This window comes from Nycticebus coucang, chromosome 10, assembly GCF_027406575.1.
Source record: "Nycticebus coucang isolate mNycCou1 chromosome 10, mNycCou1.pri, whole genome shotgun sequence".
Classification (NCBI taxonomy): Eukaryota; Metazoa; Chordata; class Mammalia; order Primates; family Lorisidae; genus Nycticebus; species Nycticebus coucang.
The window spans coordinates 15,779,619-15,851,707 of record NC_069789.1 but is presented as its reverse complement, the minus strand read 5'-3'; the positions used below and the strand labels follow the sequence as shown (position 1 = coordinate 15,851,707).

Sequence of the window (72,089 nt, the reverse complement as noted above, 5' to 3'; positions counted from 1 at the left end):
TTCAGGGAGTAATGGCCATTCCTTCTTGGAGAGAACCAATTCACAGCTTTTTTGGTATACCTTCCCTAGACAGACACAGATTCAGTCAGTACTCATTGTACATTTCAAGGAGAAAGGAATTAAAGTTAAAGTAATAAATCAATACATATACGACATACGTTAGTTTGACTCAAAAAGGTGGGACACCTCAAAGCAGATGCCCACGGGTTATATGCCAGTTTAAATATTCTTTAGGTGACAATTGGCTAAAAGATTTAGGCTCTGTCTTATATACCAGTGTTACCAGACAAAGAGGGTCTGGCTGCCTGTCACTCTCAGGCACTATACAAAATCCAGGTCTCACAGGCACTATACAAAATCCAGGTATGAAGAATAAAATGAATATATACACACACTCATTTTTCTTTTTTAATTTAGAGGAGATAAGGTCTTGCTATGTTGCCCAGGATTGCCTGGGTGCAAACAATCCTCCATCTGCCAAAGTGCTGGGTGTTACCTATGTGAGCCACTGCTAAAGGCAAGAAATCTACACTCATTTAAAGATCCTATACTCAAAACTATCAAACTCATTGTTTCAAAAAAATACCATGACAATTTGCTTTACCATTCAAATAAAAATAATTATATTTATCTAATGATTAGATTAGCACCCTCTACTCACTGTCAAGACATACAATATAAAGTCGTGGCAAATTGAAACTATTATGTGTAAAGTGGTTAAACAATAGTTGTGACAGTTTAATTATTATTGCTCTCAAAATAGTTCTCTGAAAAAATTATATCATCTCCAATGTTGAGTTCCTTTATAAATTATTAAATGTACTTAGTATGGATGGCTAGTGAAGTAATATATATTCTCAACATTTTTTTTTTTTTTTTATTGTTGGGGATTCATTGAGGGTACAATAAGCCAGGTTACACTGATTGCAATTGTTCGGTAAAGTCCCTCTTGCAATCATGTCTTGCCCCCATAAAGTGTGACACACACCAAGGCCCCACCCACCTCCCTCCTTCCCTCTTTCTGTTTCCCTCCCCATAACCATAATTGTCATTAATTGTCCCCATATCAAAACTGAGTATATAGGATTCATGCTTCTCCATTCTTGTGATGCTTTACTAAGAATAATGTCTTCCACGTCCATCCAGGTTAATACGAAGGATGTAAAGTCTTCATTTTTTGTAATGGCTGAATAGTATTCCATGGTATACATATACCACAGCTTGTTAATCCATTCCTGGGTTGGTGGGCATATAGGCTGTTTCCACATTTTGGCGATTGTAAATTGAGCTGCAATAAACAGTCTAGAACAAGTGTCCTTATGATAAAAGGATTTCTTTCCTTCTGGGTAGATGCCCAGTAATGGGATTGCAGGATCAAATGGGAGGTCTAGCTTGAGTGCTTTGAGGTTTCTCCATACTTCCTTCCAGAAAGGTTGTACTAGTTTGCAGTCCCACCAGCAGTGTAAAAGTGTTCCCTTCTCTCCACACCCACGCCAGCATCTGCAGTTTTGAGATTTTGTGATGTGGGCCATTCTCACTGGGGTTAGATGATATCTCAGGGTTGTTTTGATTTGCATTTCTCTAATATATAGAGATGATGAACATTTTTTCATGTGTTTGTTAGCCATTCGTCTGTCGTCTTTAGAGAAAGTTCTATTCATGTCTCTTACCCATTGACATAAGGGATTGTTGGCTTTTTTCATGTGGATTAATTTGAGTTCTCTATAGATCCTAGTTATCAAGCTTTTGTCTGATTGAAAATATGCAAATATCCTTTCCCATTGTGTAGGTTGTCTCTTTGCTTTGGTTATTGTCTCCTTAGCTGTACAGAAGCTTTTCAGTTTAATGAAGTCCCATTTGTTTATTTTTGTTGTTGTTGCAATTGCCATGGCAGTCTTCTTCATGAAGTCTTTCCCCAGGCCAATATCTTCCAGTGTTTTTCCTATGCTTTCTTGGAGGATTTTTATTGTTTCATGCCTTAAGTTTAAGTCCTTTATCCATCTTGAATCAATTTTTGTGAGTGGGGAAAGGTGTGGGTCCAGTTTCAGTCTTTTACCTGTAGACATCCAGTTCTCCCAACACCATTTATTGAATAGGGACTCTTTCCCCCAAGGTATGTTCTTGTTTGGTTTATCAAAGATTAGGTGGTTGTAAAATGTTAGTTTCATTTCTTGGTTTTCAATTCGATTCCAAGTGTCTATGTCTCTGTTTTTGTGCCAGTACCATGCTGTCTTGAGCACTATGGCTTTGTAGTACAGACTAAAATCTGGTATGCTGATGCCCCCAGCTTTATTTTTGTTACAGAGAACTGCCTTAGCTATACGGGTTTTTTTCTGGTTCCAGACAAAATGCAGAATCATTTTTTCCAAATCTTGAAAGTACGATGTTGGTATTTTGATAGGAATGGCATTGAATAGGTAGATTGCTTTGGGAAGTATAGACATTTTAACAATATTGATTCTTCCCATCCATGAGCATGGTATGTTCTTCCATTTGTTAATATCCTCTGTTATTTCTTTTCTGAGGATTTCATAGTTTTCTTTATAGAGGTCCTTCACCTCCTTTGTTAGGTATATTCCTAGGTATTTCATTTTCTTTGAGACTATGGTGAAGGGAGTTGTGTCCTTAATTAGCTTCTCATCTTGACTGTTATTGGTGTACACAAAGGCTACTGACTTGTGGACATTGATTTTATATCCTGAAACATTACTATATTTTTTGATGACTTCTAGGAGTCTTGTGGTTGAGTCTTTGGGGTTCTCTAAGTATAAGATCATGTCGTCAGCAAAGAGGGAGAGTTGGACCTCCTCTGCTCCCATTTGGATTCCCTTTATTTCCTTGTCTTGCCTAATTGTATTGGCTAGAACTTCCAGCACTACGTTGAATAGTAAAGGTGACAGAGGACAACCTGGTCTGGTTCCAGTTCTAAGAGGAAAAGCTTTCAGTTTTACTCCATTCAGTAAAATATTGGCTGTGGGTTTGTCATAGATAGCTTCAATCAGTTTTAGAAATGTGCCACCTATGCCTGTACTCTTCAGTGTTCTAATTAGAAAAGGATGCTGGATTTTATCAAATGCTTTTTCTGCATCTATTGAGAGGATCATGTGATCTTTATTTTTGCCTCTGTTAATATGGTGGATAACGTTTATAGACTTGCGTATGTTAAACCAGCCTTGCATCCCTGGGATGAAGCCTACTTGATCATGATGAATGACTTTTTTGATGATAATCTATTGGCTAGGATTTTGTTGAGAATTTTTGTGTCTATGTTCATGAGTGAGATTGGTCTGAAATTCTCCTTTTTGTTTGGGTCTTTTCCTGGTTTTGGTATCAGGGTGATGTTTGCTTCATAGAATGTGTTGGGGAAGATTCCTTCTTCCTCAATTTTTTGGAATAATTTCTGCAGTACAGGAATAAGCTCTTCCTTGAAGGTTTGATAGAATTCTGGAGTGAAGCCATCTGGACCAGGGCATTTTTTGGTTGGAAGATTTTTATTGTTTCTTTGATCTGGGTGCTTGAAATTGGTCTGTTCAGGTGCTCTATTTCTTCCTGGCTGAGTCCAGGGAGAGGGTATGATTCCAAATATTGATCCATTTCTTTCACATTGTCAAATTTCTGGGCATAGAGTTTCTGGTAGTATTCAGAGATGATCTCTTGTATCTCTGTGGGATCAGTTGTTATTTCCCCTTTATCATTTCTGATTGAGGTTACTAGAGATTTTACTTTTCTATTCCTCGTTAGTCTGCCCAATGGTTTATCTATTTTATTTATTTTTTCAAATAACCAAGTCCTTGTTTCATTAATTTTCTGAATGATTCTTTTGTTTTCAATTTCATTGATCTCTGATTTGATTTTGGCTTAGATTGTTCTTTTCTTCTACTGAGTTTAGGCTTAGATTGTTCTTCTTTTTCCAATTCCATAAGATCTCTTGTGAGATTGTTGATGTGCTCTCTTTCTGTTTTTTGAATGTAGGCATCTAAAGCGATGAATTTTCCTCTCAAAACTGCTTTTGCAGTATCCCACAGGTTTTGGTAGCTTGTGTCTTCATTGTTGTTATGCTCAAGGAAGTTAATGATTTCCTGTTTTATTTCTTCCTTCACCCATCTGTTAATCAACAGGAGATTGTTTAGTTTCCATGCCTTTGGGTGGGGTCGAGCATTTTTGTTAGAGTTGAGTTCCCCCTTTAGTGCCTTATGGTCTGAGAAGATACAAGGTAAAATTTCATTTCTTTTGATTCTGTTGATATATGTTTTGTGTCCCAGGATATGATCAATTTTGGAGAATGTTCCATGGGGTGATGAGAAGAATGTATATTCTTTATCTTTGGGATGGAGTGTTCTATATGCGTCCATCAAGCACAGTTCTTCTAGGGTCTCATTTAAGTCTCTTATATCCTTGTTTAATTTCTGTTTAGAGGATCTGTCCAGCTCTGTAAGAGGAGTGTTAAGGTCCCCTGTGATTATGGTATTATCAGGTATCATATTGCTCAGACTGAGTAAGGTCTGTTTCAAGAATCTGGGAGCATTTAAATTGGGTGCATAGATATTTAGAATTGAAATGTCTTCTTGTTGTATTTTTCCCTTGACCAATATAAAGTGACCATCTTTGTCTTTTTTGACTTTAGTTGCTTTAAAGCCACATGTATCTGAAAATAAGATTGCAACTCCTCTTTTCTTCTGAATTCCATTTGCCTGAAAAATTGTCTTCCAACCCTTGACTTGGAGCTTTAATTTGTCTTTTGAAGCCAGGTGTGTTTCTTGCAGACAGCAAATGGATGGCTTGTGTTTTTGAATCCAGTCAACCAATCTATGTCTCTTCAGTGGGGAATTCAAGCCATTAACATTTATTGAGATAATTGATAAGTGTGGTAGTACTCTATTCGTCTTATTTTGTGAGAGTCCATTGCTTAGTTTTATCTTTTGCATCAGTGTGGAGGTTTGGTTCTGTCCTTTAATTTCTGAGTTCTTACTTTGCTGCTGATCCATTGTGGTGGTCAGTGTGCAGAACAGGTTGAAGTATTCCCTGTAGAGCTGGTCTTGTTGTGGCGAATTTCCTCAATGTTTGTATATCCGTAAATGATTTGATTTCTCCATCGATTTTGAAGCTTAGCTTAGCAGGGTACAGAATTCTGGGCTGGAAATTGTTCTGTTTAAATAGATTAAAGGTAGATGACCATTGTCTTCTTGCCTGGAAAGTTTCATTAGAGAAGTCTGCAGTCAATCTAATGGATTTGCCCCTGTAGGTCAACTGGCGCTTACTCCTGGCAGCTTGCAGAATCTTTTCTTTTTTCTTGACTTTGGACAGGTTCATCACAATGTGTCTTGGAGAAGCTCGGTTAGAGTTGAGGTGACCTGGGGTCTGATAGCCCTCTGAAAGCAGTGTGTCAGAATCTTTGGTGATATTTGGGAAATTTTCTTTTATAATATTCTCTAGTATGCCTTCCACTCCTCTGGGGCATTCTTCTTCCCCTTCTGGAATTCCTATAACTCGTATGTTGCAACGCTTCAGAAAGTCCCATAATTCTGACAGTGAACGTTCTGCTTTCTCTCTCTTCTTTTCTGCCTCTTTTACTATCTGAGTTATCTCAAAAACTTTGTCTTCTACCTCTGAAATTCTTTCTTCAGCATGGTCTAACCTGTTGCTGATACTTTCCATTGCATCTTTAAGTTCCCTGATTGATTGTTTCATTTCCTTCAGCTCTGCTATATCCTTTTTATATTCTTCATATCATTCATCTCTTATTTGATTCTGTTTTTGAATTTCCTTTTGGTTATTTTCCACTTTATTAGCAGTTTCCTTCATTGTTTCCATCATTTCTTTCATTGTTTGCAACATGTATATTCTAAATTCCCTTTCTGTCATTCCTAACTTTTCTGTATAGGTGGAATCCTCTGCAGTAGCTACCTCATGGTTCCTTGGTGGGGTTGTTCTGGACTGGTTCTTCATGTTGCCTGGAGTTTTCTGCTGATTCTTCCTCATGGGTGATTTCTTTTATCTGTTTCCTTGCCCTAATTTTCCTTTCACTTCCTCTTGCTCTTTAAGTTCTCGTGCCTGTGGACTAAGGGTTACAGGACCAGAAGGGTGAGAAGGTTTAAGAGCAAAAAAGATGAAAGAAAGGAGGACCGAGTGATAAGGAAAAAAAAAAAAAGAAGAATAGAGAAAGGAGAGGGGGCGGGTAAAGGGAATGTTGACAAAAAGAAGAGAGGCACAGAAAGAGGGAGACAGAGCAATATAGGCGTACAGTAGGGTACTTTGATACAACCTTAAAAAAAAAAAACACCTTCTGGGGGTGCCCAGTTGGGTGGTTCTCTTGAGCTCAGCAGCTCTTTGGTAACCTGATCAGACACAGTACCCCACCTCCACCAAGTAGACAGGAAAGACAAAAATGCTATAAATCAAACCAAAACAAGCAAACAGAAAACTTTACGAGATAAAATTGGCTGGAAAAACCAAATAATAGCGGTAGAAACACTAACAAAAATGAAGTTCTAATTATTGAAATAGGCAGCAATGGGAAATTATAATTAAACTAGAAAAATTGAGAAAGAAAAAGGATCTGTATGGAAAAGGTTGAACTTAAAAAACAAAACAACAATCCACAACATCAAAATAAACAAAAAAAACAACCAAACCCAAAAAAAAAGAAACACAACCAAAAACAAAGCAGTATGTATATGTTATTGAATATTGTCTGGGCAACACATGGTCTTCTGTGGTATGAGATGTTAATCACAGTTCTGGTACGACTGGAGGCTGCTAGTTTCTCAAACCCCAGCAGGTAGACACCCTAAATCTCTCTTCAGCCCACTTAAAAGGCACTTTGAACTTGTTCACTTACTGAGCAGAAGCTTTCTCAGGGAAGTGCTTGTCGCTGGAATCACTGCTGAAGTGGCTATCCACTTACCCTGTGTGTCAAAACTGGTCTCCCTCTGCTCCCGAGGGTTAGGGCTGCAAGGCGGCTCAGACCCTGCCCTTAGGCTACTTGGTCGCTGCGTTTCCAGCTCCCACCCAATTCCAGCTCTGTGACCCTGAGGGTGGAGCTTGCCGGGGCAGATCGCTCACAATGTCTGCCTGTGAGCCAGAGCCAAACACCATTAGCTCCGTCTGGCTCAGCGGCTCAGACTGGGGCCCTAGACAAAGGCCAAAGTTCTCTGCACTCCCGCTCAGGCTCTCCCCAAGGCAGTTCAGCTGAGTACCAAGTCCAAAGACACCAGAACAGTTCACAGGTAAGGCCTTTCTGGTTTGCAGTCTCGCTGCTACTGAACTTACAGTTGCAGGCGGGTTTAGAAGGATTGAACACACGCGACCACTTGCCGGTTTTCCACTGTTTTAGTCCTCCTCTTGGGGTCCAGAAGTCTCTCGCTGACTCCCTGTATCCTCTCAGGGGTGATGATAGGCAGATCCCACCAGCCAGAGACGCCTGGAGTCCTATATCCCCAGACTCACGGTGCCCAGATGCAAGGAAGCTGCTACTCGGCTGCCATCTTGCTCCACCCGAGTTCAACTTTTATTCCATGATGGTCTGAGAAGATGCAAGGAATAATTTCTATTTTTTTAAATTTGCTGAGGTTAGATTTGTGGCCTAGGATGTGGTTGATTTTGGAGTATGTTCCTTTCGCTGATGAGAAGAATGTGTTTTCAGTTTTGTTGGGATGGAATGTTCTGTAGATGTCTGTTAAGTCCAGATGTTGAATGCTTGAGTTTAAATCTAAGATTTCTTTGCTTAGCTTCTTTTTGGAGGATCTATCCAGGACTGCTAAAGGGGTGTTAAAATCTCCAACTACTATGGAAGTGGAGGAAATCGAGTTGCTCATGTCTGTTAGAGTTTCTCTTATAAATTGATGTGCATGTGGTTGGGTGCATAAATATTAATAATTGAGATCTCATCATATTGAGTATCACCTTTAACAAATATGAAGTGTCCATCCTTAGCCTTAATTATTTTGGTTGGTTTAAAGCCTATTGTGTCTGCGAACATGATTGAAACACCCGCTTTTTCTCCTTTCCATTTGCCTGGAATATAGATCACCATCCCTTCACCTTGAGTCTATATTTGTCTTTTAATGTAAAATGCGATTCTTGCATGCAGCAAATATCTGGCTTGAGTTTTTGTATCCAGTCAGCCAACCTGTGCCTCTTTAGAGGACAATTTAAACCCTTCACATGAATTGAGAGTATTGATAAGCCTTTTGAGAGTCTGGTGGGCATTTCTAATCCTTTTCCAACTGTGGAAGTTGGAATTTGATCAAAAATTTTTTCGGTGGGTTTACTTTTGTGGTGGAGAATTACGCTGGTCTTTATGGAGGATAGGTGTAAGAATGTCCTGGAGAGTTGGTTTAGTTGTGGCAAATTTCTTCCACATGTGAATGTTATTGAAGTATTTAATTTCTCTGTTATAAATGAAGGTCAGTTTAGCTGGGTACAGGATACTGGGTTGAAAGTTATTGTGTTTTAGGAGATTAAAAGTCGATGACCATCCTCTTCTAGCTTGAAAGGTTTCAGCAGACAGATCTGCAGTTATTCTGGTATTCTTCCCCTTGTAGGTAATGGTTTTCTTTCGTCTGGCAGCTTTCAGAATTTTCTCCTTCATATTAACTTTAATGAAATTGATTATGAAGTGTCTGGGGGATGTCTTATTTAGGTTGAGTCATGCTGGAGTTCTGAAACTGTCTGCTATCTGAATTTCGGAATCTCTTGGCATGTCTGGAACATTCTCCTTCATAATCTCATGGAGAAGAGACTCTGTGCCTTGTGAAGCCACTTGGTCACTTTCGGGGATCCCTATAAGAGGAATATTGGTTTTCTTCAAATTATCCCAGAGCTCTCTGAGAGAGTGGTCTGTTGTTGCTGTCCATTTCTCTTCTTCTTTGAGGGTTTGGGAGCGTTAAATATTTGTCTTTAATGTCAGAAATCCTTTCTTCTGCTTGCTCCATTCTGTTACTGAGGGATTCTAATGTGTTTCTCAGATCTTTGAGGGATGCAACTTCTTGTCTCAATGTGTCAAAATCTTTGGTCATTTGGTCTTTGAATCCGTTGAATTCTTGAGATAACTTTTGGAATTCTAATTTGATCTTATTTGCTATCCAGATCCTGAATTCAATTTCTGACATCTCAGCTGTTTGTGCATGGGGTCTTGTGCTGTTGCTGCCCCATTGATCCTTTACTCTGATTATTCATATCACCAGAATTTTTCTGTTGATTTCGCCTCATGATTGTTTTTCACCATTGCCTCTGGCCGTCCTCAGAGTTTGGGAGGTGTCTCTCCAAGATTTGACCCCAGCGGGATCACTCTATTGTTGTTGGATCTTTGTAGGGAGTGAACATGTTTAGAACCTCTGTGGCTGCTCTAGCTAGGGAGTTTTGGTTGTGGAAGCAGCTCCAGTGTGTGACACACCTGGATCCAGCAACAGGGCTGGGGGATGGTTCTGGGAGTGCAGGGAGCCCAGTTTACTTTGGCATAGAGAGCCCAAGGCTCCAGCAGTCTCTGGCCAGGAGAAGGGCTCTGCGAAGGGGCAGGGAGGGCTCCAAAGGGAACTCAGATACCAGAGTCCCTGTCCAGATGAACGGGCTAGTGTGGAAGCTGGAGGAGACAGAAGGGAGGACGCAGGGTTGCGTGGCTCCTGCAGTTCCTGGTCAGGGAATGCAGAGGCCCGGTAGGTGTAGGTCACGGGTCAGGGGTCGCTGCACAGCTCTTATGGAGGTCTGGGCAGCTCCAAGCCCAGGAGTTTGAGGTTGCTATGAGCTGTGATGTCACAGCACTCTACACAGGGCAACAGCCCAAGGCTCTAGTGTGCCAAAACCGTCTCACTCTGCCCCTAAGGATTAAGGCTGTTAGGGAGCTCAGTCCCCACCTTTAGGCTGCTCAGTCACTAGGTTACTTTGTCCCACTCGAACCTTGCTGTGAGACCCTGAGGGCAGAGCTTGCCGGGGCAGTTCTTTCACAATGGCTTCCTGTGCCCAGCTCAGTGGCTCAGTCTGGGCTCCCAGACAATGCCCAAAGTTCTCCACACTCCTGCTCAAGCTCTCCCCAAGGCAGTTCAACTGAGTGCCAAGCCAAGAACACCAAAACATTTCACAGGTAAGGTCTTTCTGGTTTGCAGTGTCACTGCTGCTTGTACTTACGGTTGCCGGCGTGATTAGGTCAATCAAACACACTCAACCACTTGCCAGTCTTCCACTGTTTTTGTCCTCTTGGGGTCCAGAAGTCCCTTGCTGGCTCCCTGTATCCTCACAGGGATGATTATAGGCAGATCCCACCGGCCAGAGATGCCGGGAGTCTTGTCTCCCGAGACTCGCTGTACACAGTTGCAGGGAAGCTGTTACTCGGCTGCCATCTTTAATCTCTCCCCTTCCCTTCCTTTTTATTGACTTACCATGCATTCCTTTACATTTCATTTTGCTTTTCATTCCTTTGCTGTTATTTTTCCTTTCTCTTCCTTCCCAAAATCCATCCATTTATCATTCTTTCTTTCCTTCCTACCTTCCTTCCTCATTTCCTTCTTTCTTTTCTTTCTTTTTCTCTTTTCTTTCTTTCTTCTTTCTTTTTCTTTCTTTCTTTCTTTCTTTCTTTCTTTCTTTCTTTCTTTCTTTCTTTCTTTCTTTCTTTCTTTCTTTCTTTCTTTCTTTCTTTCTTTCTTTCTTTCTTTCTCTCTCTCTCTCTCTTTCTTTCTTTCTTTCTTTCTTTCTTTCTTTCTTTCTTTCTTTCTTTCTTTCTTTCTTTCTTTCTTTCTTTCTCTCTCTCTCTCTCTCTCTCTCTCTCTTTCTTCCTTCCTTTCCTCCTTCCTTCCTTCCTTCCATCCATCCTTCCTTTCTCTCTTTCTCTCTCACTCTTTCTTTTTCTTTCTGCATCTTTCCTTCTGTCTTTTTTCTTGTTTTCCCTTCCCTTCCTGTCCCTTCCCTTTGCTTCCCTTCTCTTCCCTTCCCTTTCAATGACTTACCATGCCTTACCTTACCTTTCTTTTCTTTTCATTCCTTTGCTTTTTTTGCCATTCTTTTCATCCTTTCCCTTCCTTCCAACCTCCATCCTTCCTTCTTTCTTCCTTTTTTTCTTTTGTCTTTTTCTTTATTTTCCTTCTTTTCCCGTCCCTCCCTTTGCTTCCCTTTTTTTCACTGACTTACCTTGCCTTACCTTTTAATTTTTCTTGTCATTCCTTTGCTTTCTTTTTTCCTTTTCCTTCTTTCCAACCTTCCGTCCTTTCTTCTTTTTTCTTCCTTTCTCTTCACTTCTGTGTTTCTTCTTCCTTTTCCTTCCCTTCTTGTCTCTTCCCATTGTTTCCCTTGTCTCCCTTTGCTTTCAATGACTTACCTTGTCTTAACTTACCTTTCATTTTTCTTTTCAGTCCTTTGCTTTCCTCTTTGCTTTCTTTTCTTCCATTCCCTTCCTTCCAAACTTTCATCCTTTCTTCTTTTTCCTTTCTTCCTGTCTTTATTTGTGTCTTTATTATTTTATAAATTAAATCTTAAATGTGTACATTAATGCAATTATGGGGTACAATGTCATGGTTCCATAGACAATTTGAAATATTACATCAATCTCATTAACATATACTTCCCCACAGTTCTTTATGTCTTGTCATATGATATTCATATGTTACAATTCACATATTTAAAATGTAGCCTTGTAAATGTACTATTGGAACAGAGCAAAGAATTATGGTCCCTTCACCCGTCCTCCCCTATGCCCTCTTTTTCCTCTTTCATCATTACCTTAGGCTTTTGCTGGGTTGTAGTATTCATATTGAAGTGTAGTGGTTCTACATCTGTTTCACAGTACTACTCACTACAATGAATATTTTTATTCCATTCCTTTTTTTTTTTTTTTGCAGTTTTTGTCCGAGGCTAGGTTTGAACCCGCCACCTCCAGCACATGGGGTTGGCGCCCTGCCCCTTTGCACCACAGGCACCGCCCTCTACCATTCCTGATACACGTTGCTATGATGTATATGTTCCACGTCACTCCCTTCCTTCCTTCCTTCCTCCTTTCTTTCTCTTTCCATCTTTTTTCCTTCTTTTTCTTTTAATCTGTCTTTCTTCTTCCTTTCCTTTCCCTTCCTATCCCTTCCCTCTGCTTTTGTCTTACCTTCCCTTTCTTTGACTTACCTTGCCTTACCTTATTTTTCATTTGTCTTTTCATTAATTTGCTTGTCTCTTGCCATTCTTGTCATCCTTTCTCTTCCTTCCAACCTGCATCCTTCCTTCTTTCTTCCTTTTTCAGTCCTTTTTAAATTTTCTTTATTTTCCTTATTTTCGCATCCCTCCCTTTGCTTCCCTTTTCTTTCATTGACTTACCTTGCCTTACCTTTTATTTTTTCTTGTCAGTCCTTTATTTTCCTTTGTCTTTTCTTTTCTTCCTTTTCCTTCTTTCCAACCTTCCATTCTTTCTTCTTTTTTTCTTCCTTTCTCTTCACTTCTGTTTCTTCCTCCTTTTACTTTCCTTCTCAGCCCTTCCCTTTGTTTCCCTTGCTTTCCCTTCGCTTTCGATGACTTACCTTGCCTTAACATACCTTCCATTTTTCATGTCATTCCTTTGCTTTCCTCTTTGCTTTCTTTTCTTCCATTTCCATACTTCCAAACTTTCATCTCTTCTTTTTTTCCTTTCTTCCTGTCTTTATTTATGTCTTAATTATTTTATAAATTAAATCTTAAATATGTACATTAATGCAATTATGGGGTACAATGTCATGGTTCCATACACAATTTGAAATATTTACATCAATCACACTAACATATACTTGCCCACAGTTCTTCATTCTTGTAATATGATGTTCATATGTTACAATTCACATATTTAACATGTAGCCTTTTAAATGCACAACTGGTACAGAGCAAGAAATCATCGTCCCTTCACCCATCCTCCCCTATACCCTCTTGGTCCTCTTTCATCTTTCATCATTACCTTAGGCTTTTGCTGGGTTATAGTGTTCATATTGAAGATTAGTGGTTCGTTATTGGTTTCGCAGTAGTCCAGAGTACATTGAATATTTTTCTTCCATTCCTGATACACGTTGCTAAGAAGTATATGTTCCACCTCATTGTCATTTTCTCTTTCTTTCTCCTCCTTTCCTTTCCTTCCTTCCTTCCTTCCTTCCTTCCTTCCTTCCTTCCTTCCTTCCTTCCTTCCTTCCTTCTTCCTTCCTTCCTTTCTTTCTTTTCTGCTCTCTTTTGTCTTCCTTTTCCTTCCCTTTCCATTATTTCCCTTTGCTGTTTTCCCTTCCCTTTTTTTCACTTACCTTACCTTTCTTTTTATTTCACTTTTTTTTGCTTTTTTTGTTCTTTTCATCCTTTTTTTCGCACCTTCCATCATTTCTTCTTTCTTTCTTTCTATCCTAGTGTCTTTTTCTTCATTTTCCTTCTTTTCCCATCCCTCCCCTTTGCTTCCCTTTTCTTTCATTGACTTACCTTGCCTTACCTTTTAATTTTTCTTTTCGTTCCTTTGCTTTTCTTTTCCCTTTCTTTTCTTCGTTTTCCTGCCTTTGTACCTTCCATCCTTTCTTCTTTTGTTCTTTCTTTCTCTTCCCATCTGTGTTTCTTCTTCCTTTTCCTTTACTTCTCATCTCTTCCTTTTGTTTTCCTTGGCTTCCGATCACTTTCAGTGACTTACCTTGCCTTAACTTATCTTTCATGTTTTATTCATTCCTTTGCTTTCCTCTTTGCTTTCTTTTCTTCCTTTCCCTTCCTTCCAAACTTTCATCCATTTTTTCTTCTTCCAATATTTCTTTCTTTATTATTTTTTAAATTAAATCTGATATGTGTACATTAATGCAATTATGGGGTACAATGTCATGGTTCCATGCACAATTTGAAATATTTAAATCAATCTCATTAACATATACTTCCCCACAGTTCTTCAGTCTTGTTGTATGATATTCATATTTTACAATTCACATATTTAACATGTAGCATTGTAAGTGCACTATTGGTACAGCGCAAAGAATTATTGTCCCTTTCCCCATCATCCCCATACCCTCTTGCTGCTCTTTCATCATTACCTTAGGCTTTTTCTGATTTGTAGCGTTCATATTGAAGTGTAGTTGTTCTATATCGGTTTCACCATAGTACTGAGTACATTGAATATTTTCCTACCATTCCTGACACACGTTTCTAAAAAGTAAATGTTCCACCTCCTTGTCATTTTCTTTTTCTTTCTTTCTTTCCTTCTATCTGCTTCTTTCCTGCTCTATTTTTTCTTGTTTTCCCTTCCCTTCCTGTCCCTTCCCTTTGTTTCGCTTGTCTTTCCTCCTTCCCTTTCATTGACTTACCTTACCTTTCATTTTTCTTTTCATTCCTTTGCTTTTTTGCCATTCTTTTCATCCTTTCCCTTTATTCCACCTCCATCCTTTCTTTTCTTTCTTTTTCTTTCCTTTTGTCTTTTTCTTTATTTTCCTTCTTTTCGCATCCCTCCCTTTGCTTCCCTATTCTTTCATTGACTTACCTTCCCTTACCTTTGAATTTGTTTTGTCATTCCTTTGCTTTCCTTATTTCTTTCTTTTCTTCCTTTTCCTTCTTTCTAACCTTCCATCCTTTTTTTGTTTTTCCCTTTCTCTTCACTTCTGTTTCTTCTTCCTTTTCCTTCCCTTCACATGTCTTCCCTTTATTTCCCTTGTCTTCTCTTCACTTTTGATGACTTACCTTTCATTTTTCCTTTCATTTCTTTGCTTTCCTCTTCGCTTCCTTTTCTTTCATTCCCTTCCTTCCAAACTTTCATCCTTTCTTCTTTTTTCCTTTCTGCCTGTCTTTCTTTATTTCTGTCTTTATTATTTTATAAATTAATTCTTAAATGTGTACATAAATGCAATTATGGGGTACAATGTCATGGTTCCATACACAATTTGAAATATTTACATCAATCTCATTAACATATACTTCCCCACAGTTCTTCATTCTCGTTGTATGATATTCATATGTTACAATTCACATATTTAACATGTAGCCTTGTAAATGCACTATTGGAACAGAGCAAAGAATTATGGTCCCTTCACCCATCCTCCCCTATACCCTCTTGCTCCTCTTTCATAATTACCTTAGGCTTTTGCTGGATTGTAGCATTCATATTGAAGTGTAGGTGTTCAACATCTGTTTCACAGTAGTACTTAGTACAATGAATATTTTTGTTCCATTCCTTTTTTTTTTTTTGCAGTTTTTGGCCGAGGCTAGGTTAGAACCCGCCACTTCCGACATATGGCGTTGGTGCTCTACACCTTTGTGCCACAAGCACCACCCTCTACCATTCCTGATACACATTACTATGATGTATATGTTCCATGTTCCTATCTTTCTTTCTTTCTCTTTCCGTCTTTTTTTCCTTCTTTTTCTTTTAATCTGTCTTTCTTCTTCCTTTCCTTTCCCTTCCTATCCCCGATCTCTTCTTGTGTCTTACCTTCCCTTTCTTTGACTTACCTTGCCTTACTTTCCTTTTCCTTTTCATTAATTTACTTGTCTTTTGCCATTCTTGTCATCCTTTCTCTTCCTTCCAGCCTCCATCCTTTCTTCTCTTCCTTTTCTCTCCTTTTTTCTTTTTCTTTGTTTTCCTTCTTTTCCCATCCTTCCCTTTGCTTCCCTTATTTTCATTGACTTACCTTGCCTTACCTTTTATTTTTTCTTGTCAGTCCTTTACTTTCCTTTGTCTTTTCTTTTCTTCCTTTTCCTTCTTTCCAACCTTCCATTCTTTCTTTTTCCTCCCTTCTCTTTGCTTCTGTGTTTCTTCTTCCTTTTAATTTCCTTCTCATCTCTTCACTTTGTTTCCCTTGCTTTCCCTTCGCTTTCGATGACTTACCTTGCATTATCTTACCTTTCATTTTTCATGTCATTCCTTTGCTTTCCTCTTTGCTTTCTTTTCTTCCATTCCCTTACTTCCAAACTTTCATCTATTCTTTTTTCTCCTTTCTTCCTGTCTTTCTTTCTCTATTCATGTCTTTATTATTTTATAAATTAAATCTTAAATGTGTACATTAACGCAATTATGGGGTACAATGTCATGGTTCCATACACAATTTGAAATATTTACATCAATCCCACTAATATATACTTCCCCACAGTTTTCATTCTTGTAATATGATGTTCATATGTTACAATTCACATATTTAACATGTAGCCTTTTAAATGCACAACTGGTACAGAGCAAGAAATCATCGTCCCTTCACCCGTCCTCCCCTATACCCTCTTGGTCCTCTTTCATCTTTCATCATTACCTTAGGCTTTTGCTGGGTTATAGTGTTCATATTGAAGATTAGTGGTTCGTTATTGGTTTCGCAGTAGTCCAGAGTACATTGAATATTTTTCTTCCATTCCTGATACACGTTGCTAAGAAGTATATGTTCCACGTCATTGTCATTTTCTCTTTCTTTCTTTCTTTCCTTCCTTCCTTTTCCTTCCTTCCTTCCTTCCCTCCTTCTTCCTCCTCCTCCTCCTTCTTCTTCTTCTTCTTTCTTTCTTTCTTCTGTCCTTCCTTCCTTTCTTTCTTTTCTGCTCTCTTTTGTCTTCCTTTTCCTTCTCTTTCCATTACTTCCCTTTGCTGTTCTTGTTTTCCCTTCCCTTTTTTTCACTTACCTTACCTTTCTTTTTATTTCACTTTTTTTTGTTCTTTTCATCCTTTTTTTTTCGCACCTTCCATCATTTCTTCTTTCTTTCTTTCTATCCTAGTGTCTTTTTCTTCATTTTCCTTCTTTTCCCATCCCTCCCCTTTGCTTCCCTTTTCTTTCATTGACTTACCTTGCCTTACCTTTTAATTTTTCTTTTCGTTCCTTTGCTTTTCTTTTCCCTTTCTTTTCTTCGTTTTCCTGCCTTTGTACCTTCCATCCTTTCTTCTTTTGTTCTTTCTTTCTCTTCCCATCTGTGTTTCTTCTTCCTTTTCCTTTACTTCTCATCTCTTCCTTTTGTTTTCCTTGGCTTCCATTCACTTTCAGTGACTTACCTTGCCTTAACTTATCTTTCATGTTTTTTTCATTCCTTTGCTTTCCTCTTTGCTTTCTTTTCTTCCTTTCCCTTCCTTCTAAACTTTCATCCATTTTTTCTTCTTCCTGTCTTTCTTTATTATATTTTAAATTAAATCTGATATGTGTACATTAATGCAATTATGGGGCACAATGTCATGGTTGTATGAACAATTTGAAATATTTAAATCAATCTCATTAACAAATACTTCCCCATAGTTCTTCAGTCTTGTTGTATGATATTCATATTTTACAATTAACATATTTAACATGTAGCCTTGTAAGTGCACTATCGGTACAGCGCAAAGAATTATCGTCCCTTTCCCCGTCCTCCCCTATACCCTCTTGCTCCTCTTTCATCATTACCTTAGGCTTTTGTTTTTTAGCGTTCACATTGAAGTGTAGTTGTTCTATATGGGTATCACCGTAGTACTGAGTACATTGAATATTTTTCTACCATTCCTGATACACGTTTCTAAAAAGTAAATGTTCCACCTCCTTGTCATTTTCTTTTTCTTTCTTTCTTTCCTTCTATCTGCTTCTTTCCTTCTGTATTTTTTCTTGTTTTCCCTTCCCTCCCTGTCCCTTCCCTTTGTTTCGCTTGTCTTTCCTCCTTCCCTTTCATTGACTTACCTTACCTTTCATTTTTCTTTTCATTCCTTTGCTTTTTTTTGCCATTCTTTTCATTCTTTCCCTTTCTTCCACCTCTATCCTTTCTTTTCTTCCTTTTTCTCTCCTTTTGTCTTTTTCTTTATTTTCCTTCTTTTCGCATCCCTCCGTTTGCTTCCCTATTCATTCATTGACTTACCTTCCCTTACCTTTTAATTTGTTTTGTCATTCCTTTGCTTTTCTTATTTCCTTTTCTTCCTTTTCCTTATTTCTAACCTTCCATACTGTCTTCGTTTTTCCCTTTCTCTTCACTTCTGTGTTTTTTCTTCCTTTTTCTTCTCTTCACATGTCTTCCCTTTGTTGCCCTTGTCTTCCCTTCGCTTTCGATGTCTTACTTTGCCTTAACTTACCTTTCATTTTTCTTTTCATTTTTTGCTTTCCTCTTTGCTTTCTTTTCTTCCATTCCCTTACTTCCAAACTTTCATCCTTTCTTCTTTTTTCCTTTCTGCCTGTCTTTCTTTATTTCTGTCTTTATTTTTTATAAATTAAATCTTAAATGTGTACATTCATGCAATTATGGGGTACAATGTCATGGTTCCATACACAATTTGAAATATTTACATGAAGCTCATTACCATATACTTCCTCAGAGTTCTTCATTCTCGTTGTACGATATTCATATGTTATAATTCACATATTTAACCTGTAGCCTTGTAAATGCATTATTGGGACAGAGCAAAGAATTGTGGTCCCTTCACCCGTCCTCCCCTATACCCTCTTGCTCCTCTTTCATCATTACGTTAGGCTTTTGCTGGATTGTAGCATTCATATTGAAGTGTAGTTGTTCAACATCTGTTTCACAGTAGTACTTAGTACAATGAATATTTTTCTTCCATTACTTTTTTTTTTTTTTGGCTGTTTTTGGCCAAGGCTAGGTTTGAACCCACCACCTCCGGCATATGGGGTTGGCACCCTACCCCTTTGAACCACAGGCACCACCCTCTACCATTCCTGATACATATTACTATGATGTATATGTTCCACGTCCCTATCTTTGTTCCTTTTCCTTTTTTCCTTCCTTCCTTCCTTCCTTCCTCTTTCCATCTTTTTTCCTTCTTTTACTTTTAATCTGTCTTTCTGCTTCCTTTCCTTTCCCTTCCTATCCCTTCCCTCTGCTTGTGTCTTACCTTTCCTTTCTTTTACTTTCCTTGCCTTACCTTACTTTTCCTTTTCTTTTCATTAATTTGCTTGTGTTTTACCATTCTTTTCATCCTTTCTCTTCCTTCCAACGTCCATCCTTTCTTTCTTCCTTTTCTCTCCTTTTTCTTTTTATTTTCCTTCTTTGCCCATCCTTCCCTTTGCTTCCCTTTTCTTTCATTGACTTACCTTGCCTTACCTTTTATTTTTTGGCAGTCCTTTACTTTACTTTGTCCTTTCTTTTCTTCCTTTTCCTTTTTTCAGCCTTCCATTCTTCTTTTTTCTTCCTTTCTCTTCACTTCTGTGTTTCTTGTTCATTTTACTTTCCTTCTCATCTCTTCCCTTTGTTTCCCTTCTCTTGCGATGACTTACCTTGCCTTAACTTACCTTTCATTTTTCATTTCATTCCTTTGGTATCCTCTTTGATTTCTTTTCTTCCATTCCCTTACTTCTAAACTTTCATCTTTCCTTTTTTTTCTTTTCTTCCTGTCTTTCTTTCTTTTTATGTCTTTATTATTTTATAAATTAAATCTTAAATGTGTACATTAATGCCATTATGGGGTACAATGTCATGGTTCCATACACAATTTGAAATATTTACATCAATCACACTAACGTATACTTCCCCACAGTTCTTCATTCTTGTAATATGATGTTCATATGTTACAATTCACATATTTAACATGTAGCCTTTTAAATGCACAACTGGTACAGAGCAAGAAATCATCGTCCCTTCACCCGTCCTCCCCTATACCCTCTTGGTCCTCTTTCATCTTTCATCATTACCTTAGGCTTTTGCTGGGTTATAGTGTCCATATTGAAGTGTAGTGGTTCTTTATTGGTTTCGCAGTAGTCCAGAGTATACTGAATATTTTTCTTCCATTCCTGATACACATTGCTAAGAAGTGTATGTTCCACCTCATTGTCATTTTCTCCTCCTTCCTTCCTTCCTTCCTTCTCTCTTTTGTCTTCCTTTTCCCTCTGTTTCCATTTTTCCCTTTTCTTTTTTTGTCTTCCCTTCCCTTTGTTTCACTTACCTTGCCTTAGCATACTTTTCTTTTTTTTCACTTTTTTTGCTTTTTGTTTTCTTTTCATCCTTTTCTTTTTTTGCACCTTCCATCCTTTCTTTTTTTCTTTCTTTCCTAGTGTCTTTTTCTTTATTTTCCTTCTTTTCCCATCCCTCCCCTTTGCTTCTCTTTTCTTTCATTGACTTACCTTGCCTTACCTTTGAATTTGTTTTGTCATTCCTTTGCTTTCCTTATTTCTTTCGTTTTTTCCTTTTCCTTCTTTCTAACCTTCCATCCTTTCCTCGTTTTCCCCTTTCTGTTCACTTCTGTTTTTCTTCTTTCTTTTCCTTCCCTTCACATGTCTTCCCTTTGTTTCCCTTGTCTTCCCTTAGCTTTCTATGACTTACTTTGCCTTAACTTACCTTTCATTTTTCTTTTCATTTCTTTGCTTTCCTCTTTGCTTTCTTTTCTTCCATTCCCTTACTTCCAAACGTTCATCCTTTCTTCTTTTTTCCTTTCTGCCTGCCTTTGTTTGTTTATTACTGTCTTTATTATTTTATAAATTAAATCTTAAATGTGTACATTCATGCAATTATGGGGTACAATGTCATGGTTCCATACACAAATTGAAATATTTACATGAATCTCATTAACATATTCTTCCCCAGAATTCTTCATTCTCGTTGTATGATATTCATATGTTACAATTCACATATTTAACCTGTAGCCTTGTAAATGCATTATTGGAACAGAGCAAAGAATTATGGTCCCTTCACCCATCCTCCCCTATACCCTCTTGCTCCTCTTTCATCATTACGTTAGGCTTTTGCTGGATTGTTGCATTCATATTGAAGTGTAGTGGTTCAACATCTGTTTCACAGTAGTACTAAGTACAATGAATAGTTTTCTTCCATTCCTTTTTTTTTTTTTTTTTGCAGTTTTTGGCCGAGGCTAGGTTTGAACCCACCACCTCCGGCATATGGGGTTGGCACCCTACCTCTTTCTGCCACAGGCACCACCCTCTACCATTCTTGATACATATTACTATGATGTATATGTTCCACGTCCCTATCTTCCTTCCTTCCTTCCTTCTTTCTTTCTTTCTCTTTCCATCTTTTTTTCTTCTTTTTCTTTTAATTTGTCTTTCTGCTTCCTTTCCTTTCCATTCCTATCCCTTCCCTCTGCTTGTGTCTTACCTTCCTTTTCTTTGACTTATCTTGCCTTACCTTACTTTTTCTTTTCTTTTCATTAATTTGCTTGTGTTTTGCCATTCTTTTCATCCTTTCTCTTCCTTCCAACGTCCATCCTTTGTTCTTTCTTCCTTTTCTCTCCTTTTTTCTTGTTATTTTCCTTCTTTTCCCATCCTTCCCTTTGCTTCCCTTTTCTTTCATTGACTTACCTTGCCTTACCTTTTATTTTTTCTTGTCAGTCCTTTACTTTCCTTTGTCTTTTCTTTTCTTCCTTTTCCTTCTTTCCAACCTTCCAGTCTTTCTTCTTTTTTTCTTCCTTTGTCTTCACTTCTGTGTTGCCTGTTCCTTTTACTTTACTTCTCATCTCTTCCCTTTTTCTCCCTTGCTGTCCCTTCGCTTTCGATGACTTACCTTGCCTTAACTTACCTTTCATTTTTCATTTCATTCCTTTGCTTTCCTGTTTGCTGTCTTTTCTTCCATGCCCTTCCTTTCAAACTTTCATCTTTTCTTTTTATTTTCCTTTCTTCCTGTCTTTCTGTCTTTATTTGTGTCTTTATTATTTTATAAATTAAATCTTAAATGTGTACATTAATGCAATTATGTGGTACAATGTCATGGTTCCATACACTTTGAAATATTTACATCAATCATACTAACATGCTTCCCCACTGTTTTTCATTCTTGTAATATGATGTTCATATGTTACAATTCACATATTTAACATGTAGCCTTTTAAATGCACAACTGGTACAGCGCAAGAAATCATCGTCCCTTCACCCGTCCTCCCCTATACCCTCTTGGTTCTCTTTCATCTTTCATCATTACCTTAGGCTTTTGCTGTGTTATAGTGTTCATATTGAAGTTTAGTGGTTCCATATTGGTTTCGCAGTAGTCTAGAGTACATTGAATATTTTTCTTCCATTCCTGATCCATGTTCCTAAGAAGTATATGTTCCATGTCATTTTCTTTTTCTTTTTTCTTTTTCTTTCCTTCTTTCCTTCCTTCCTTCCTTCCTCCCTCCCTTTTCTGATCTCTTTTGTCTTCCTTTTCCTTCCGTTTCCATTACTTCCCTTTTTGTGTTCTTGTCTTCCCTTCCCTTTTTTCACTTACCTTGCCTTAACTTACTTTTTTTTTTTACTTTTTTTGCTTTTTTTGTTCTTTTCATCCTTTACTTTTTTTGCACATTCCATCCTTTCTTCTTTGTTTTTTTCTTTCCTAGTGTCTTTTTCTTTATTTTCCTTCTTTTCCTATCCCTCCCTTTTGCTTTCCTTTTCTTTCATTGACTTACCTTGCCTTATTAATTTTTGTTTTCATTCCTATGCTTTGCTTTTCCCTTTCTTTTCTTCCTTTTCCTGCCTTTGAACCTTCCACCCTTTCTTCTTTTGTTCTTTCTTTCTCTTCCCATCTGTGTTTCTTCTTTCTTTTCCTTTACTTCTCATCTGTTCCGTTTGTTTCCCTTGGCTTCTGTTCACTTCAGTAACTTACCTTGCCTTAACTTATCTTTCATGTTTTTTTCATTCCTTTGCTTTCCTCTTTGCTTTCTTTTCATCCTTTCCCTTCCTTCCAAACTTTCATCAATTTTTTTTCTTCCTGTCTTTGTTTCTTTATTATTTTTTAAATTAAATCTGATATGTGTACATTAATGCAATTATGGGGTACAATGTCATGGTTCCATGCACAATTTGAAATATTTACATCAATCTCATTAACATGTACTTCCCCACAGTTCTTCAGTCTTGTTGTATGATATTCATATTTTACAATTCACATATTTAACATGTAGCATTGTAAGTACACTATTGGTACAGTGCAAAGAATTATCGTCCCTTTACCCGTCCTCCCCTATACCCTCTTGCTCCTGTTTCATCATTACCTTAGGCTTTTGCTGTGTTGTAGCGTTCATATTGAAGTGTAGTTGTTCTATATCGGTTTCACCGTAGTACTGAGTACATTGAATATTTTTCTACCATTCCTGATACACGTTTCTAAAAAGCAAGTGTTCCACTTCCTTGTCGTTTTCTTTTTCTTTCTTTCTTCCTTTCTTTCTTTCCTTCTATCTGCTTCTTTCCTTCTGTGTTTTTTCTTGTTTTCCCTTCCCTCCCTGTCCCTTCCCTTTGTTTCCCTTGTCTTTCCTGCTTCTCTTTCATTAACTACCTTACCTTTCATTTTTCTTTCATTCCTTTGCTTTTTTTTGCCGTTCTTTTCATCCTTTCCCTTTCTTCCACCTCAATCCTTTGTTTTCTTCCTTTTTCATTCATTTTGTCTCTTTCTTTATTTTACTTCTTTTTGCATCCCTCCCTTTGCTTCCCTATTCTTTTATTGACTTACCTTCCCTTACCTTTTAATTTCTTTTGTCATTCCTTTGCTTTCCCTATTTCTTTCTTTTCTTCCTTTTCATTCTAACCTTCCATCCTTTGTTCGTTTTTCCCTTTCTGTTCACTTCTGTTATTCTTCTTCCTTTTCTTTCCCTTCACATCTCTTCCTTTTGTTTCTCTTGTCTTCCCTTTGCTTTCGATGAGTTACCTTGCCTAACTTACCTTTCATTTTTCTTTTCATTTCTTTGTTTTCCTCTTTGCTTCCTTTCCTTTCATTCCCTTCCTTCCAAACTTTCATCCTTTCTTCTTTTTTTTCTTCTGCCTGTCTTTCTGTTTTTATTTCTGTCTTTATTATTTATAAATTAAATCTTAAATGTGTACATTAATGCAATTATGGGGTTCAATGTCATGGTTCCATACACAATTTGAAATATTTACATCAATCTCATTAACATATACTTCCCCACAGTTCTTCATTCTCGTTGTATGATATTCATATATTACAATTCACATATTTAACATGTAGCCTTGTAAATGCACTATTGGAACAGAGCAAATAATTATGGTCCCTTCACCCGTCTTCCCCTATACCCTCTTGCTCCTTTTTCATCATTACCTTAGGCTTTTGCTGGATTGTAGCATTCATATTGAAGTGTAGTGGTTCAACATCTGTTTCACAGTAGTACTTAGTACAATGAATATTTTTGTTCCATTCCTTTTTTTTTTTTTTTTTGCAGTTTTTGGCCGAGGCTATGTTTGAACTTGCCACGTCCGGCATATGGTGTTGGCGCCCTACCCCTTTGCGCTACCGGCACCGCCTTCTACCATTCCTGATACACATTACTGTGATGTATATGTTCCACCTCCCTATCTTTCTTTCTTTCTCTTTCTTTTCCTTCCTTCCTTCCTTCCTCCCTCCCTCCCTCCCTCCTTCCTTCCTTCCTTCCTTCCTCTTTCCGTCTTTTCCTTCTTTTTCTTTTAATCTGTCTTTCTTCTTCCTTTCCTTTCCCTTCCTTCTGCTTTTGTCTTACCTTCCCTTTCTTTGACTTACCTTGCCTTACCTTACTTTTCATTTTGTTTTGATTAGTTTGCTTGTCTTTTCCCATTCTTGTCATCGTTTGTCTTCCTTTGATCATCCATCCTTTCTTCTTGCTTCGTTTTTGTCTCCTTTTTTCTTTTTCTTCATTTTCCTTCTTTCCCATCCTTCCCTTTGCTTTCCTTTTCTTTCACCTTGCCTTACCTTTTATTTTTTCTTGTCAGTTCATTACTTTCCTTTGTCTTTTCATTTCTTCCTTTTCCTTCTTTCCAACCTTCCATTCTTTCTTCTTTTATTCTTCCTTTCTCTTCACTTCTGTGTTTCTTTTTCCTTTTACTTTCCTTCTCATCTCTTCTCTTTGTTTCCCTTGCTTTCCCTTCGCTTTCAATGACTTACCTTGCCTTAACTTACCTTTCATTTTTCATTTCATTAATTTGCTTTCCTCTTTGCTTTCTTTTCTTCCATTCCCTTACTTCCAAACTTTCATGTTTTCTGTTTTTTTCCTTTCTTCCTGTCTTTTTTTATTTATTTATGTCTTTATTATTTTATAAATTAAATCTAAATGTGTACATTAATGCAATTATTGGGTACAATGTCATGGTTCCATACACAATTTGAAATATTGACATCATTCACACTAACATATACTTCCCCACAGTTCCAGTTCTACATTCTTGTAATATGATTTTCATATGTTACAATTCACATATTTAACATGTAGCCTGTTAAATGCACAACTGGTACAGAGCACGACATCATCATCCCTTCACCCGTCCTCCCCTATACCCTCTTGGTCCTGTTTCATCTTTCATTATTACCTTAGGCTTTTGCTGTGTTATAGTGTTCATATTGAAGTGTAGTGGTTCCATATTGGTTTGACAGTAGTCCAGAGTACATTGAATATTTTTCTTCCATTCCTGATTCACGTTGCTAAGAAGTGTATGTTCCACCTCATTGTCATTTTCTTTTTCTTTCTTTCTTTCTCTTTCCATCTTTTTTTCCTTCTTTTTCTTTTAATCTGTGTTTCTTCTTCCTTTCCTTTCCCTTCGTATCCCTTCCCTCTGCTTTTGTCTTACCTTCCCTTTCTTTCACTTATCTTGCCTTACCTTACTTTTCATTTTTCTTTTCATTAATTTGCTTGTCTTTTGCCATTCTTGTCATCCTTTCTCTTCCTTCCAACTTCCATCCTTTCTTCTTTCTTCCTTTTTCTCTCCTTTTTTCTTTTTCTTTTTTTTCCTTCTTTTTCCATCCTTCACTTTGCTTCCCTTTTCTTTCATTGACTTACCTTGCCTTACCTTTTATTTTTACTTGTCAGTCCTTTACTTTCCTTTGTCTTTTCTTTTCTTCCTTTTCCTTCTTTCCAACCTTCCATTCTTTCTTCTTTTTTTCTTCCTTTGTCTTCACTTCTGTGTTTCCTGTTCTTTTTACTTTCCTTCTCATCTCTTCCCTTTGTTTCCCTTGCTGTCCCTTCGCTTTTGATGACTTACCTTGCCTTAACTTACCTTTCATTTTTCATTTCATTCCTTTGCTTTCCTGTTTGCTGTCTTTTCTTCCATGCCCTTCCTTTCAAACTTTCATCTTTTCTTTTTATTTTCCTTTCTTCCTGTCTTTCTGTCTTTATTTGTGTCTTTATTATTTTATAAATTAAATCTTAAATGTGTACATTAATGCAATTATGTGGTACAATGTCATGGTTCCATACACTTTGAAATATTTACATCAATCACACTGACATATACTTCCCCACCGTTCTTCATTCTTGTAATATGATGTTCATATGTTACAATTCACATATTTAACATGTAGCCTTTTAAATGCACAACTGGTACAGAGCAAGAAATCATCATCCCTTCACCCGTCCTCCCCTATACCCTCTTGGTCCTCTTTCATCTTTCATCATTACCTTAGGCTTTTGCTGTGTTATAGTGTTCTTATTGAAGTGTAGTGGTTCCATATTGGTTTCAGAGTAGTCTAGAGTACATTGAATATTTTTCTTCCATTCCTGATACATGTTGCTAAGAAGTATATGTTCCACTTCATTGTCATTTTCTTTTTCTTTCTTTCTTTCTTTCTTTCTTTCTTTCTTTCTTTCTTTCTTTCTTTCTTTCTTCCTTTCTTTTCCTTCCTTCCTTTCTTTTCCTTTCCTTCCTTTCTTTTCCTTTCCTTCCTTTCTTTTCCTTTCCTTCCTTTCTTTTCCTTTCCTTCCTTCCTTTCCTTCCTTCCTTTCCTTCCTTCCTTTCCTTCCTTCCTTTCCTTCCTTCCTTTCCTTCCTTCCTTCCTTCCTTTCTTTCTCTCTCGTTTTCCTTTCCCTGCCCTTTCCATTACTTCCCTGTTCTTTTTTGGTCTTCCCTTCCCTTTGTTTCACTTACCTTGCCTTACCTTACTTTTCTTTTTTTTTCACTTTTTTTGCTTTTTGTTGTTCTTTTCTTTTCTTTTTTTTGCACCTTCCATCCTTTCTTCCTTTTTTTTTCTTTCCTTGTCTTTTTCTTTTTTTTTTGTCTTTTCCCATCCCTCCCCTTTGCTTCCCTTTTCTTTCATGGACTTACCTTGCCTTACCTTTTAGTTTTTCTTTTCATTCCTTTTCTTTTCTTTTCCCTTTCTTTTCTTCCTTTTCCTGCCTTGGAACCTTCCATCCTTTTTTCTTTTGTTCTTTCTTTCTCTTCCCATCTGTGTTTCTTCTTTCTTTTCCTTTACTTCTCATCTCTTCCTTTTGTTTTCCTTGGCTTCTGTTCACTTTCAGTGACTTACCTTGCCTTAAGTTATCTTTCATGTTTTTTTTTCATTCCTTTGCTTTCCTCTTTGCTTTCTTTACTTCCTTTCCCTTCCTTCCAAACTGTCATCCATTTTTTCTTCTTCTTGTCTTTCTTTCTTTATTATTTTTTAAATTAAATCTGATATGTGTACATTAATGCAATTATGGGGTACAATGTCATGGTTCCATGCACAATTTGTTATATTTACATCAATCTCATTAACTTATACTTCCCCACAGTTCTTCAGTCTTGTTGTATGATATTCATATTTTATAATTCCCATATTTTACATGTAGCATTGTAAGTGCATTATTGGTACAGCGCAAAGAATTATCGTCCCTTTACCAGTCCTCCCCATACCCTCTTGCTCCTCTTTCATCATTACCTTATGGTTTTGCTGTTTTGTAGCGTTCATATTGAAGTGTAGTTGTTCCATATCGGTTTCACAGTAGTACTGAGTACATTGAATATTTTTCTACCATTCCTGATACACGTTTCTAAAAAGTAAATATTCCACCTCCTTGTCATTTTCTTTTTCTTTCTTTCTTCCTTTCTTTCTTTCCTTCTATCTGCTTCTTTCCTGCTCTATTTTTTCTTGTTTTCCCTTCCCTTCCTGTCCCTTCCCTTTGTTTCTCTTGTCATCCCTTCCCTTTCATTGACTTACCTTACCTTTCATTTTTCTTTTCATTCCTTTGCTTTTTTGCCATTCTTTTCATCTTTTCCCTGTTTTCCACCTCCATCCTTTTTCTTCCTTTTTCTTTCCTTTATTTTCATTTTTTCCGCATCCCTCCCTTTGCTTCCCTATTCTTTCATTTACTTACCTTCCCTTGTCTTTTATTTTTTTTTGTCACTCCTTTGCTTTCCTTTTTCTTTCTTTTCTTCCTTTTCCTTCTTTCTAACCTTCCATCCTGTCTTCGTATTCCCCTTTCTCTTCACTTCTGTGTTTCTTCTTCCTTTTCCTTCCCTTCACATCTCTTCCCTTTGTTTCCCTTATCTTCCCTTCTCTTTTGATGACTTACCTTGCCTTAACTTACCTTTCATTCTTCTTTTCATTTCTTTGCTTTCCTCTTTGCTTCCTTTTCTTCTATTTCCTTCCTTCCAAACTTTCATCCTTTCTTCTTTTTTCCTTTCTTTCTGTCTTTCTTTCTTTATGTCTTTATTATATTATAAATTAAATCTTAAATGTTTACATTAATGCAATTATGGAGTACAATGTCATGGTTCCATACACAAATTGAAATATTTACATCAATCTCATTAACATATACTTCCCCACAGTTCTTCATTCTCGTTGTATGATATTCATGTTTTATAATTCACGTATTTGACATGTAGCCTTTAAATGCACTATTGGAACAGAGCAAAGAATTATGGTCCCTTCACCCGTCCTCCCCTATACCCTCTTGTTCCTCTTTCATAATTACCTTAGGCTTTTGCTGGGTTGTAGCATTCATATTGAAGTGTAGTGGTTCTACATCTGTTTCACAGTAGTACTGAGTACAATGAATATTTTTCTTCCATTCGTTTTTTTTTTTTTTTTTTTGCAGTTTTTGGCTGAGGGTAGCTTCGAACTTACCACCTCTGACATATGGGGCTGGCACCCTACCCCTTTGCACCACAGGCACCGCCCTCTACCATTCCTGATACACGTTGCTAAGATGTCTATGTTCCAAGTCCCTGTCTTTGTTTTCCTTCCTTCCTTCCTTCCTTCCTTCCTTCCTTCCTTCCTTCCTTCCTCCCTCCCTCCCTCCCTCCCTCCCTCCCTCCCTCCCTTCCTTCCTTCCTTCCTTCCTTCCTTCCTTCCTTCCTTCCTTCCTTCCTTTCTTCCTTTCTTTCTTTCCCTCTTTCTACCTTTCCTTTCCCTTTCATTCCCTTCCCTTCCCTTGACTTCTTTTCCCTTTCTTTCCCTTCCTTTTCATTCCTTTTTCTTCTCTTTCCTTTCTTTTCTCCTGTCTTTGTTGTTTATTCTTTGTTTTCATTCCTTTACTTCCTTTCCTTTGCTTTGCTCTTTCTTTTCTCCTGTCTTTCTTTTTCTCTCATTCCCTCTTTATCTCTTTTGATCTTTCTCCCTCTCCTTGCTTTTCCCTTCACTTCCCTTCCCTTTCCTTTTTCCCCCTTTCCTTTCCTTTCTTCTGTGTTTTCTTTTCTTTCTCTGTCCCCCCCTTTCTTTTTTCCAATTTATTTTCATGAAACAGATTATCACTCTGTTGCCCGGGATAAAGGGTCATGGCCTCAGTCTAGCACACAGCAACATCCAACTTTGGGGTTGAAAGGATCTTCTTGCCTCAGCCTCTGAACTATCTAGAACTACAATTGGCACAACATGTTGCTACCCTGTTCAATTTAGTAGAAACCAGGTAGGAGATTAGGCTTGAGTGTACCTTGTTTTTGTTCAGACTTGTCACCAACCCCTGAACTCAGAGGATCAGCCCATCTTGGTCTGTAAGAGCCTGTAAATATTCTGATCATGTGTGGCAAAAGGCATTGAGCTCTAGTTAAGAAATAATTTTATCAGGAACTTTGAGTAGTGTTCAATCCTCAGGCCACTATGACAAATAGGGAGTATGTCATGACTGTTTTGCATATCTATGGGGGCACATATCACCACAATTATGCATGGATCTTTTTTTTGCTTATCAGGTTCATTATTGTTTGGGTATTGAATGTGTGGCCCAACATAATTCTTCTATTTCCTATGTGGATACCCCTGGCCCTGAGGTCAGAAATATTGGAATATTCCAGATAGGCTGATATTTCCCATGATCATAATAAATAACTGAAGGTATGGAGTGCACTAATGGACACATTGCCTGACCAGATGTTGAGAGAGGACCTTCACTGAGACACCTAAATTCCCAAAGAAGCCAATGCTAGAGAAATAAGTAAAACATCATAAAAGTATAACTGAGAATTGTGTGACATACCTGTCAGGTGGATGAAATCACTGTCTGATTGATGGGCTCTGGTTCTTGGTCTACAACATCTCAGGGCAGCAGTAGGTGTAAACCGCACTCTTCCATGTCCTTACTAATCCATGACTTGAAAAGGAAAGGAAGGGTCATTGAATCCCTTGGCCACATATACAAAGAAACTTACAATGTAGGCATTGAGTGTGAAGAAAATAAACCCACTCTTTCATAACAGTTTCAACCCAACTACATACCAGACAGCCACTACACATGCCTAGCAGAAATAAGGCTAAGCTTGAAAATGGTGACCCAAGGCAATACTCATTGTGATGTCATCCATGGTGACCATGTTGTGACTTCATCCTGTAATGTCCTGGGTTCCATGCTTGTAGTCATAGATACTATGTGGCCTTTTCTGCTCACTTCAGCTGCTGTTTCTCAAGTGTTTGTACCAGGACACTTCATAACTCTCCATCCACAGGCAGAGAAGTGTTCTCCCCTTCGCACCTTATTGATTCTATTTACAGTTGAGTTTCCTGGCACTAAGTTGACACTACAGCTGAAATTTTGTACAGCAGTGTGACTCAAGCTGCATCATAGCAGACAAAACTGGATGGAGTCATTTTAGTGGGACCTCTTTTGCCACCTACCCCAAAACATCCATTTGAGAGAAGCTTACAAATTTACTATCCCTGTTATAGCCTCAATTTGTTCAAAGCTTCACAGGTCTTAAGCATGTCTACTTTGCTTGAACCATCAAGGTAATTCTGGTCTTTTTAGAAGATGAAGATATTTGTTGGTTGATTTGTTGGTTTGTCTGTGCATGTATGCGTGTATGGGTATTTTTGAGATACAGTTGCCATATGTTGCCCAGACCAGTATTTCATAGCCTAATCCTAGATCATAGTAACTCAAACTCCAGGATTCGGGCAATCCACCTGCCTGAGTCTCTCTTGGGGCTAGAACTACAAGTGCCTGTATCAATGCTTAGATTTTAGTAGAGACAGGGTCTGAGCCTTGGTCAGTTCTTTCTCAGCACCCCATCATTCAAGAACTCCACTCATCTCAGACTGCCACAGGGCTAGGAATATAGGTGTCAGCCGCCAAGTTTGGTCATTTTCTGTTTCTTTGTTTCCCTTCTTCCCGTCTGCCTTCCACCCCTTCCTCACTTTATTCTTCCTTCTTCCAATTCTCTCTCTCTCTCATTTGATTGCTGTCTACATTCTGTTCTTTCCTTCATCCCTGGATTTCCTCTATCTCTCTCTTCTACATCTTCAGGAAAAATTTTCTAGTAAAATTCTCAAATAGTGAGAATTTCATTTAAGAATTTCATTACATCTTATCCATCTTTATTCATGGATAAGATGTAATGTGTGAATAATGTGTGAAAGCTGGTGCCAGTGTCTTGTTTTTTATTGTAAAGACTCAAGATTTTTGGGCAGCTCCTCTGGCTCAAGGCGTAGGGTGCTGGCCCCATATACCAGAGGTGGTGGGTTCAAACCCAGCCCTGGAAAAAAAAAAAAGGAGTTTTGGGGTGGCACCTGTGGCTCAGTCAGTAAGGCGCCGGCCCCATATACTGAGGGTGGCAGGTTCAAACCCGGCCCCGGCTGAACTGCAACCAAAAAATAGTTGGGCGTTGTGGTGGGCACCTGTAGTCCCAGCTACTCGGGAGGCTGAGGCAGGAGAATCACTTAAGCCCAGGAGATGGAGGTTGCTGTGAGCTGTGTGATGCCATGGCACTCTACCAAGGGCCATAAAGTGAGACTCTGTCTCTACAAAAAAAAAAAAAAAGACTCAAGATTTTTAAAAAGCTATTCTTACAAATAAGTAGAAATGTGAATTTCAGATACTTACCTTAGAATGTTTCTATATTTTTGTGAGATTCCTCATAGAATAACTGTTACTTGGATCTGACAGTCCTCTACTTTCTCACCATCAGTTTGGATCTTATGGTAATTGGCATGTTTATATTATCCATATTTCCTAGTAATAGGTTAGTGGATACTAGATTATGATACATCATTACTTCCCTTTGAAATGAGTAGATTTTTTTTTTTTGGGTTTCACTATTTATTTATGTCCTACATTCCACATCCCTGATTCTCTCCAGTCAGAAATTCTTTGAAACGATGCCATCAGCCTTGGCCAATCGGAGAATGGAATCATCTGATTCGCCTATCCTGCGAATGGCCCCACAGATGGCATAGGTTTTAAACTGGCCGTTAAATCTACCGGTAACCTTGTCAACCTCAGCCACGTTCATCTGGATGGATGCGTGGTCCTTAGCACCGATGATGTGGTTGCTGGCGGAGCATTTCCTAGGCACGTACAGGTCCACGAACTCGCCGGCGTCGTTCTGTATGTCAAGGCCGGACCTGCTGCCACTGCGACGCGTGAAGGCAGAGAAAGGGAGTAGATGTTTTTTAACATTACACTTTACTCATCTAGTCACCAAGATCCTGTTACATGCTTTTTCTCCCACTCTTAATAGCACACAACTAGATTTTTGTATTTTCATCTTTATGTCATAAAAAATTACGAGCAGAGAAAATAAAATGAATCCTCACATACCCATTTGTACTTAAACTCTTTCATCACAGTCATGCTAGTTTTTTTACCCACCCTCTTCCCCCACTATTTGTTTATTTTTGTTGTTGTTGCAATTGCCATGGCAGTCTTCTTCGTGAAGTCTTTACTAAGGCCAATATCTTCTGGTGTGTTTCCAATATTTTCTTTGAGGATTATTATTGTTTCATGCCTTAAATTTAAGTCTTTATACATCTTGAATCAATTTTTGTGAGTGGAGAAAGGTGTGGGTCCAGTTTCAGTCTTTTACATGTGGATATCCAGTTCTCCCAACACCATTTATTGAATAGGGACTCTTTACCTCAAGGTATGTTCTTGTTTGGTTTATCAAAGATTAGGTGGTTGTAAGATGTTACCTTCATTTCCTGTTTTCTATTTAATTCCAAATGTCTATGTCTCTATTTTTGTGCCAGTACCATGCTGTCGTGGCCACTATGGCTTTGTAGTACAACATAAAATCAGGTATGGTGATGCCCCCAACTTTATTTTTATTACTAAGCACTGCCTTAGCTATACGGGGTTTTTTCTGATTCTATACAAAACGCAGAATCATTTTTTACAAATGTTGGAAGTATGATGTTGGTATTTTTATAGGAATGGCATTGAAAAGGTAGATTGCTTTGAGAAGTATGGACATTTTAATGTTGATTCTTCCCACCCATGTGCATGGTATGTTCTTCCATTTGTTAATATCCTCTGCTATTTCCTTTCTGAGGATTTCTTAATTTTCTTTATAGAGGTCCTTCATCTCCTTTGTTAGGTGCATTCCTAGGTATTTCATTTTCTTTGAAACTATGGTGAAGGGAGTTGTGTCTTTAATTAGCTTCTCATCTTGACTGTTATTGGCGTATACAAAGGCTACTGACTTGTGGACATTGATTTTATATTCTGAGACATTACTGTATTTTTTGATGACTTCCAGGATTCTTGTCATTGAATCTCAGGGATTCTCTAAGTGTAAGATCATGTTATCAGCAAAGAGGGAGGGTTTGACCTCCTCTGCTCCCATTTGGATTCCCTTTATTTCCTTGTCTTGCCTAATTGTATTGGCTAGAACTTCCAGTACTATGTTGAATAGTAAAGGTGACAGAGGACAGCCTTGTATGGTTCCAGTTCTAAGAGGAAAAGCTTTCAGTTTTACCCCATTCAGTAAAATATTAGCTGTGGGTTTGTCATAGACAGCTTCGATCAGTTTAAGAAACGTGCCACCAATGCCTATACTCCTCAGTGTTCTAATTAGAAAAGGATGCTTGATTTTATTGAATTTTTTTCTATATCTATTGAGATGGTCATATAGTCTTTGGTTTTACTTCTGTTAATGCAGTGACTAACATTTACAGACTTGTGTATATTAAACCAGCCTTACATCCCTGGGACGAAACCTATTTAATGAACATATATGACTTTTTTGATGATAAGCTGTAATCTGTTGGATAAGATTTTGTTGAGAATTTTTGCATCTATATTCATGAGTGAAATTGGTCTGAAATTCTCCTTTTTAGTTGGGTCTTTTCTTGGTTTTGTATTAGGGTGATGTTTGCTTCATAGAACGTGTTGGGGAAGATTCCTTCCTCCTCAATATTTTTGAATAATTTCTGCAGTACAAAAATAAGCTCTTCCTTGAAGGTTTGAGAGAATTCTGATGTGAAGCCATCTGGACCAGGGCATTTTCTTGTTGTTGGAAAATTTTTTATTGATTCTTTAATCTCAGTGCTTGAAATTGGTCTGTTCAGGAGCTCTATTTCTTCCTGGCTAAGTCTAGGGAGAAGGTACGGTTCCGAATATTGATCGATTTCCTTCACATTGTCAAATTTCTGGGCATGGAGTTTCTGGTAGTATTCAGAGATGAGCTCTTGTATCTCTGTGACATCAGTTGCTATTTCCCCTCTATCATTTCTGATTGAGGTTACTAGAGATTTTACTTTTCTATTTCTAGTTATTTTGGCCAGGGTTTTATCTATTTTATTTATTTTTTTAAAAAACCAACTCCTTTCATTAATTTTCTGAATGATTGTTTTGCTTTCAATTTCATTAATCTCTGATTTGATTTTGGATATTTCTTTTCTTCTACTGGGTTTGGGGTTAGATTGTTCTTTTTCCAATTCCATAAGATGGTTGTGAGTTTGTTGATGTGCTCTCTTTCTGTTTTCAAATGTAGGCATCTAAAGTGAAAAATTTTCCTCTCAAAACTGCTTTTGCAGTATGCCACAGGTTTTGGTAGCTTGTGTCTTCTTTGTTGTTATGCTCAAGGAAGTTGATGATTTCCTGTTTTATTTCTTCCTGCACCTATCTTTTATTCAACAGAAGGTTGTTTAATTTCTTTGCCTTTGTGTGGGGTTGAATGTTTTTGTTAGAGTTGAGTTCTACCTTTAGTGCCTTTTTGGTCTGAGAAGATACATGGTACAATTTCAATTCTTTTGGTTCTTTTGAGGTTTGTTTTGTGTCCTAGGATATGATCAATTTTGAAGAATATTCCATGGGGTGATGAGAAGAATGTATATTCTTTATCTTTGGTATGGAGTGTTCTATCTGTGTCTTTCAAGCACAGTTGTTCTAGGGTCTCATTTAAATCTCTTATATCTTCATTTAATTTCTGTTTAGTGGATCTGTGCAGCTCTATAAGAGGAGTGTTAAAGTTCCCTGTTATTATCGTATTATCAGATATCATATTGCTCAGACAGAGTATGGTCTGTTTCAAGAATCTGGGAGCAGTTAAATTGGGTGCATAAATATTTAGAATTGAAACGTCTTCTTGTTGTATTTTTCCCTTGACCAATATAAAGTGACCATCTTTGTCTTTTTTGACTTTAGTTGCTTTAAATCCACATGTTTCTGAAAATAAGATTGCAACTCCTCTTTTCTTCTGAATTCCATTTGCCTGAAAAATTGTCTTCCAACCCTTGACTCAGAGTTTCAATTTGTCTTTTGAAGCCAGGTGTGTTTCTTGCAGGCAGTAAATGGATGGCTTGTGTTTTTTAATCCAGTCAGCCAATGTATGCCTCTTCAGTGGGGAATTCAATCCATTAACATTTATTGAGGTAATTGATAAGTGTGGTAGTGTTCTATTCATCTTATTTTGTGAAAGTCCATTGCTTAGTTTTATCTTTTGCATCATTGTGGAAGTTAGGTTCTGTCCTTTAGTTTCTGAGTTCTTAATTTGCTGCTGATCCTTAGTGATGGTCAGTGTGTAGAACAGGTTGAAGTATTTCCTGTAGAGCTGGTCTTGTGGCGAATTTCCTCAGTGTTTCTATATCAGTAAATTCTTTGATTTCTCCATCAATTTTGAAGTTTAGCTTAGCAGGATATAGAATTCTGGGCTGGAAATTGTTCTGTTTAAGTAGATTAAAGGTAGATGACCATTATCTTCTTGCTTGGAAAGTTCCATTAGAGAAGTCTGCAGTCACTCTGATAGATTTGCTTCTGTAGATCAACTGGTGCTTACTCCTGGCAGCTTACAGAATCTTTTTTTTGTTGTTGACTTTGGACAGGTTCATCACAATGTGTCTTGGAGAAGCTCTATTTAGAGTTGAAGTGACCTGGGGTCTGATATCCCTCTGAAAGGAGTGTGTCAGAATCTTTGGTTATATTTGGGAAATTTTCATTCATAATATTCTCTAGTATGGCTTCCATTCCTCTGGGGCATTCTTCCCTTCTGGGATTCCTATGACTTGTGTGTTGGAACACTTCATAAAGTCTCATAATTCTGTTGAACATTCTGCTTTCTCTGTATTCTTTTCTGCCTCTTTAACTATCTGAGTTATCTGAAGAACTTTGTCCTCTACCTCCGAAATTCTTTCTTCTGCATGGTCTAACCTGTTGGTGATACTTTCTATTGCATCTTTAAGTTCCCTAATTAACTGCTTCAGTTCCTTTAGCTCTGCTATATCCTTTCTATATTCATATCATTCATCTCTTATTTGATTGTTTTTATATTTCCTTTTGTTTATTTTCCAGTTTATCAGCAGTTTTCTTCATTGTTTCCATAATTTCCTTCATTGTTTCATCATGTGTATTCTAAATTCCCTTTCTGTTATTCCTAACATTTATTTATAGGTGGAATCCTCTGCAGTAGCTACCTTATAGTCCCTTGGAGGGCTTGCTCTGGACTGGTTCTTAATGTTGCCAGGAGTTTTCTGCTGATTCTTCCTCACGAGTGATTTCTTTTATCAGTTTCCTTGCCCTAATTTTCCTTTCACTTCCTCTTACTCTTTAACTTGTCATGCCAGTTTTCCAATGCTTTTGTCCTGTTTGGGGTTCCAGAAGTCTCTTGCTGACTCCGTCTGTCCTCAAAGGGATGATTGTAGGCAGATATCACCATCCAGAGATGCCTGGAGTCTTATTTCCCCAGACTCACTTTGCCCAGTTGCAAGGAAGCTGTTACTTGGCCGCCATTGTGCCTGGATCTCGAAATCTAAATATTTTTTCAATTTATCTGTTTTAGATAAGCCTGGTCCTTATTTTTTTATGATCTTGACAAATACATTTGGTCAGGTCTTCTGGGGAATGGTATCAGTCATCTTGTGTTTCTCTGATGTTTTTCTCATGCTTAGATTGGAACTTAGGAGTTTTGGAAAGATTACTACAAAGATGAAGTGTCATTTTCATCACATCATGAAGGGTGAGGGGAAGGGAGGAGGGAGGCCAGGTTGAGGGAGAGTAATCGATTGGACCTCACCTATTGTGTACATTGAAAGGGTACATGTCAGGCGGCACCTGTGGCTCAAAGGGGTAGGGTGCCGGCCCCATATGCCGGACGTGGCGGGTCCAAACCCAGCCCCAGCCAAAAATGGCAAAAAAAAAAAAAAAAAAGGAAAACATAGGGTACTTGTCGAATCTATTAAGAGTAGAGTATAAATGTCCTAACCCAACAAGTAAGTGCGGTGAAGGCTATGTTAACCAATTTGATGTAAGCATTCCAAAGTGTACATAAAATCAGCACATTGTACCCCATTAATGCATGAATGTGCACAGTTGTGATTTAATTAAAAGAGGGTATATCCTATCAATGTGGCTCAATATTTGTCATGCTGACTTTGATCCCCTGGCTAAAGTAGTGTTTGTCCGCCTTCTCTGAAGTTACTGGATTTCCATTACCATACTTTTTGATCTAGAAGCAAGACACTGGATCCAGCCCACACACAAAGAATAGAGGGGTATTTAGGCTGTACTTAGTAAAGAGTGGTATATGTACATACATTATTTCAAGTTCTTATGCTTTGAATATTTATCTCTTCTATTTATTTACTCATTAATATCAGGATAGATTCATGGATAGTTACTTTGTACCTTGGGTTATAACACAATTCTGTTATTTTCTTCCTTACATTTTTCCATCCTTGGAAATTGGGAGCTCATAAACTTTGGCTCCAGTGTCCCTATGCCCTATCCTCATCTTTCTGCATTTTGAGCACTTCTTTACTTTCTGGCACTACATGATGCTCCAGCCCTAGAAATAGCTATTTCTACAAGAAGCTGAGCACCACTTTTTAAATGCTGCTCAGTGATTCTCATTTAGAATAAGTGGGAACCACTAATACTGAGGTTGGACTGTCCTTTTTTGTAGATCTCCTAATTCTATGATCAGACCAAATTCTTTTATCCTTAAGGATTTATCCATTTTTGATTCATTCTTGCCCCTCCTTTACCCTTTATGTTCGATCTTTTCACCAAAGCTGTTTTCTCCACCTCAAGATCTAGAGCACCATTTCTTAAACTTTAATGTACATAGGCTCTGGTCAAAATGCAGATTCTGGTTCAGTATGTCTGTGGTAAGACTCCAGATTCTGTATCCAGGGTAGCAAATGATGAAAGGCATGCTGTCTATCCATGAAACACACTTTAAGTGGGAGTAAGGATCAGAACAAAGAGCCTCCATGGTCTGTCTGGCCCCATTATATTACCCAGCTTCATCATCTGTGCATTTCTGCATTCACCTTGCATTCAAACTAACCCATCTACTCACCATTTGTGGTGTGCAGTTTCTGATGTGGCTCCCAATGATCATGGAAATTTATGCCCTTGTGTAATCCTTCTCCCTTGGGAAAGGGGTGGACCTAATTAAATGCTTCTAATCAATAAAATACAGCAAAAGTTACAGGGTATCACTTTTTTATTTAGATTACAGAAGGCGATGACTGTTTCTTTGCTTATATTCTCATTGGCTGGCACTCTCGTCCAGCTTCTTGGTGCTCACTCAAATGAAGCAAGATGCCATGCTGTGAGATGGTCTGTAGAGAAGGCCATAGGCAAAGATCCAAGCAAGGCCTCTGGCCAAAAGCTTGGGAGGAACTGCAACCTTGGCACAATAGCCTGTGAAAACAGTGACAACTATAACAAAAATAATATCCAGGCATTGTTGCGGGCTCCTGTACTCCTGGCTACTTGGGAGGCTGAAGCAAGAGAATCACTTGAACCCAAGAGTTTGAGGTTGGTGTAAGCTCTGACACCACGGCACTCTACCTAGGGTGACATAGTGAGACTCTGCCTTTAATAAAAAAATAAAGTTCCATGTTCTAGTCATTGTAAAATAAAGGGAAGATATATAAAGGCTGATGAAATAAAAACAATTTATGATTTTTAAATATATCACTGATGTGTATTCAAATTCCATTTCTCTTAGTATTACATTATCCAAAATGTATCTGGAATACATGGTCATTTTGAATATTTGCACAATACCCGTAGGATAAAAATGTGCCAAAATATATGTAAGGGGTCATCACTTTTGTCTATTTCCCCATAATTTTATTCTACACTCTCATGCCTGTGTCTGCTTATAGCTTACAATAAATTCATTACCTTATAAATTTAGAGCTTCTAACTGCCTTGAAAGGGAAGAATAGCCTTTAAGTGGGCCTACTAACATTGATTTGTGATTCACCATTTTACTTCGTCATTCATTTATGATCACAGTACAACAAAAATATTTTGTATACTTAGTGGTATTAACACCATTTGTCTCATGTGCATTCAGAAAATTGCCTTGACATCAGTATGCTATGAGTATGTCTTAGACAGTTACTAGAAGAGTTATTTACACTGGGAATATGACCATTTAAAAGCCTAAGAAAATTCAGATTAAGTACTTCACTATGTCATTTAAAACACCATTTTTAGCAATGGAATTCAACAATTTACTTTTCCTCAATTTCTGAGAGAATTATGTTTCAATGAAATATTTCAACTTCTCCATCTACCCCATGTTAACACATTTCTCAAAATATTTAATGTTATTTACACTTTTTAGTTAAATTGTCCATCCATTCTGATACCTGAAATTTTTGTTTTAAAAGTTGTAAGTGTACATATACTACAATTTATTAATCCATTCATGGATTGATGAGCACTTGGGCTTTTTCCATGTACACCATGGAATATTATGCAGCCTTAAAGAAAGATGGAGACTTTATCTCTTTCATGTTTACATGGATGGAGCTGGAACATATTCTTCTTAGTAAAGTATCTCAAGAATGGAAGAAAAAGTATCCAATGTACTCAGTCCTCATATGAAAGGTATAACCCAGAGATAACCTAAGTATATGGGGAAGGGGGAGAGGGAGGGGAGGGAGGAGGTAGGATGGCCAGAGGGAGGGTGATTGGTGGGATTACACCTGCGGTGCATCTTTACAAGGGTACATGTGAAACTTAGTAAATGTAGAATATATTTGTCTTAATACAATAACTAAGAAAATGCCAGGAAGGCTATGTTAACCAGTGTGATGAAAATGTGTCGAACTGTTTATAAAACCAGTGTATGGTGCCCTATGATCACATTAATGTACACAGCTATGATTTAATATTAATAAAATAAATAAATAAAAGTTGTAAGTTAAGTCAATATTTGATATATCTAAATTAATAAAACACATAAAAAAATATTAAGTGAGCACAAAGGATACCTGACTCCCAGCACTTCACATTTGATGGAGAGGATGCCATCCTTGTTTACCTCTGAATGAAAAATAAGCATAAATTTTGATGTCCTATTTTACAAGTTTTGTTTTTTTCAGGATTATACACAGCTAGTTTTGTAGAGGTTGAATAAAATGAAACAAAAAGGATGCAATTTGCAAAGTCCATACTCCATGAAACTCAACAGGACAAATAAATTCAACAAAAAAAATAACAAGGGAAACAAGATGGATGGGTAAGCCTATCAATTAAAAGGTAGATGAAAAACATTAACTAAATTCAACATATAGGGATGATGGGAAGATGGCGGACTGAAGCCAGCTTTCCACAGAGGCTCCCGTCCTGAAGGAGAGTTAGGGGACGAAAATTTAGCAAGTAACCTGATGGATTCCAGCAACACCAAGTGAGAAAGTTGAAGAACGCACATCAACCCCGCTGAGGAGAGCTGCGACTACAAGGAAGCAAACAAAAGGTACAAAACCCATCACCAAGCGGACGGGAGTCCCCCCTCCCCCACATGATCAGCTTAAGGGCCCCACAAACAAAAGGGCAGAAATCAAAGGCCATCCCGCTACACTTCACGGGAGAGACCTACTACAAACTGGACCTATCTCCCTTACTAGGATGCCTAGGAGTTATCCTGCCAGGCATAAAACTGTATAAATCTGTAAATATCCTTTGCCGGCAACTCTGAGCACCCAGCACTTCCCTCCACTCTCTCTGAGGTCTGAAAGCCTGTCCCCCAGGAGTTCAGATTCTTGGGTGACTCCTAAAGGGGAGAGGACAGTCCCCGAGCTGCGGCGGGTCAGCGCTGATTCTGGGGCACGGGAGAGAGGTCAGGACAGTCAGTGGAGGGAGACCCTCACCAGGGTGGCGCTTCCCCGAGGTGAGGTGCAGCAGCCCTCCTTGGGCAACAATACAACCAGGCATATAGCTGAGTCAAACTCACTACCAGCTGCTCTGAGTGCCTGGCACTCACCCTGCCCTCACTCTGTGGTTAGGAGACCTGAACACCTGCCGTGTGGCCAGGCAGGGAACTGGGGATAGCCGAGTCTGTTCGCTGCCCAGCGGTTCTGGGCTCCAGCTACTCCCTCCCACCCTGCCCCCACTCTGAAGCCTGAAGGCTTGAGCTGCGGCGGTATAACCAGGCGAGAGACTGGAAGAAACTGAATTTGCTCGCTGCCGACTGGGCTCTGGCTCCGGACTCCCGGTGCTCACCCCTCCCTCGCTCTGTGGTCCGGAGACCTGAATGCCTGCTCAGTTCTGGGCTCCAGCCACTCCCTCCACCCCGCCCCCACTCTGAAGCCTGAAGGCTTGAGCTGCAGCAGTACAACCGGGCGAGAGACCGGGAGAAACTGAATCTGCTCGCTGTCAACCGGGCTCCCTACGGCTCGGAGCCCCTGCTGGCTCTGAGCTTCAGGCGCTCCCCCACCCTCACTCTGTGGTCTGGAGACCTGAACGCCTGCTGTGTGGCTGGGCAGGGAACTGGGGGTAGCCGAGTCTGTTCGCTGCCCGGTGGTTCTGGGCTCCAGCCGCTCCCTCCACTCCGCCCCCACTCTGAAGCCTGAAGGCTTGAGCTGCGGCGGTACAACCGGGTGAGAGTCTGGGAGGAACTAAATTTGCTCGCTGCCGACTGGGCTCCCTGCGGCTCGGAGCCCCTGCTGGCTCTGGGCTCCTGGAGCTCTCCCCGCCCTCACTCTGTGCTCTGGAGACCTGAGCGTCTGCCGTGTGGCTGGGCAGGGAACTGGGTGGAGCTGAGTCTGTTCGCTGCTCAGCGGTCCTGGGCTCCAGCCACTCCCCCCCCCCACTCTGAAGCCTGGAGGCTTGGGCTGTGACAGTGCAGTGGAGCCAAAGATTGGGAGAAAAGGGGTGAGCTTGCTGCCAGTGGCTCTGAGTTCCCAGCACCCCACCCCACCCACACTCTGGGATCTGGAGGCCTGTCCCCCCAGGAGTCCAGATTCTTGAGGGATTTGTCAGGGCATGGACAGTGCCCGAACTGTGGCTTGTTGGTCCTGACTCTGAGACACAGGAGTGAGGCTGGGGGAGACTGACATCAGAGCGGCAGTTCCCTGAGGTGGCTGAAGCCATACGCCCTGCCTCCCTGGGCAACCAGAGGAGGCCACCCCTGAGTATAGGATTTGCCTGAGGTGACTCACAGACCCCAGAAATATCCAGGGTAGGGCCAACTCAGAGAACTGAGACTTCAACCCAGAGTAAGTGCTTCACTGAGGTCAAACAGAAGCCAGCTGACGAGAAGTCAGAACCACTCAGCCCCACCACATCAGACAGGGCCCCAGTCTTTCAGGCTACAACACTGAACGGGCCCTCAACAAAACCCTAGGGGAAAAATCAAAGGGAGTAAAACAACTATGGGGCAGAATCAGTGGAAAAACTCCGGTAACACGAATAACCAGAATAGATCAACCACCCCAAGAAAAGAAATGGCGGATGTAATTGAAGATCCCATTCATAAACAACTGGCAGACATGTCAGAAATCGAATTCAGAATTTGGATTGCATACAAGATTGATAAAATGGAATTAGGAATCCGAGGAGAAATTAAAAAGTTGTCTCAAGAATTTAATGAATTTAAAGACAAAACCACCAAAGACTTAGACACATTGAAGCAAGAATTTGCAGCCCTTAAAGATATGAAAAATGCAGTAGAATCCCTCAGCAACAGAATAGACCAAGCAGAAGAAAGGATTTCTGACATCGAAGATAAAGCCTTCGAACACTCCCAAACTCTCAAAGAGGAAGAGAAATGGAGAGCAAAAATGGATCTTTCTCTTAGAGAGCTCTGGGATAATTCGAAGAAGGCAAACATACGAATAATAGGAATTCCGGAAAATGATGAAGTGGCATCAAGGGGTACAGAGGCCCTTCTGCATGAAATCATGAAAGAGAATTTTCCAGACATGCCTAGAGATTCTGAAATTCAGATAGCAGACAGTTTCAGAACTCCAGCACGATTCAACCCCAATAAGTCATCCCCCAGACATATCATAATTAGCTTCAATAAAGTCAACATGAAGGAGAAAATTCTCAAGGTTATCAGGCGAAAGAAAGCCATTACCTACAAAGGTAAGAACATTAGAATGACTGCAGATCTCTCTGCTGAAACTTTTCAAGCCAGAAGAGGGTGGTCATTGACTTTTAATCTCCTAAAGCAAAATAACTTTCAACCCCAGATCTTGTACCCAGCTAAACTGAGTTTCATCTATGATGGAGAAATTAAACACTTTAACAACATTCATATGTTGAAGAAATTTGCCACAACCAAACCAGCTCTTCAGGATATTCTCAGACCTATCCTCCGTAATGACCAACCCAATCCTCTACTACAAACGTAAACTCACTCAGAAACTCCTAATCAAACTCCAACTTCTACAATGGCGAAAAGATTAAATTCATCCACCGGACTTTTGAAAAACTTGATACCCAAAATTTCAAGAAATTTATCAATAATCTCCATTAATGTGAATGGCTTAAACTGTCCTCTAAAGAGACATAGGTTAGCTGACTGGATACAAAAACTCAGACCAGATATCTGTTGCTTACAAGAGTCACATCATCACTTAAAAGACAAATACAGACTCAGGGTCAAAGGATGGTCATCCATATTTCAGGCAAATGGTAACCAGAAAAAAGCAGGTGTTGCAATTTTATTTGCAGACTCAATAGGCTTTAACCGAACAAAAGTAAGGAAGGACAAGAATGGTCACTTCATATTTGTTAAGGGTAATACTCAATATGATGAGATTTCAATTATTAATATCTATGCACCCAATCAGAATGCACCTCAATTCATAAGAGAAACTCTAACAGACATGAGCAACTAGATTTCTTCCAGCTCCATAATAGTCGGAGATTTTAATGCTCCTTTGGCAGTGAGGGATCGATCCTCCAACAAAAAGCTGAGTAAAGAAATTTTAGATTTAAATCTAACCATCCAGCATTTAGATTTAGCAGACATCTACAGAACATTTCACCCTAACAAAACTGAATACACATACTTCTCATCAGCCCACGGAACTTACTCCAAAGTTGACCACATTTTAGGACACAAGTCTAACCTCAGTAAATTTAAAGGAATAGAAATTATTCCTTGCATCTTCTCGGACCATCATGGAAAAAAACTTGAATTGAGTAACAGGAATCTGCATACTCATACAAAAACATGGAATTTAAATAACCTTATGCTGAATGATAGCTGGGTCAGAGATGAGATTAAGAAAGAAATTGCCAATTTTTTGGAACAAAACGACAATGAAGACATGAACTATCAGAACCTCTGGGACACTGCAAAGGCAGTTCTAAGAGGGAAATTTATAGCACTGCAAGCCTTCCTCAAGAGAACGGAAAGAGAGGAAGTTAACAACTTAATGGGACATCTCAAGCAACTGGAAAAGGAAGAACATTCCAACCCCAAACCCAGTAGAAGAAAAGAAATAACCAAAATTAGAGCAGAATTAAATGCAATTGAAAACAAAAGAATAATACAACAGATCAATAAATCAAAAAGCTGTTTTTTTGAAAAGGTCAATAAAATAGATAAACCTCTGGCCAACCTAATCAGAAAAAAAGGAGTAAAATCTCTAATCTCATCAATCAGAAACAAAAAAGACGAAATAACAACAGACTTGTCAGAAATCCAAAAAATCCTTAATGAATATTACAAGAAACTTTATTCTCAGAAATATGAAAATCTGAAGGAAATTGACCGATACTTGGAATCACACCACCTTCCAAGACTTAGCCAGAATCAAGTGGAAATGTTGAACAGACCCATATCAAGTTCAGAAATAGCATCAACTATACAAAACCTCCCTAAAAAGAAAAGCCCAGGACCAGATGGTTTCACGTCAGAATTCTACCAAACCTTTAAAGAGGAATTAGTACCTATATTACTCAACCTGTTCCAAAAGGTAGAAAAAGAAGGAAGACTACCCAACACGTTCTATGAAGCAAACATCACCCTGATCCCCAAACCAGGAAAAGACCCAACAAGAAAAGAAAACTATAGATCAATATCACTAATGAATATAGATGCAAAAATATTCAACAAGATCCTAACAAACAGAATCCAGAACACATCAAACAAATTATACATCATGACCAGGTTGGTTTTATCCCAGGGTGTCAAGGCTGGTTTAATATACGTAAATCTATAAATGTAATTCAGCACATAAACAAATTAAAAAACAAAGACCATATGATTCTCTCAATTGATGCAGAAAAAGCTTTTGACAGTATCCAGCATCCCTTCATGATCAGAACACTCAAGAAAATTGGTCTAGAAGGGACTTTTCTTAAACTGATAGAGGCCATCTACAGCAAACCCACAGCCAATATCATATTGAATGGAGTTAAATTGGAATCATTCCCACTCAGATCATGAACCAGACAAGGCTGCCCATTGTCTCCATTGCTTTTCAACATTGTAATGTAAGTTTTAGCCACCGCAATTAGGGAAGAAAAGGCAATCAAGGGTATCCATATAGGGTCAGAAGAGATCAAACTTTTGCTCTTCGCAGATGATATGATTGTGCATGTGGAAAACACTAGGGACTCTACTACAAAACTCCTAGAAGTGATTAAGGAATACAGCAGCGTCTCGTGTTAGAAAATCAACATCCATAAATTGGTAGCCTTTATATACACCAACAACAGTCAAATTGAAAAAGCAGTTAAGGACTCTATCCCATTCACAGTAGTGCCAAAGAAGATGAAATATTTGGGAATTTACCTAACAAAAGACGTGAAAGATCTCTATAAAGAGAACTATGAAACTCTAAGAAAAGAAATAGCTGAAAATGTTAACAAATGGAAAAACATACCATGCTCATGGCTGGGAAGCATCAACATTATCAAAATGTCCATACTACCCAAAGCAATATATAATTTCAACGCACTCCCTATTAAAGCTCCACTGTCATATTTTAAAGATCTTGAAAAAACAATACTTCGTTTTATATGGAATCAGAAAAAACCTCGAATAGCCAAGACATTACTCAGAAATAAAAACAAAACAGGAGGAATCACACTACCAGACCTCAGACTTTACTACAAATCGATAGTGATCAAAACAGCATGGTATTGGCACAAAAACAGAGAAGTAGATATCTGGAACAGAGTAGAGAACCAAGAGATGAATCCAGCTACTTACCGCTATTTGATCTTTGACAAGCCAATTAAAAACATTCCGTCGGGAAAAGATTCCCTATTTAACAAATGGTGCTGGGTGAACTGGCTGGCAACCTGCAGAAGACTGAAATTGGACCCACACCTTTCACCATTAACCAAGATAGACTCTCATTGGATTAAAGATTTAAACTTAAGACATGAAAGTATAAAGATACTAGAGGAGAGTGCAGGGAAAACCCTTGAAGAAATCAGGCTGGGTGAGTATTTTATGAGGACGACCCCCTGGGCAATTGAAGCAGCTTCAAAAATACACTACTGGGACTTGATCAAACTAAAAAGCTTCTGCACAGCCAAGAACACAGTAAGTAAAGCAAACAAACAGCCCTCAGAATGGGAGAAGATATTTGCAGGGTACATCTCTGACAAAGGTTTAATAACCAGAATCCACAGAGAACTCAAACGCATCAGCAAGAAAAGAACAAGGGATCCCATCGCAGGCTGGGCAAGGGATTTAAAGAGAAACTTCTCTGAAGACAGGTGCACATCCTTCAGACATATGAAAAATGCTCATCATCTTTAATCATCAGAGAAATGCAAATCAAAACTACTTTGAGATATCATCTAACTCCAGTGAGACTAGCCTATATCACAAAATCTCAAGACCAGAGATGTTGGTGTGGATGTGGAGAAAAGGGAACACTTCTGCACTGCTGGTGGGAATGCAAATTAATACATTCCTTTTGGAAAGATATATGGAGAACACTCAGAGATCTAAAAATAGATCTGCCATTCAATCCTCTAATTCCTCTGCTGGGCATATACCCAGAAGACCAAAAATCACAACATAACAAAGATATTTGTACCAGAATGTTTATTGCAGCCCAATTCATAATTGCTAAGTCATGGAAAAAGCCCAAGTGCCCATCGATCTACGAATGGATTAATAAATTGTGGTATATGTACACCATGGAATATTATGCAGCCTTAAAGAAAGATGGAGACTTTACCTGTTTCATGTTTACATGGATGGAGCTGGAACATATTCTTCTTAGTGAAGTATCTCAAGAATGGAAGAAAAAGTACCCAATGTACTCAGTCCTACTATGAAACTAATTTGGGGCTCTCACATGAAAGCTATAACACAGTTACAACCTAACAATAGGGGGAAGTGGGAAAGGGAGGGAGGTGGTGGGTAGATTGAGGGGGATCGGTGGGATCATACCTGTGGTGCATCTTACAGGGGTATTTGCGAAACTTGGTAAATGTAGAATGTAAATGTTTTGGCACAGTAATTGAGATAATGCCAGGAAGGCTATGTTAACTATTGTGATGAAAATGTGTCAAATGGTCTATGAAGCGAGTGTATGATGCCCCTGATCATATCAATGTATACAGTTATGATTTAATAAAAAAAAAAACTATCCTTCATATGCTTGAGGAGATAAAACAAGAGTGAAAATTTAGGAAAAAATGGAAATTGGGCAAGTGATACATACGTGGTTCACCAAAAAAGATACCCAAATGGCAAATAAATATATGAACAAGTGCTCAACCTCATTTCTAATTAGGAATATGCAAATTCAAACTGTGCAATACTACTACATACTCCTCATAATAGCTAAAACTAAAAAGATGGACAATACCAAGTGTTGGTAAAGGTTGAAGGGCAATAGGAAATCACAAACACTGCTTGTGAAAAGGCATTTTCGTACAACCACTTTAGAATACAAGTTGGCATTATCTAATAAAGTTGAGCATATATATACATATATACATATATACACACACAGATATATATATATACACACACCCTGTGATCTAGTGATTTTACCCTTAAGCATATACTGAACCGATATGTATGTATATGTGCACCAAGAATATTCAGTGCAGTATCTGTAATATGTCAAAATGAAAGACATCCAAAGTTCCATGAACAGTAAAATGAAAAAATGTGCAATCTTCGGAATAGCATAGTATGCACAAGTATTATGCACATAACTATATGAATGAATTTCACCATTACAAAGTGAAACAGAAACAAGACAGAAAAAAGAGCAGGTCCTGTTAGATTCTATTCAGATGAAACTAATCTCTAAGTTTGAAGGAAAAGATGAACACAGTCTGGGTGGAGGGAAGCTTATAATCTTGATTCAATTGGTGCAAAAACAAAGTATGTAAACAAAATGTGTATTCCTAATATTCTGAAATTTTAAAAAAGGATGATAGTGGCCTTTGGTGAAGAAGAAAGAGGTAATAATTGAAAGAAGGCATGGAGGAATATCTGGGGTGCTGATGAGGCCCCGGGTGGTGGTTATGAATTTGTTTGTAAAGACTTTGTGACAATACATTAAACTGTACATTTACTTCCTATGCACTTTTCAATACATATTATAATTCATATAAAAAAAAATCTCTATACTCTGTTTTCCATTTTCTAACCTACCTTAACCCACTAATAGGTAAATTGTGGAGTGTGTGAATTATACCTGAATAGAGTTGTTATTTTTTAATCTACGGGCTGATATCTATGGTGAAATCAGACAAAAGCCATCACCAAAACAAGCATGGATGATCACCATAGCTCACACCTATACTCCTAGCACTTTCAGAGGCCAAGGCAGAAACATCACTGGAAGCTAAGGGGTTTCAGACAAGACTGATCAATATAGTAAGACCCTACTTGTCCAAGAAATAAGTGCAAAACTTCCCCAGAAGTTGTGGCATCAGCCTGTACTCTCAGCTGCTGAAAAGGATAAAGTCAAAAAGGTCACTTGAGGTGAAAAGCTTGCATTGCCTTGAACTATGATGGAACCACTGTATTTTTCTCAGGCAAAGGGGGAAATGCAGTCTCAAATATATAAGAGATATATTGTATAAGTGCAGGAAAAGTCCGGTAGAATTACAAAATATTTTACACATGTATGTGAAATGGGATCTATTATCAGGATTGCCATTCTAGCTCAATATGGGAAAATCAACTTATAGAATATGCTATATTAATAGAATCAATATGAATATCCAAATGTTCACCTCAACAGACACAGAAAAGGCTTTTGACAGAGGCAACATATCTTCTTGACAAAAACTTTTAAAATTCATAGATGAGAAGGGAATGTCTTCAGGACTACTAATGGGATTTACAGATGATTGGATACATATAATGTGCTATAGTCACACAATGGAATATTTTTCAACAATATAAAGGAATGAATTGCACATTTATGTTACAATAGGAATGAACCTTAAAATCATTATGATAAGGGAACAAGGCCAGTTACAAAAGACCACACAGACTATGACTGAACTTAGAAGAAAACATCAAGACAAGGCCATTTGTTTACTAGGAGTAGGGAATAGGTGGGGAAGATGGTGGAGAGGATGTAAGTGACTGCTAGTAGGTATTGACCTTCTTTGTGTGGGGGTAGAAGCAAAAGTTTGAAAATTAGATTTTGATGATAGCTGTACAATTCTGTGACTATACTAAGAAACACAGAATTGTACACTTTCAAAGGGTGAACTACTTATTTCAATGAAGCTACTTAACAATGTTTTCCAAAGCTTGAGGAGATCAAAAGACTCACAGCATAAGAAGTACCCAGGTTGTGAGAGTGTCTGACAGACCATCAACCCTATTTCCCTGATCACACAAGGCTACCATGAGAATTGACATGGAAGGCACATTGTTCCATCCTACTGAAGTTGTCATTTTCTATTTCATTTAGGCAGAGTCTGACTCCTTCCCCCTGGGTGGAGTGCCCACATGTCATCATAGCTAACTGCAATCTCAAACTCCTGGGCTCAACAGATCCTATTGCCTCAGCCTCCTGAGCATCTAGGAGTATAGGTGCACCCCAACAGTGCCCAGTTACATTTGACCACCCGCTTCTGCATCTCAGAGTGTTAGGATTACAATTGTGATCCACCACTGCAGACCTTGATGTTGGGATGTTATTCAAACTATCGTTTGTGGCCAGAGGTGGTGCATCATGCCTGTCATCTTGGTACTTTGAGAGGCCCAGTCAGTTGGATTGTGTGAGCTTCTGAATTGGAGACCAGCCTGAGCAAGAGTGAGATCCCCATCTCTGAAGGATAAAAACCTGTCGGATGTTCTGCACGTGCCTGGAGGCCCATTTGAGGGCATAGGTTCACTTGATGACACCACTTGAAGATTGCTGTGAGCTATGATATCATGGCACTCTACCAAGGGCAACAAAATGAGACTCTTGTCAATACATAAACAGAGAAAAACATTGTTAGAGGACTTACCCCTCATTTTTGCTTTTAACCACAAATCTAGTTTTGGAATTTTACCCCAAATTAGATGTCAACTAGAGTAATTATTCTCTCATAGGAAAATTGTATTTCTAAAGCTGGTATTAGTCAAGCCTTTGGGTTTTATGTAACTCTGACCCTTTAATATCCTAGATTCTGGTAGTCCCTGGAAACTTCCCCCACAGTGAATTCTTTATTCAAATCAAGCTTTTCATATGCATACTTAAAAATCCAGAGTATACTCTCCACCTTCCCTGTTGGGCTCATTAAATCCAGGCCAATATTCCCTTACCCCTATCACTCCGAAGCTAGGGACCAGACATCTCAGGACAACCACTACCCATCAGATCAACTGATAATATCCCAATGAAACAATCCAAAAGCCACTTGATCTGACTCACTTGTTCCTCCCCACAGAGGCCACAATAAATCTCCTCCTTTATGTAGTCCCATAATCCATCTGCTAATGAACTGTCCTTGTACTATGCCTAGAAAACTTTCTTTTTCTTTCCCTCCCTCCCTCCCTCCCTCCCTTCCTTCCTTCCTTCCTTCCTTCCTTCCTTCCTTCCTTCCTTCCTTCCTTCCTTCCTTCCTTCCTTCCTTCCTTCCTTCCTTCCTTCCCTTTTTCCTTCCTTCCTTTCTTCTCTCTCAATCTATCTCTCTATCTTTCTTTCTTTTTCTTTATTTCTTTAATTATTTTTCATGAGACAGACTCTCACTCTGTTGCCCAGGCTACAGTGTCATGGCCTCAGCCTAGCACACAGCGATATCCAACTCTTGGGTTGAAGTGATCCTCTAGCCTAAGCCTCTGGAGTAGCTGGAAGTACAGACAAGTGCCACAACACTTGGATACATTTCTATTTTAGTACAAAACGGGTGGGAGATAGGGGCAGAGTGTGTCTTGCTGTTGCTCAGCCTTGTCTCTAACACCTGAGCTCAGGGGATCAGCCTACCTTGGCCTCCCAGAGTATCCAAATATTCTAGTCATGTGTGGCAAATGTCATTGAGCTCTACTTAAGAAATGACCTTATCTGGGGATTTGAGTAATGTCCAATTCTCAGGTCACTGTGAAACATAGGGAATGTGTCAAAACTGTTTTGCATATCCGTAGTGGCAGTTATCACCGCAATTATGCATGCATCTCTTTTTTGCTTATCAGGTTCCCTTAGTATTTGTGTATTTAACGTGTGGCCCAATATAACTCTTCTACATCTTGGCCAAGAATGTACATGTACATTTTTTTGGCCAAGAGGCCAAAAGTTTAGACAGCTCTGGCACTGACATCAAGAATGTTGGAATTTTCCAGATAGGCTGCTATTTCCCATGATCATCATAAGTTACTGCAGCTATGGAGTAGACAACTGGACACATTGCCTAACCAGATGTTGAGAGAGGACCTTAAGTGAGACACCTACCTTCCCAAACAAGCCTATGCTAGAGAAATAAGTAAAACATCATGGAAAGTATAAAAGAGAATTGTATGATGTACCTGTCAGGTCTGTGAAATCATTGTCTGATCTTTGGGCTCGGGTTATTGGCCTGCAACATCCCAGGGCAGCAGTTGTTTTAAACCACACTCTTCCATTTCCTTACACATCCATGATTTGAAAAGGAAAGCAAGGATTATTGAATCCCTTGGCCACAGATGCAAAGAAATTTTAGGAAGCATGAATTGAGTGTGGAGAAAAGAAACCCACTCTTTTGTAACAGTTTGAACCCAACACTAAACCTGGATAGCCACTACACATGCATAGCAGGAAAAAGGTTAAGCTTGAAGATGGTAACCCAGGGAAACACCCAATGTGATATCATCCACAGTGACCATGTAGTGACTTCATCCTGTAATTCCTGGGATCCAGGGTTTTGGTCAAAGATACTAAGTGGCCTTTTCTGCTAACTTTAGCTGGTGTCCATCAAGTGTTTGGACCCAGGACATTTTTTAGCCCTCCATTTACAGAAAGAGAACTGTTGTCCCATTTATGCCTTATTGATTCTTTTGACGGTTGAGTTTCCTGGCACTAGGATGACACAATAGGTGAGATTTTGTACAACAGTGTGATTCAAGCTGCATCACAGCTGACAAAACTGGATGGAGTCACTTAATTGGGGTGCATTTCAAGGACCTGTTTTGATACCTACCACAAAACATCCATTTGAGAGAAGCTTACAAATTTACTATGCCTGTCTTAAGCATGTCTACTTTGCTTGAGCCATCAAGAAAATTGTGGTGTTTTTAGATGATGAAAATGTTTGTTGGTTGGTTTGTTGGTTTGTCTGTCTATGTGCTTGTGTATGTGTATTTTTGAGGTACTGTTTCCTTATGTGGTCCAGGCTAGTCTTTCGTGGTCTCAGCCTAGATCATAGCAATCTCAAACTCTAGGATTCAGACAATGTTCCTGCCTGAGACTCCCATGTATCTAGGACTACAGGGGCCTCTTGCAATGCCAGTTAGTTCTTCAATTTTTAATATAGACAGGATCTGACACATGCTCAGTACGTACTCAGCATACCCTCGTTCAAGAACTCCACTCATCTCAGCCTGATAGAGGGCTAGGTTTATAGGTGTGAGCCGCCAAGTTTGGTCATTTTCTCTTTCTTGGTTTCAATCCCTCCCTCCCTTTATCTGCCCCTCCCTCACTTTATCCTTCCTTCCTCCGATTCTGTCTCTCCCATTCATGTGCTCTCTCCATTCTTTTCTTTCCTTCATCCCTTTCTTTCCTCTATCTCTCTCTTCTACACCTTAAGGGAAACTTGTCTAGTAAAAAACAAAGTATACAAGTGATCCCTGAATGCGTAGTCTTGATGTTTTTGTTTTTTTTTTGAGACAGAGCCTCAAGCTGTCACCCTGGGTAGAGTGCCAAGGCATCACAGCTCACAGCAATCTCCAACTCCTGGGCTCAAGCAAATCTCCTTCCTCTGCCTCCAAAGGAGCTTGGACTACAGGTGTCTGCCACAATGCCCAGCTATTTTTTGGTTGCAGCTGTCATTGTTGTTTTGGCAGACCAGGGTTGGATTCAAACCCACCAGCTCAGGTGTATGTGGCTGGCGTCTTAGCCGCTTGAGCCACAGGTGATGAGCCTAGTCTTGATCTTTACACTTGCTATGGGTGAATTGTGAAGTGTATGAATTATATCTGAATTGAGTTGTTATTTTTTAATCTATGTGCTGTTATCTATGAGGAAAATAGAGAAAAACCTTCATCAAAGCATAAGCATGTATGGGCACTCTAGCTCACACCCATAATCCCAGCAATTTCAGAGGCCGAGGCAGAAACATCACTGGAAACTAAGGGGTTCCAAAGCAGAATTAGCAACATAATGAGACCCACTTGTCTAAGAAATAAGTGCAAAACTTCCCCAGCAGTGGTGGCACAGGCCTACACTCTTAGCTACTGAAAAGGATAAAGTCAGTAGGTTCATTTGAGGTCAGAAGCTTGCATTGCCTTGAGCTATGTTGGTACCACTCTATTTCTCTGTAGCAAAGGGGGGAAACACAGTCTCATATCTATAAAACATATACTGTATAGGTGCAGGAAAAGCCTGGTGGCATACAAAATATTTATACATGTATCCCAAGATTGTCAGTCTAGCTCAATATGGGAAAATCAACTAATAGAATACAGCAAATTAATAGAATCAATAAGAAAAACCACATGGTCACCTCAAAAGACACATAAAAGGCTTTAGACAAATGCAACATATCTTGTTGATAAAATCTTTTAAAAATCTTAGATGAGAAGGGAACGTCTTCAGGACTACTAATGGGATTTACAGATGATTGGATACATATAATGTGCTATAATCACACGATGGAATAATTTTCAACAATCAAAAGGAATAAAGTGCACGTTTATGATACAATAGGAATGAAACTTAAAATCCTCATAAGGCCAGTTACAAAGACCACACAGAGCATACTGAACTTAAGAAGAAAACATCAAGGCAAGGCCAATTGTCTGCTAGGAATCAGGACCAGGTGGGGCAGGGTGGTGGGGAAGATAAAAGTGACTGCTATTATGTATTGATGTTATTTGTGTGTGGGTAGAAAAAAAGTTATAAAATTAGATTGTGATGATAGCTGTACAATTCTATGACTATAATGAGAAATACAGAATTGCACACTTTCAAAGGGTGAACTACTACTTATTCCAATGAAGCTACTTAACAATGTTTTCCAAAGATTGAGGTTCTCAAAAGACTCACAGCATAAGAAGTACCCAGGTAGTGAGAGTGCCTGAGAGACAGTCAACCCTGTTTCCCTGCTCACACACAGGCTACCATGAATGGATATGGAGGGCACATTGATCCATCCTAACAAAGTTGTCATTTTCTTTTTCATTAAGACACAGTCTGACTCCTTCCCCCTGGGTAGAGTGTCCCAACATCATAACTAACCACAATCTCAAACTCCTGGGCTCAACAGATCCTATTGCCCCAGCCTCCTGAGCATCTGGAATTACAGGTGTCCCCCCACAGTGCCCAGTTACTTTGGACCACCGGCTTCTGCCTCCCAGAGTGTTAGGATTACAGGTGTGAGCCACCACTCCAGACCTTGAAGTTGGGATGTTATTCAAACTATGCTTTGTGGCCAGTGGTATTACTTCATGCCTGTCATCTTGGTACTTTGGGAGGCCCAGTCAGTTGGATTGTCTGAGCTTCTGAATTGTAGGGCAACCTGAGCATGAGTGAGATTCCCATCTCTGAAGTATAAATAATGTCTGGATGTTTTGCAGTGGCTTGGAGTCCCAGATGAGGAAATAGGTTCACTTGATGACAACACTTGAAGATTGCTGTGAGCTATGATACCAGGGGACTCTACCAAGGGCAATGAAACAAGAGTCTTTCACAACACATAAATTGAGAAAAGCATTGTTAGGGGATTTACCCTTCATTTTTACTTTTGACCACGGATATAGTTTTGAAATTTTACCCTAGATTAGATTTCAACTAGGAGAAATCATTCTCTCATGGGAAAGTTGTTTTCCTAAAACCTGTATTAGTGAAGCCTTTGGATTTTATGTGTCTGGCCCTTTGATATCTCAGTTTCTTGTAGTCACTGGAAACTGCACCCACAGTGAATTCTTGCCTAAAATCAGGCTTTTCTATGCACACTAAAAAATCCAGAATACGGCAGCACCTGTGGCTCAGTGGAAATGGCACTGACACCATGTACCCAAGGTGTCAGGTTCAAACCCTGCCCTGGCCAACCTGCAACAACAACAAAATAGCCGAGTGCTATGGCAGTGCCTGTAGTCCCAGATACTTGGGTGGCTGAGGCAAGAGAATTGCCTAAGCCCAAAAGTTGAAGGTTGTTGTAAGATGTGATGCCATGGCACTATACAAAGGGCAGTAAAGTAAGACTCTGTCACTGAAAATAAATAAATAAATAAATAAGTAAATAAATAAATAATTCAGAGTATACCCTCCATCTCTTCACTTGGGCTAATTCATTCTGGGCCAATATTCACTTGCCCCAGTCAGTCCGAGGCCATGGACTAGACATGTCTAGACAACCCCTACCCATCAGATCAACTGCCAATATCCTAACGAACCAATCCCAAACCCGCTTTGTCCTGACTCATTGTTCCTCCCCACAGAGGCCACAGTAAATCTCCTCCTGTAGTTCCATATTCATTCTGCCTACTGACCTGTCCTTATACTTTTGCTCTTAAAAACCGTGCTTACTAAATTTTCTTTCTTTCTTTTTCTTTTATTATTTTTCATGAGACAGTCTCTCACTCTGCTGCTCAGGCTAGAGTGTTATGGCCTCAGCCTAGCAAACAGTAACATCCAACCCTTGGGTTGAAGGGATTCTCTTGCCTCAGCCTCTGGAGTAGCTGGAACTACAGGCAAGGGCCACAATGCTTGGCCACCTTTTCTATTCTAGTAAAAACTGGGTGGGAGATTAGGGCAGAGGGTGTCTTGCTATTGCTCAGCCTTGTCTCCAACACCTGAACTCAGGGGATCAGCCAACCTTGGCCTCCCAGATCATCCAACTATTTAGTCATGTGTGGCAAAATCATTGAGTTCCACTTAAGAAATGACCATATCCCAGGCCCCAGTGACACACAAAAATTATGTTAGGACTGTTTTGCATAATGATGGTAGTAAGTATTACCACAGTTATGCATGGAACTGTTTTTTGCTTATCATGTTTCATTAGTGTTTGTGTATTGAATGTGTGGCCCAATATATGTCAGGAATGTTGGAATTTTCCAGATAGGCTGATATTTCGCATGACCATCATAAATAACTGCAGCTATGGAGTACACTAATGGACAGTGTCTAACCAGATTTCGATAGTGGACCTTCAGTGAGACACCTACCTTCCCAAATAAGCCATTTCTTGAGAAAGGAGTAAAACAACAAGAAAGTAGAACTGAGAATTTTGTTACATACCTGTCGGGTCTGTGAAATCGCTATCTGATCTTTGAGCTCAGATTCTTGGTCTACAACATCCAAGTGAAGCACTCGGCATAAATCACACTCTTCTATTTGTCTACAAATCCATGACATGAATAGGAAAGGAAGAGTTGTTGAATCCCTTGGCCACAGATACAAAGAAAATTTAGAAAGAAAGAATTAAGGGTGGAGAATAGAACCCCACACTTTTGTATTAGTTTGAACCCAAAGATGAACCCAGACAGCCACTACACATGCTTAACAGAAATAAGGCTAATCTTGAAGATGGTAACACCCATTGTGATGTCATCCATGGTGATCATGTAGTGACTTCATGTAATTTAATGTCCTGGAATTCATGCTTCTGGTGAAAGATACTAAGTGGCCTTTTTTGCTCACTCCAGCTGGTGTCCCTCAAGTGTTTGGACCAGTCAACTTCTTAGCCCTCCATCCACAGAGAGAGAAGTGTTCTCCTATTTGTACCTTATTGATCCTATTGATGGTTGAGTTTCCCGGCACTAGGTTGAGAATTTGTACAGCAGTGTGACTCAAGATGCATCACAGCTGACAAAACTGGATGGAGTCACTCAAGTGGGACGCTATTTAAAGGGCCTGTTTTGACACCTACCCCCAGACATCCATTTTACTGAAGCTTACAAATTTACTATATATGGCTGCAGCCTCAATGTGGTCAAAGCTTCACAGGCCTTAAGCATGTATACTGTCCTACCACCATCAAAGTAATTCTGGTCATTTTAGATGATGAAAATGTTTGTTGGTTTGTCTGTGCGTGTATGTGTATGGGTATTTTTGAGATACAATTGCCGTATGTTGCCCAGGCGAGTCTCTGTTGCCTCAGTCTAGATCATAGCAAACTCAAATTACAAGATTCAGGCAATCATCCTGCCTGAGACTCCCATGTGGCTAGGACTACTAGTGCCTGTCCCAATGCCTAGAATTTTTCACTTTTTAGTAGAGACAGGGTATGACTCTTGTTCAGTCTACTCTTAGCATCCCCTCATTCAAGAATGCTACTCATCTCAGCCTGCCAGAGGGCTAGGATCATAGGTGTGAGCCACTGAGTTTGGTCACATTCTCTTTCTTTGTTGCCCTCCCTCCCTTTCTTCACTCCTCCCTCACTTTACCCTTACTTCCTCAAATTCTGTCTCTCTCATTCTCTTGCTCTCTCCATTCTTTTCTTTCCTTCCTCCCTTTCTTTCTTCTATCTCTCTTTCTTTTACACCTTCAGGGAAACTTCTCTTGTAACAAACAAATGACACAAGTGATCCTTGAATGTGTAGTCTTGAACTCTATAGGTGAAATGGGTAAATTGTGGAGTCTTAGAATTATATCTGCATAGAGTTATTTTTTTAAATGTATGGGCTGTTATTTATGATGAAAATAGACAAAAGCCTTCACCAAAACAAGCATGGATAATCACCATAGTTCACAGCTATAATCCTAGCTCTTTCAGAGGCAGAGGCAGAAAAATCCCTAGAAGCTAATGGGTTTCAGACCACACTGAGCAACATAGTGAGAGCCCACTTGTCCAAGAAATAAGTGCAAAACTATACCCAGCAGTGGTGACATTGGCCTGTACTCTCAGCTGCTGAGAAGGATAAAGTCAGAAGGACCACTTGAGGTCAGCAGCCTGCATTGCCTTGAGCTATGATGCTACCACTGTATTTTTCTCGGCCAAAGAGAGAAATGCAGTCTCAAATGTATAAGAGATATACTATATAGGTGCAAGAAAACTCTGGTAGCATTACAAGATATTTTATAAATGTAACCAAAATGGGATTTATTACCAGGATTGCCATTCTAGCTTAATATGGAAAAATCAACTAATAAAAAACACTGCATTAACACCATCAATAAGAAAAAGCACATGGTCACCTCAACAGACACAGAAAAGGCTTTTGACAGAGGCAACATATCTTGTTAATAAAATCTTTTAAAATTAGTAGATAAGAAGGGAACATCTTCAGGACTACTAATTGGTTTACAGATGATTGGATACATATAATTTGCTATATTCACATGGTGGAATATTTTTCAACAATCAAAAGGAATGAAGTGCACATTTATGTTACAATAGGAATGAACCTTAAAATTATTATGATGAGGGAACAAGGCCAGTTACAAAAGACCACACAGAGTATACTGAACTTAGAAGAAAACATCAAGACGAGGCCAATTATCTGCTAGGAGTGGGGGTCAGGTGGGGCAGGGTGGTGGTGAAGATAAAAGTGAAAAAGTAACATTCTTTACATGAGGGTACAAGAAAAAGTTCTAAAATTAGATTGTAATGATAGCTGTACAATTTTGTGACTGTACTAGGAAACAGAGAATTGTACACTTTCAAAGGGTAAATTATTTATTTCAATGAAACTACTCAAAGATGTTTTTCAAAATTGAGGTGCTCAAAAGACTCACAGCATAAGAAGTATTCAGGTCATGAGAGTGCTTGAGAGACAGTCAACCCTATCTCCCTGCTCACACACAGGCTACCATGAATTGACATGGAAGGCACATTGTTCCATCCTACCGAAGTTGTCCTTTTCATTTCCTTTGAGTGAGACTCTGAGTCCTTCCCCCTGGGCAGAGTGCCCTGATGTCATCATAGCTAACTGCAATCTCAAACTCCTGGGCTCAACAGATCCTATACCATCAGCCTCCTGAGCATCTGGGATTACAGGTACCACCCCACAGTGAACAGTTACTTTGGACCACTAGCTTTTGCCTGCCAGAGTGTTAGGATTACAGGTGTGAGCCACCACTCCAGACCTTGAAGTTGGGATATTATTCAAACTATAGTTTGTGGCCAGTGGTGGTGCTTCATGCCTGTTATCTTTGCACTTTCAGAGAACCAGTCACTTGGATTGTGTGAGATTCTGAATTGGAGACCAGCCTGAGCACAAATGAGAGCCCCATCTCTGAAGTGTAAATAATGGCTGGATGTTGTGCAGGTGCCATCTGAGGGAATAGGTTCACTTGATGACAATACTTGACTATTCCTGTGAGCTATGATAGCGGGGCACTCTACCGAGGGCAACAAAATGAAACTCTGTCTCAACATATAAATGGAGAAAAACATTGTTAGGGGACTTACCCCTGATTTTTACTTTTGACCACGGATGTAGTTTTGAAATTTTATCCCTAGATTAGATTTCAACTAGGAGAAATTATTCTCTAATGGGAAAGTTGTTTTCCTAAAACCCGTATTATTCAAGCCTTTGGATTTTAGGTAACTCTAACCCTTCATTATCCTAGGTTCTTGTAGTCACTGGAAACTACCCGCATAGTGAATTCTTGACTCAACTCAAGCTTTTCATATGCACACTAAAAATTAGGGGTAGGGCGGCACCTGTGGCTCAGTGGGAATGGCGCTGGCACCATACACCGAGGGTGGAGGGTTTGAACCCTGTCCTGGCCAAAGTTCAACAAAAAAATAGCTGTAAGATGTGATGCCATGACACTCTACCGAGTGCAGTAAAGTGAGACTCTGTCTCTAAAAATGAATAAATAAATAAAATAAATAAATACTCAGAGTACAACCTCTGCCTCTTCATTTGGGGTCCTTCATTTGGGGCCAATATTTCCTTGCCCCAATCAGTCTGAGGCCAGGGACCAGACATGTCTAGACAACCCCTACCCATCAGATCAACTGGCAATATCCTAAGGAACCAATCCCAAACCTTCTTTGTCCTGACTCATTGTTCCTCCCCACAGAGGCCACAATAAATCTCCTCCTGTAGTCCCATATTCCCTCTGCCTACTGACCTGTCCTTGTACTTTTGCTCTTAGAAACTGTGCTTAGCAAATTTTCTTTCTTTCTTTTTCTTTTATTATTTTTCATTACACAGACTCTCACTCTGCTGCTCAGGCTAGAGTGTTATGGCCTCAGCCTAGCAAACAGCAGCATACAACACTTGGGTTGAAGGGATCCTCTTGCCTCAGCCTCTGGAGTAGCTGGAACTACAGGCAAGGGCCACAATGCTTGGCCACCTTTTCTGTTCTAGTAGAAACCAGGTGGGAGATTGGGACAGAGGATGTCTTGCTATTGCTCAGCTTTGCTTCCAACACCTGAGCTCAGGGGATCAACTGACCTTGGCCTCCCAGATCATCCAAATATTTAGTCATGCGTCACAAAAGTCATTGAGTTCCACTTAAGAAATAACCTTATCAGAGGCTTTAAGGAGTGTCCAATCCCCAGGCCTCATTGATACATAGGAATTATGTCAGGACTGTTTCGCATATTGCTGGTGGCAGATATCACCACAATTATATTAGATCTCTTTATTGCTTATCAGGTTTCATTATTGTTTGTGTATTGAACTTGTGGCCCAACATAACTCTTAGACTTCCTCGGTGGCCAAGAAGCCAAAAGTTTGGACACCACTGGCACAGAGGCCAGGAATGTTGGAATTTTCCAGATAGGCTGATATTTCGCATGATCATCATAAATAACTACAGCTATGGATTACACTAATGGACACAGTACCTAACCAGATTTTGATAGCAGACCTTCAGTGAGACACCAGCTTCCAAAAGAAGCCATTTCTAGAGAAGGAAGTAAATCATCATAAAAAGTAGAAATAAGAAATATGTGATATACCTGTAATGTCTGTGAAATCACTGTCTGATCTTTGGACCAGATTCTTGGTCTACAACATCCCAGGGCAGCAGTCGGTGTAAAACACATTCTTCCATTTGACTACAAATCCATGACTTGAATAGGAAAGGAAGGGTTGTTCAATCCCTTGGCCACAGATACAAAGAAAATTTAGAAAGAAGGAATTGGGGGCAGAGAATAGAACCCCACACTTTTGTATTAGTTTGAACCCAAAGATAAACCTGGACAGCCACTACACATGCTTAGCAGGAATAAGACTAAGTTTGAAGATGGTAACTCAGGGAAACACCCATTGTGATGTCATCCATGGTGACATGTAGTGACTTCATGATGTAATGTTCTGGGATCCATGCTTCTGGTCAAAGATACTAAGTGGCCTTTTTTGCTCACTCCAGCTGGTGTCCCTCAAGTGTTTGAACCAGTCAACTTCTTAGCCCTCCATCCACAGAGAGAAAAGTGTTCTCCCCTTTGTGCCTTATTGATCCTATTGATGGTTGAGTTTCCCGGCACTAGGTTGAGAATTTGTACAGCAGTGTGACTCAAGATGCATCACAGCTGACAAAACTGGATGGAGTCACTTAAGTGGGATGCTATTTCAAGGACCTGTTTTGGCCCTACCCCCAGACATCCATTTTACTGAAGCTTAGAAATTTACTATATATGGCTGCAGCCTCAATTTGATCAAAGCTCACAGGCTTTAAGCATGTCTACTGTCCTACAACCATCAAGGTGATTCTGGTCTTTTTGGATGATGAAAATGTTTGTTGGTTTATTTGTTGGTTTGCTGTGCATGTATATGTATATGGATATTTTTGAGATAAGATTGCCATATGTTGCTCAGGCTATTCTTTCATTGCCTCAGTCTAGATCATAGCAAACACAAATTACAAGATTCAGGTAATCCTCATGCCTGAAACTCCCATATGGCTAAGTCAACCAGTGCCTGTCACAATGCCTAGAATTTTTCACTTTTTAGTAGAGACAGGGTCTGACTCTTATTCAGTCCATTCTCAGCAACCCCTTGTTCAAGAAATCCACTCATCTCAGTCTGCCAGAGGGCTAGGATTATAGGTGTCACCTACAAAGTACGGTCATTTTCTCTTTCTTTGCTTCCCTCCATACCTGTCTTCACCCCTCCCTCACTTTTCCTTCCTCCCTTCAATTCTCCCTCTCTCATTCACTTGCTCTCTCCATTCTTTTCTATCCTTCATCCTTTTTCTTTCCTCTCTCTCTTTCTTCTGCACCTTCAGGGAAACTTCTCAGTTGCTGAGAAGGATAAAGTCATAAGGATCACTTGAGGTCAGCATTTTGCATTGCCTTGAGCTATGAAGGTACCACTGTATTTTTCTCAGGCAATGAGGGAAACAGTCTCAAATCTATAAGATATATACTGTATAGGTGCAAGAAAACTCTGGTAGCATTACAAGATACTTTATAAATGTATCTGAAATAGGATTTCTTACAAAGATTGTAATTCTTGCTCAATATGGGGAAATCAACTAATATAATATACAACATCAATAGAATGAGTAAGAAAAACCACATGGTCACCTCAACAGAGACAGAAAAGACTTTTGACAGAGGCAACATATCTTGTTGATAAAATCTTTTAAAATTCATAGATGAGAAGGGGATGTCTTCAGGACTACTAATTGGTTTACAGATGACTGGATACATAAAACATACTATATTCACATGATAGAATATTTTTCAACAATCAAAAGGAATGAAGTACACATTTATGCCTAGATAATTTTTCACCTTTTAGTAGAGACAGGGTCTGACACTTGCTCAGTTCATTCTCAGAACTCCCTCATTCAAGCTCTCCACTCATCTCAGCCTGCCAGAGGGCTAGGATTATAGGTTTTAGCCACCAAGTTGTGTCATTTTCTCTTTTTTTGTTTCCTTTCCTCCCTCACTCCTTTCACCCCTTCCTCCCTTTATCATCCCTTCATCAAATTGTTTCTCTCTCTTTCATTCACTTGCTCTCTCCAATCTTTTCTTTCCTTCATCCCTTTCTTTCCTCTATTTCTCTCTTCTATACCTCCAGAGGCCAAGACAGAAAGATTACTGGAAGCTAGGTGTTTCAGAACAGACTAAGCAACAAAACCCACTTATACACCAAATAACTGCAAAATGTTCTCAGCAGTGGTGGCATGGGCCTGTACTCTCAGCTGATGAGAAGGATAAAGTCAGGAAGATCTACTGAGGTCAGCAGCTTGTGTTGCCTTGAGCTATGATAGTACCATTGTAATTTTCTGGGGCAAAAGGGGAAACACAGTCTCAAATCTTTAATACATATACTGTATAGGTACAGGAAAAGTCCTGTCACCTACAAAATATTTTATAAATGTATCCCAAATGTGATTTATTATCAGGATTGCCAGTCTAGCTCAATATGGGGAAAAATAAACTAATAGAATACAATACATTAATGGAAACAATAAGAAAAACCACATGGTCACCTCAACAGACACAGAAAAGGCTTTATACAAATGCAAGATATCTTGTTGATAAAATGTTTTAAAATTCTTAGATGAGAATGGAACTTCTTCAATACTATTAAGGGGATTTACAGATGATGGAATACATGTAATGTGCTATATTCACACGATAGAATATTTTTCAACAATCAAAAGGAATGAAGTGCACATCTACATTACAATAGGATTGAACCTTAAAATGATTACGATAAGGGGACAAGGCCAGTTACAAAAGACCATTCAGAATATGACTGAACTTAGAAGAAAACATCAAGACGAGGCCAATTGTTTGCTAGGAGTAGGGGGCTGGTTGGGGAGGATGGTAGGGAAGATGAAAGTGACTGCTAGTAGATATTGACATTCTTTGTGTGTGGGGAAAAGATAAAGTTCTAAAATTAGACTGTAATAATATCTGTACAATTCTGTGACTATACTAAGAAATACAGAATTGTACACTTTCAAAGCGTGAGCTACTTATTTCAATGAAGCTACTTAACGATGTTTTATAAAACTTGAGGTGCTCAGAATGAAGTACCCAGGTCGTGAGAATGCCTGAAAGACAGTCAACCCTATCTCCCTACTCACACACAGGATACCATGAATTGACATGGAAGGCACACTGTTTCATCCTAATGACGTTTTTGTTTTCTTTTTCTTTGACATAGAGTCTGACTACATCCCCCTGAATAGAGTGGCCTGATGTCATCATAGCTAACCACAATCTCAATCTCCTGGGCTCAATAGATCCTACTGCCTCAGCCTCCAGAGCATCTGGGATTACATGTGCCTCCCCAAAGTGCCCAGTCACTTTCGACACCCCGCTTCTGCCTCCCAGAGTGTTAGGATTACTGGTGTGAGCCACCACTCCAGATCTTGAAGTTGGGATATTTTTCAAACTATGGTTTGGGGCCAGCGGTGATGCTTCATGCCTGTTTTCTTTGCAGTTTCGGAGACCCAGTCAATTGGATTGTCTGAGCTTCTGAATTGGAGTCCAGCCTGAGCAAGAGTGAGATCCCCATCTCTGAAGAATAAAAAATGACCAGATGTTGTGCAGGTGCCTGGAGGCCCAGCTGAGGGAATAGGTTTGCTTGATGACAACTCTTGAAGATTGCTGTGAGCTATGATAGTAGGGCACTCTACCGAGGGCAACAAAATGAGACTGTCTCAATACTTAAATGGAGAAAACCATTTGTAGGGGACTTACCCCTCATTTTCACTTTTTACCACGGATCTTCTTTTGACATTTTACCCCTCACTTAGATGTTAACTAGACATATTATTCTCTCGTAGGGAAATTGTTTTCCTAATACCTGTATTAGTCAAGCCTTTTTATTTTACGTAACTCTGACTCTTTGATATCCTAGATTCTTGTAGTCTTTGGAAACTGCCTCCACAGTGAATTCCTGACTCACATCAGGCTTTTCATATGTATACTAAAGAATCAAGAGTATATCCTCCACCTCCTCTGTTTGTCTCTTTTAACACAAACCAGTATTCTCTTGCCCTAATCACTCCGAAGTCAGGCACCAGACATCACTGGACAACTCCTACCCATAAGATCAACTGACAATATTCCAAAAAGCTAATCCCAAACCCCCTTGTCCTGACTCACTTCTTCTTCCCCACACCCCACAATAAATCTCCTCCTTTTTGTAGTCCCCTATTCCATATGCCTACTGAGCTGTCCACATAATTTTGCTCTGAGAATCTGTGCCCAGCAAATTTTCTTTCTTTCCTTTCCTTTCTTTTCTTCTTTCTTTCCTTCCTTCCTTTTCTTCCTTTTTTTTTTTTTCATGAGACTGTCACTCTGCTGCCCAGGCTAGAGTGTCATGGCCTCAACCTACCACGCAGCAACATTCAAGTCTTGCATTAAAGAGATCCTCTTGCCTCAGCCTCTTGGGTAGCTGGAACTACAGGCACATGCCACATTTGGCTACTTTTCTATTTTATTGATTGATTGATTGATTGATTGATTTTTATTAAATCATAACTTTGTACATTGATGCATTTATGGATTTCAGGGTACCGCTTCAATACTCAATGTGAAATGCTTAGATCGAACTAAGTAACACATCCATCACAATTATACTAATTTCTTAATAGTTTTAAAATGTACCATTGCATCATGCACATTAGGTGAGGTCCTCCCAAATACTCTTCCTCTTCCCATATACCCCCTCCACACCACTGTCTGTCCTCTTCCCTTCTACTTTCTGGAGTACAGCTATGTTTTGCCATTCATATGAGTGTGTAGGTGATTATATATTGATTTCATAGTAGTATTGAGTACATTGGATACTTTATTTTCTATTCTTAAGATACTTTACTAAGAAGAATATGTTCCAGCTCCATCCAGGTAAACATAAAAGATGTGAAGTCTCCATCCTTTTTATGTTTGTATAGGATTCCTTGTTGTACATATATCATGATTGGTTAGTCCATTCATGGGTTGATGGGCACTTGGGTTGTTACCATGTCTTGGGACATGGAATTATTATGAATTGGGCTGCAATAAACATTCTGGTGCAAGTGTCTTTGTTGTAAAATAATTTTTGATGATCTGGGTATATACCTAGTAGAGGAATTGCAAGATCGAATGGTAGGCCAACTTTTAGTTCCTTGATTGTTCTCCCAACTTCTTTCCATAAAGGTCCTATTAACTTGCATTCCCACCAGCACAGTAGAAGCATTCCCTTCTTTCCACATCCATGACCTCATCTATAGTTTTGAGATTTTGTGATATGGGCTAATCTTACTGGTGATAGATGATATCTCAAAGTGGTTTTGATTTTCATTTCTCTGATGATTCAGTATGATGAGCACTTTTTCATGTGTTTTTAGGCCATGTTCTTATATTCATCAGAGAAGTTTCTGTTCAAGTCTTGTCAATGTAGAAATGGGGTTATTTATTATTTTCTTATTGATTAGTTTGAGTTCTCTGTAGATTCTAGTTATCAGACCTTTGTCAGAAGCATAACCTGCAAAAATCTTCCCCCATTCTGAAAGGTGTCTGTTTGCTTTATTTACTGTGCTCTTGTCTGTGCAAAAGCTTCTTAGCTTGATCAGATCCCTGCAATGTATTTTTGGTGTTACTTCAATTGCCTGGGGAGTCCTCCTCATAAATATTCTCCCAGGCCAATTTCTTCAAGTGTTTTTCCTACACGCTCTTCTAGTCTTTTTATGGTTTCATGTCTTAAGTTTAAATTTTTTATCCAGTGAGAATCAATTTTTGTTAATGGTGAAAGGGGGTGGGGTCCAGTTTTGGTCTTCTACAGGTCTCCAGCCAGTTTACGCAGCACCATTTGTTAAATATGGAGTCTTTCCCCCACTGAATATTTTTGATAGGCTTGTTGAAGATCAAATGATGATAAGTACCTATTTTCATCTCTTGGTTCTCTATTTTGTTCCATAAATCTACCTTCCTGTTTTTGAGCCAGTACCATGCTGTTTTTTATCACTATAGATTTATAGTATATCTTGAAGTCTGATACTGTGATACCTCCTGATGTGTTCTTATTTCTGAGAAATGTATTTGCTATTGCATGAGGTTTTTTTCTCATGACATGAAATAAAGTACTATTTTTTCAAGTTCTTTAAAGTATGACAGTGATGATTTATTAGGGATTGCATTAAATCTGTAGATTGCTTTGGATAGTATGAACATTTTAACAATGCTGATTCTTCATAGCCGTGAGCATGGTATATTTTTCCATTTGTTAACATCTTCAGCTATTTATTTTCTCAGAGTCTCATAGTTCTCTTTTTAGAGGTCTTTCACGTCCTTTGTCAGGTAAATTCCCAGGTATTTCATCTTCTTTGTCAGTAGACTCCATGACTATATTTTCAGCTTGACTTTTGTTGGCATATACAAAAGCTACTGACTTGTAAGTATTAATTTGTATCCTGAGATGCTGCTGTATTCCTTGGTTACTTCTAAGAGTTTTGATGTTGTGTTCCTGGGATTTTCCATGTAGAGGATCATGTCATCACTGAAGAGTGAGAGTTTGATCTCCTCTGATCCGATTTGGTACCCCTGATGGCCTTCTCTTGCCTGATTGTGATAGCTGAGATTTCCATTACTATGTTGAAAGCAGTGGAGACAGTGGGAATCCTGGCCTGATTCCTGATCTGAGTGAAAATTTTTTCAGTTTTACACCTTTCAATATGATATTGGCTGTGGGTTTTCTGTAGATGGCATCTATCCATCTAAGAAATGTCCCTTTTATGCCTATTTTCTTAAGTGTTTCAATTATGAAAGGATGCTGGATATTATCAAAGGCTTTATCTGCATTGAGAGAATCACATGGTCTTTGTTTTTTATTTTACTGATGTGATATATCATATTTATAGATTTGCATATGTTGAATCAACCCTGTAACCCAAGAATAAAACCATCATGATCATGTTGTATAATTTTTTTGATGAGTTGTTGAATTCTGCTTGCTAAGATCTTATTTATTACTTTTGCATCAATTTTCATTAATGATATTGGTCTATAATTTTCTTTCTTTGTTGGATCCTTTTCTGGTTTGGGTATCAGGGTCATATTTGCTTCATAGAATGTGTTGGGAAGTAGTCCTTCTTTTTGTATGCTTTGGAAAACTTTGTATTATATAGGTACTAGTTCCTCTTGAAATGTTTGATAGAATTCAGATGTGAAGCCATCTGGTCCTGGACTTTTGTGTTTTGGGAGATTTCGGTGATTGACATAGGTCTATTTAAGATTTCTAATTCTTTCTGGTTGAGTGTAGGAAGGTGGCGCGCTTAAAGGTATTGGTCCATTTCCTTCAGATTTTCATTTTGGGGGGAATAGAGATTTTTGTAGTAATCATTGAGGATTTTTTGAATTTCTGAAGTGTCTGTTGTTATTTCTCCTTTCTCATTTATGGTAGATGATACTAGAGATTTTACTTTTCTATTTCAAGTTAGGTTAGCCAAAGGCTTATTAATTTTGTTAATCTTTTCAAAAAACCAACTTTTTGTTTAGTTGGTCTTCTAAATGATTTTTTGTTTTCAATTTCATTTAATTCTGCCCTAATTTGGGTTATTTCTTTTCTTCTGCTGGGTTGCAGATTTGGAATGTGTTTTGTTTTTTTTTTTTCCAGTTGCTTGAGATGATCCATTAAGTTGTTGGCTTCCTGTCTTACTTGATGAAGGCTTCCCATGCTATAAAGTTCCCTCTTAGGAATGCCTTTGCAGTATCCCACAGGATTTAATAATTTGTGTCTTTGTTATCATTTTGTTCCAAAAATTTAGTGATTTCCTCTTAATCTTGTGTTCGACCCAGCTACCATTTAGTCTGAAATTATTTAGTTTCCGTGAGATTGTTTGAACATGAAGATTCCTGTTGCTGTTGAGTTCAACTTTTATTCCATGGTGGTCCGAGAAGATACAAGGAATCATTTCTATACTTTTAAATTTGCTGAGGTTAGACTTGTGTCCTGGATCATGATCTGTTTTGGAGGATGACCCGTGGGCTGATGAGAAGAATTTAAATTCAGTTTTATTAGGGTGAAATGTTCTGTAGAGGTCTGTAAAGTCCATTTGTTCTAGGGTCAGATTTAAGTCTAATATATTTTTGTTCAGTTTCTTCTTGGAGGATCTATCCAAAACTGTCAGAAGACCATCCTCTTCTGGCTTGAAATGTTTCAGCTGAGAGATCTGCAGTCTTTCTGATACTTCTCCCTTTGTAGGTGATGCTTTTCTTATGTCTGGCTGCTTGCAGAATTTTCTCTTTCATCTAAACTTTGGCAAAGTTAATCCCAATTTGTCTAGGAGATGCTTTATTTGGATTGAGTCTTGCTGGAGTTCTGAAACTGTCTGCTCTCTGAAGTTCTGTATCTCTTGCAATGCTTGGGAAATTCTCCTCCAAAATTTCTTAGAGTAGAGCATCTTTACCTTTAGGACCATCCTTTTTTCCTTCAGATATTCCTATAAGCCAAATTTTTGATCTTTTGGAGTGATCCCACAAGTCTCTCAGGGAATCATCAGTTTTTTTCTCTCCACTTGTTTGCCCCTTTGAGTGTTTGGGAATGTTCAAAAGCTTTATCTTCAGTTTCACAGATCCTGTCTTCTGCCTGTGCAACTCTATTACTGAGGGATTCTACTGTATTTTCGAGCTCCTCAACTAAATTTCTCATTTCCTTGAGCTCTGCTATCTCTTTTCTCACTATGTCCATATCTTTGGTGACTTGGGCTTTGAATTTACTATATTCTTGAGACAACTTAAGAACTACTTCTTGGAATTCTATTTATATCTTTTCTTCCATTCTATTTATCTTATTTGCCATCCATATTCTGAATCCGATTTCTGACACCATTTTTTTTTTCCAGACAGACCTTCAAGCTGTTGCCCTGGGTAGAGTGGGGCAGCTCACAGCAAACTCCAACTCCTGGCCTCAAGCAATTCTCCTGCCTCCACCTCCCAAGTAGCTGGGACTACAGGTGCCCACCACAATGCCCAGCTATTTTTTGGTTGCAGCTGTCATTGTTGTTTGGCTGGCCCAGGCTGGATTTGAACCCGCCAGCTCAGGTGTATGTGGCTGGCACCTTAGCCGCTTGAGCCACAGGCGCTGAGACAGCCATTTTTTTTTTTTTTTTTTTTATATATGGCATGTTCACTTGCATGTCCTTTGTCATTTCTTGGGAGGATTGATCTACTCTTGTTACTCATGTTGCCAGAGTTCTTCTGTTGGGTTCACACCTGTTTATTTTCCACCACTTGGTTATTAGAACTGGTAGGGTAAGATTGAATTGGGGTTCTCTGGCAGTAAAGATAGCCTCTTATCAAAGTGCTAGCCTTTGTAATTGTGGTTTATCTCCTACAACCTTACAAAGGCCTTTTTCAAAGTTTTGGCTGGAGACTCTGAGGCCCTACTTGGTGAGATAGCACAAGCTAGCTCTGTTTTGATATCAGCCAACCTCTACCCGATCCTAAGAAACCACAGTATTAGGTTTAAATCTCAACTGTGAAGAGATACAAACAGCTGTGGTGCCAATCCACCACCCTTTAGTTCTTTTCCACTACAAAAATTCGAAGGTCAACCTCAGAATGTACCTGAGTGGAAAGCCCCAGACACAGTTTTAAATTGTCTTACCCATTGGAAACCCGGCTCAACAGAGAGGGATTCAAGTGTCTCCAACACCACAATTGGAGCCAGCGATCTACACCCCCACCCACCAGACTCAGTCCACACTGTTGTTTGCTTCTCACCTCATAGGCCCAGTTGGAGCCAGAGGCCACGCCTCCACCCATGGGTCTTAGTCCACACCCAGCTAGCCTCTGCTTGCCAGACCACTTGGAGTCAGGTGACCACACCCCTGCCTGCCAGTCTCAGTCCACTGCCTGGAAAGCCTCTGTTGGAGTCAGGGCACCATGCCCTACCCTCCAGTCCATACCCAGGTAGCCCCCGTTTGCAGACCAGTTGGATTCAGTGGACCATGCCCCTTCATCCACTGCTTGGCAAGCCTCTATTTGCAGGCTCTGTTAAAGTCAGGGCACTGCACTCTGTCCACAGGTCTGAGTCCTCACCCTGTAATCCTCTGCTCACCAGCTGCACTGGAGATAGTGGACCATGCTCTAGCACTCAGGTCTTAGTTCGCACATAATAAGCCACTGCTTGAGGGTTCTGTTGAATACAAGGGATCACGCCCTTGCTCTCAGGTCTCAGTCCGTGCTTCACAGCCCTCTGCTCATAGGCCCAGAAGGG

At 39.1% G+C, this 72,089-nt stretch overlaps 1 protein-coding gene across 1 annotated transcript; it reads right to left on the bottom strand.

The window, feature by feature from the left end:
• Window positions 1-31,990: 31,990 nt before the first annotated feature.
• LOC128596345 (40S ribosomal protein S21-like) lies at window positions 31,991-32,548 on the bottom strand. The gene is made up of 2 exons (XM_053606022.1): window positions 32,516-32,548; window positions 31,991-32,378 (listed from the first exon to the last, which is right to left on the bottom strand). Exons 1-2 carry the CDS (start codon window positions 32,546-32,548, stop codon window positions 32,055-32,057), a joined length of 357 nt encoding a protein of 118 aa, XP_053461997.1. The 3' UTR covers window positions 31,991-32,054.
• Between the last annotated feature and the right edge of the window lie 39,541 nt (window positions 32,549-72,089).

Bases quoted from the DNA above. Each gene is read 5' to 3' on its own strand.
- LOC128596345 (XM_053606022.1), bottom strand. From the start codon at position 32,548: ATGACTGTGATGAAAGAGTTTAAGTACAAATGG. The intron at 32,379-32,515 runs GTATGTGAGGAT...AGATGAGTAAAG, and splicing joins AAGAGTTTAAGTACAAATGG to TGTAATGTTAAAAAACATCT.